General features: G+C 44.6%; 1 protein-coding gene and 1 long non-coding RNA gene across 2 annotated transcripts; both read right to left on the reverse strand.

The window, feature by feature from the left end:
- Nucleotides 1-6,594: 6,594 nt before the first annotated feature.
- Nucleotides 6,595-45,917, reverse strand: TMEM26 (transmembrane protein 26). Its single transcript, XM_048507014.1, has 6 exons — nt 45,432-45,917; nt 30,417-30,495; nt 18,158-18,256; nt 11,456-11,676; nt 9,246-9,322; nt 6,595-8,170 (listed from the first exon to the last, which is right to left on the reverse strand). Exons 1-6 carry the CDS (start codon nt 45,620-45,622, stop codon nt 7,755-7,757), a joined length of 1,083 nt encoding a protein of 360 aa, XP_048362971.1. The 5' UTR covers nt 45,623-45,917; the 3' UTR covers nt 6,595-7,754.
- Nucleotides 45,918-63,557: 17,640 nt separating this feature from the next.
- On the reverse strand, nt 63,558-69,951 carry LOC125438626. Its single transcript, XR_007245355.1, has 3 exons — nt 69,941-69,951; nt 68,825-68,833; nt 63,558-63,809 (listed from the first exon to the last, which is right to left on the reverse strand). It is a non-coding gene; the product is annotated as an uncharacterized LOC125438626 (long non-coding RNA).
- Between the last annotated feature and the right edge of the window lie 2,138 nt (nt 69,952-72,089).

Genomic DNA, 72,089 nt, shown 5'->3' on the forward strand with positions numbered 1-72,089 from the left:
CCTTTCAAAAAGGGAGGAGGAGGGGGAGGAGAAAATGGCTGAAGTGGAGGTTGGGCAACCACACGGGGGCATGGATAAGGGCCAGGTGTTTGGTGGGGCAGAGAAATAAGGACCGTTTCAACATAATCGCACGCTCAAGGGAAGCTGGATTGGAAATGGATTGAAAAAAATTGCAGTAAAAACGGATAGGAAAAAAATTGCAATAAAAGTGCTTGGGAAAAACAATGGAGGAAAAATGTCGAGAAAAATGTCCCAGAACCATATAGGGAGGGAGGAGGAACATGTGGAATTAAAGGGGAGAAAGTAACATTTGGCGGCAATGTACATTGTAAATGACTTGTGAGGAAAAGGCCACAGTCTGTAATTTTGCAAGTGTCAGAAATCGGATACTCTAAAGAAAACAGACATATAAGACAGGAACCTTTGTACATACTTCCTCCATCAAAACTATCTCAAGTGAGGCAAAAGCAAGGGTTTCATTGATTGCTACTCTTTCGATTGAAATATAACTTTAAAGCATTCAGTAAAGCATTATGAAGTAGTCCTAAAGGAAAGGTCATACCATTTATAGAAAAGAATACAAAGTACTTTCTTGCCTGTTCAAAGAGAAGGATAGCTTAATTTTATCTACATTTCCCAAGATTACCTTTCACAGAAATTGGCTATGTAAGGAGTAAGGCAACGAGAGTGGAGCTAGACATCCCCCAACCACTTTATCAATGCCTACCAATCAGTGGTGCATGTTGCAATGCAAACTTTGGCGACAAACTTGCATCACTGTCTGATCTGCCACATAGAAAGAAGCCAGGGCTGTGGGCAATCATCTCTACATCCAGACTTAGGCCCCTTCCGCACAGCGCAGGCAGTCGGAATAAAGTAACCTACTCTCCTGTTCGCCCATTCACACGCCTCTGTGCAGGCAGCAAACAAAGTCTGCAAAAACAATGCGAGCTGCTGTTGTGCCTTCGCATGGAGACCTGGGGTTTTTTTTTTATCTCCCTCCCTCAACTGTGTAGCTATCTGGGCAGGCAGGCATGGGCCCCTGAAGGCATGCTGATGACTCATGATGCCGTGAGACGTTCCTGTGCCCCTGCGTGGCTATGCAGCTGAGAGGTGGGACTTTTAAAAATGGAGGGAAGAGCAGTGGCTTAAAGCGCTTCCCAGCCAGCCGTTCACTCATGAGCGGCTGCAACCTGCATTAAAACAAAAGAATCACAGATAGCACGATTCTCGAATAATCCATTTCGGGGGAGATAACACGAAGCAACCTTGCTTTAGGGCGGAGGTCAGCGACCTTTAACACCCAAAGAGCCATTTGGACCCGTTTCCCATGGAAAAGAAAAAACTTGGAACCACTCCCTTCCCCTCCTCACATGCACATTCTCTGCCATCGTTGCAAGAGGAGAGGGGAGGAGAGGAGAGGAGAGGAGAGAAGAGGAGAGGAGAGGAGAGGAGAGAAAGACTTGTTTTAAAACAGAGTCTTACCTGAAATAAAGTTTTTAAACCGCCATCAGGGAGGGCAGAAGCAGAGCAGGGGAGGTGAGGTGGATTAAAAAAAGACACCTGCTTGTATTGTTCCTGGCAAAAGCCCTCTCTTTTCTCCCTTGATATCAAAAGATTGATCTCTCAATCTCTCAACATGTGAACTTAGAGAAGCAGGAAGGAGCTGGCAGCATGGAGAGGCAGGGCGAGGTGGAAGGCGCCAAGGCACCAGGCAACTGAGGCTGTGCTGGGCTGAGGCCATGCTGGTGGAGGAGAGACTGAACACAAATGTTAGACAGAGATAAGGGGGTCTCTCCCTCCCCCCAGTATGCATTTGACAGATCGATCTATTGATCTTCGCACTTAGGAAAGCAGGAAGGAACCAACAACATGAAGGGGGTGAAAGGGAAGATGTGCAAACCACTGCAAGGGAGTAGACAGGCTGGCCATGGACAGAGGAAAGAGGTTCGGGGCAAAACTGTGCCCACTGGCAAAGCTACCCCGCTCTGGCAGCGAAGCAAGATTTAAATTATGCTACAGGTGGTTTCATTTGCCATGAAGAGAGTGGAAAGTGAAAGTGAGGCTCCAGAAAATAAGTCCATGCAAGAAATCTTGCTGTGATGAACACTGACCTCCACTACACAGCAAAGACTTTGTGCACAATCAGCCCATGTGGACTTTATGTCAAATGGGCAAGGGAATTTTGTGCCTCCTAGGCACATGCCCACTCTTTGCTGCTTGTCACCACAGCACCGGGGGGTGGGGGGAGGAAGCAGAGAACAAGCTTCATCTGTTCCCCATCCCATACTATTTTCATATCCTCAAACTGCCCCATGGTACAGTTATTGGTTTCATTTGTAGTCGTATAGGTGATTTTCTTTTGCTGGCCAGACAGGGACAAAATAGAGGAGCAGATGTCATTTCCAAAATCCTCTCCTAGATTATGTTGTACAGTGATCATGATGCACCCTCAGTGTCTGGCAAATGTTAACGTTTCTTTCTGTCAAATGAAATTGCTCTGACAGTGCTTTCTTCACATTCCACATTTTCACTCTCTCTTGTATTTTTAATTGACCAGAGTATTAACATACTGCAATTCCACTGACATAAGGACATTTATTTCAAATTTGTACTGGCACATCTGAAGTCCATTTTTGGCCATGTGTTAACTAATGAATGGAAGAGTGCATGAAAAATGATATTAATATGATTTGTAGACTGGCAAACAGAAGTTGTTCTGTTTTCTTTGCAAAGCACATGTAGAAAATTGTTAAAAATAATTGCCAGCTTTCTTAACACAACTCCAGTCCAAGATGGTAAAAATTCTGTGCAAAAGGTAATAATCAGGCCTTAATATATTCAACAGTCGTTGCTTTTGAGGCTAAAAAAATGCTAACTTTTTAAAGCTAAGGTCTGAAAAAAGGAAAGGCGGACGGAAGGAAGAAGTATTCTAATTAGATTTGGCAAAGAATTTTTTGAGCTAAGAGGAGGGCCCTGAATGTAAGAAAAGGATGTACACAAACAGCTTTTGAGTGTCTGTACACACTCATAGCTTGTATGATAATTTAAGATGACCCTCTGTTTTTCTTGATGGCACTTTTGGGAGAAAAGCTAGCCTTCCTCTTAGGTAATTAGAGTAATACTTTAAGCAAATTGGATGTATTTTCCTCAAGAAAAATATGGCTTAGATCCACTAGAGTTTTTCTGTGGGCTCTAGGCCTTCCTCCTGCAGAGTGAGAGTTTCGCACTTCCCCTGTCACATAGCAACCCAAAACCTGGTAAAGTGGGACCCTCCCCCCCTTCACAGAAAAGCAAAGGAGGGAAGGAAATCTGCATACGTTTCACTTTCTTTGGGTTTTCTTACTCCTCTCCTCTCCCTCCCCCCTCCCCCCCCCAAAAGCAGCTCCTCTCACACTCTGGAGCAGCATTACAGAACGATCTGGAAAAAAAAAACCCTTGAAATTGACATGAGATTTGAAGTCTAGTGAACAACAGGCAACCTCCCAAGAGGAAGATTGAGTGGAAAGATCAAGGAAGCAGTGGGCAGGCAAAATGGCGGCTTGGCTGGGGACACTTTGCAGCAGGAGGATCCCTGCTTAAACAAAAGAACTGCAGGAAAACCCCGCTGTGATGCAAACAACTGTGCACAAAAGTCCAAAGTGCACAAAGTCTGGCTGGAAACTCCCCACTACCTTTTAGTTAAATCTCACTTTCTTACAGTCACTGCTTATATTTACCCCAATGAAAATTTCATTGGATGGATTGGTAAAAATATGATGCGGGAAACCTGCTCTTGCCAACCTTCTCTTCCCCGTCCCCTTGGCCCAGCATAATAAGCAGCCATTAGATTTGCCACTATCCTTAAGAATATTGTTTCCATGGACACTGACATCAGCAATGCAAAAATATGGCCCAAAAGTCCTTCAGAAGGCTTGCAAAGGAAGAAATAAAACTCAGCTGACTCACAAAGACTTCTGGATGTAGTCTGAAATGTCACAGGAAGGTTCTTATAAACAAGGGCTAAGTCCTAAAATATTTTATGATACTCATTGTCAGCAAGCAAATCAACTGTGTTCCCTTCAGACCAAAATATGTTGAAAGCCGAGGTGACTAAGCAGTAAACAGCACGATACAATAGCTTTAAGATTTTTCTTTATATAAAGGAATCCTGTAACTGTGCACTTAGCATTTTATACTGCTTGTTTGCATGTTCACAATATATTATTTCATTAAATCTAACCAACAATACTGATTTAAAAATTGCTTTTAGGTGTCAGAGTAAAATGTGCTACCAATTGTAACTGGTAACTAAGTTCAATTATTTATTTAGTTTAGCAAAGTGTGTGTATAATTACATTTTCCACATATTTCATTTAAATACAATGAGATGCCCAGATCAGTGACTCCTGCAGTGACCCAACAGGCAATCTCTTTGAAAGGTGTAATGAAAGGTGTCATCCTATTGGGTGATGTGTTTCTGCCTTTTAATTTGTATCTCAAAGTGAACGTTAACTCAACAGCCAGTTGATTCCGGCCATGAATGCCTTTGACAGTTCGTTAATTTGTGTTACCTGAAATTGTTATATAGGACTCTACAGTCTTAAACATCAGTATGCACCTTCAGGCCATAAAAACAGCTTTAAAAGATGGAACCTCTAAATAGGAAGGGCTTAAGTGGTTAGTCCTGCAATCACGTAGGGAAGACCCTTTTATAGAACCTTGTGGGAAGATGAAGGAGAGACTTCGAATAAAAGACAGATAAGTTACTGGGTAAAGAATGACAGCTAAAAAATTGCAGTTGTGGGTATGATAGTTTCAGTGCAATCATAGGCAGTCCTATTGATTTCAATTAGAGTAAGTCCATAGAACTGAACTGTTAGAGGGATAATGTACTTGCTATAGCTGAAAAGTACAGAGCTGTGAAGTTGAAGGAATCGAACAGAAAAAGATTTACCGTTTAAAGATGATAGTAGACAAAAAGGTAGCAATTCTTAAGGGGATTTTAAGAGTGTATCGTTGAAGGCTTTCATAGCCAGAATCAACGGTCTGTTGTGGGTTTTTCTGGGCTCTGTGATTGTGGTCTGATAGTTGTTGCTCCTAACATTTTGCCCACATCTATGGCTGGCAACTTCAGAGGCATGTCACGGTAACATGTTTTTCTTTCTGTGACACAGAGAGAAACACATGTTATCATGACATGCCTCTGAAGATGCTGGCTATAGATACATGTAAAGCATTTGGAGCAAAGCCTACCAGACCAAAGCCACACAGCCCAGGAAACCTACAACAGCCAGCTTTTGCGAGTGACAAAGCTGCAGTAAATCTAGAGTCTGAGATGTATGTTTGAAGAAGTGTGTATATCAATTCCTGAATTAGTCCACTTGCTCAAGTTAAATAGTCCTTAATATAAGTTTGTTCAAGCAGCAGAGCCTTCGCAGGGGACGACACATTTTCCCCTTCTCCTCTATTCATTCTTTCTCTTTCCTGAAAGGCCCCATATAGTCTCTCCAATTGAGGGCATTTATCTCTTAAAGGTAAAGGAGCTGCTCTATAATTGAGAGAAGGGTTAACCCATTTTTTGTTTAAGATATCAGAGTTTTCTGCAAACCAGAAGTAAGCCTTGTTTGGGGAATGGTCTGGGGAGGGGGGAGGGGTTCATGAACAGCAACAGTGGTGGGAAGCAGAGGCAGAGCAAGAAGAAACTCCACCTGGGGCATGCACACGCCCTGCGCCACTGCCACAGCGCTGCCTGCCCCCACTCTGGAATGCTCCCTCCGCGACCTGGTCACGCCTCTGCCACGGCTCCACCTGGGCCGTCGCACCTCACCCCACCCCATTGGCGCTATGCCTCTGGTGGGAAGTGCTCTCAAGTCACGGCTGACTTATGGAGACCTATAGGGTTCTCCAGATTAGAATCCACTGCTCTTAACCACCACACTATGTGGCTGGTAGTGGACGTAAATAGCCCTCCCTCCCATCTGCTAAGCATGGATCCCCAGCCATTTTGACCCTGTGGACACATTTGGAATTCTGACATGCCATGGTGGGAGCAGCAACAAAATGGCTGCCACAGGAGGCAGAACCAGACACAAAATGATTGCCATAGCTTCACTTCAGTAGCGCAGTGTAGATTCTTAGGCTGTGGTGCCGCTGCTGCCAAAGCAACATTTTTTTTAAAAAAAACATCTGCATAGCCAATCATATCTCCAATAGAAGCCTTGCTGGGCAAAACCCCTCCCTGGCTCCATCCCCTTCCTAAAAACCCTTGGCAGGTGCCAGAAAAGGTGTCAGTGGGGACCATGGTGCCACAGGCACTAGGTTAGGTACTCCATTGCTAGCGATGCCCTACAGTTGCAACCCCTTGGACATTACATTGGCCAATACAGGGATGGGAGCTCCCTAAGAAGTGGTCTTTGGCAACCTCTTGCAAATATAGGTTTCATCTTGAATTTCTGTGGCCAGGCCCAAAGACTTTATGGCCTCTCATTCCTGGCAACATTCTGAATTGAATTCCTCTTCTGGGGAAAACTCCAGCCTTTGATACGGATTCACTTCCTGTTTTCATGTCTGCATGGAGTTTGGTGCTGTCAATAATGTTACTCTGTGCACGTCTCAATTTTTTAATTTTATTTTTTTTTACTATCACAAGTACTTGAAAAATATAGTCTATCTATAGAAACAGATACAGTGGATTTATTTTCACTGATTTTTGTTCTTTATAATAATACAAAGACATTGCAAATATAATCCCCTTAAAACAACGGTTACAGAAATATTGTTTGAAATCCCTCTTCTTGATTATGCATATATTAATAAAGTCTGGAAATATGTATTGTGGAAATAACACTGTCAATTGTGTGTTTCCCCCACTCTTTTATTAACCAGATCCAGGGATAGGTTTACTCATCATTACAGAGATGAACTCATCTACCTCTTGGTTATCATGTAGATCAGCCATTAAGATGACTGGCTTTTATTGCAAGCTTGCCCAACAATAGATACCCCCTTGGGGAGCACAATGCCTCTCATAGGTGAGCTATTCTGCAAAGCGAACTCACTCTAAATATTAAAGGGGCAAGCCTCTTTGTATAAACCGACATAAAGACCCTTTCTCGAAGTGAATTGTAATCCAGATATGTTGTTGGTAACAGCATCGTGAGTGAGAAAGGTCTTGTTTGATTATGTCTAAGAAAAAGATACGTGGGACCTTTCATCGCTCCGACATGGGGCAGGCAGTTTTCAGTCCAGCTGAGAGAGGAAATTCTAACCCAATTGTTGTTGCATTCACTGAATGTATAACATATTCAAGTCCTATCAGCAGAAGGAATGCATTCTTTTCATTCATTTGCTTGTCCATGCTGTTGTCAAGTGGAAATTATTCTTCTGAGACCCGAGTGCTCCTGCACCATGCTAGAGCCATAAGCCTACATTTCCAGCAAATGTTCTGCTAGTATGACTCTTCTGTGGTCCGTAGTCAAATCCGCGAATACATTGTAAAAATTCTAATCAATTACTTGTTCTTAATCCCAGTAGTAGATAAATATGGTGTGGGTTTAGTGACAGTCTGCCTAAATCATAACACTGAAACATTTCCACTTGGGTGGTTTTGCTCCAATTTCTCCTCTTGTGATTATTTAAGAACAAAACATTCATCTTGTAGGTGGACAAAGGGTAAAAAAAATGCCAGAACCATGCTATCTGATAATGCCAGTTCCTTCCAAAGTGGCCAAGGGGAAAACAACAGGATGTTACAAATAAAAGGTCAGAGTTCACTAGCATTCAGCGGTAACTGGTAAAGAGTCCTCGAGAGGAATGGTAGCACACTCCCTTCCATCAATATCACAGTGGTTGGGCGGAAGGCTGATATGGTTCGGATCACATGGGCAACAACCGACTCCTCCTTTCCGGCTGCTTGACTGATACCGCAGCGATGCATGGAAGTCTAATGATAACACAATGAGCCGGTACAATTGTAACATCACACTTAAGATATTCTTAGCTGTGAAAAACACCAGCATCTGAGTAATGACTTTGAAATGGCCCATCAGGATCAAGCGCACAACAAGGAAAGGCCCGTCTTGTATGAACAAGCTAATGCCAATATTCCAGAGGTCTGCGCTGTGTCGGGAGAGGAGCAAACTGAAAACTCTCTTGGAGGAGACTGATGAACTGCAGCCAAAGTGTTGCACTAAGGAAAGAGTTTTCAAATATATATATATATTAATGCCACAATACAAATGAAAGGGGCCTTTGTAAAAAGGTGTTCATTCAGGGTAGCATGATTATGACCAGGTCGAGTCTATATTTACAGCATTTTTGAGACACTACTTCACGTATATCAGGAGCACTACATTTGGACACTACGTGGTCTGAACGGGGCAATATTTGTATTTTGTATGGTGTGCTCCTGGAATATGTGGATGTCATGTCTTGCTCTGGTCATTCTCCACCATTCTGGTCCATGCGCATGTATCACATATATTGTCTAGCTTACCAGTTAAGATCCGATTCACAATCAGTGCTCTCTGTGCCACGGCCTTCACAGGTGAGCCAGGTGGCACCCAAAGGCAGGGATGTTTCAGTAGCAGCATCTCACTTGCGGAATGTTCTCCCCCTTGAGTCATGCCTGGTGCCTACATTGCTTTCTCTGAGGCACCACCAGACCCAAACGTTTCTGTTTGCCAGGCTTCACTGAAAGGGTAGATTTTTAAAATACTATTTGAGCCTGGAAATCGTTATCTTAAGCTAACTGTGGTTTGTTTTTATGCTATATGTTTTTTATGCCAGGCTGGGGCATTTTTAATGCTAGATTTTATTTAATCTCATTTAAAGTTTAATGTATTATTTTTACCAGGTTTTAGGCAGGGGTGTCCCATCCAGGGGGTCATATGGGGTCAAATGTCCCAGGGCTGCTGCCATTTAGTCACCCCCACACCCCTCCTCCTTCCCCCCAGGTGAGATGATCCAGTGCAAAAAAAGGTGTTTGGGCATGGTCGGGGAGGGTGGCCGCCCATAGGGGGCGCGGGAAACTCAGATTTTGCACCTGGCTATATTTTTTCCTAGATACACCTCTGTTTTTAGGAGAGGGAGAATAAAAATGTTCTAAATAAATAAATACCGAACAATCCCTGCAGTCAGGAAAAGATGATAGCCTGCATCTACTCTTAGGGTTCAATTGTACACCAGGATAGATTTCCCAAGACAAAAGGATGATTCTCATGTGTATATTCATAAGAGAAATATCTGAGAATTGTAAATGTCACCTGCAAGATCTAGTGGAAACTGCAACATACTCCAAGTCCACACAGCTAGAATAACGTACACAAGAACATGATTCTTCCTGAAATAAAAAAAAATGCAATTAATGCCAACATATTGTAAAGGGATGGAGCCCAGCTGGTGTGGTTTACAGTTTAGATTTCAGCCTAATTTGGATAAACACTGCTGTCCTAAATTGGAATTCTTGGATCTCAGGATAGAAATAATGTCAAATATACTCTTATCCTTTATGGGATCATTTTTCTCCAATGATTAACCAAATCAGAAACACAAACAGTCCAGTGTGAATACTAAATGTCCAAATAAAGAGGAAAAATAGGACATATGTGTGTAGGTAGGAGCTGGTTAACAAATTCAGGAACCAAGATATGTATTACATTTTTGGGGACATATTATCATGACATTCTAAAATTGGAACAGCAATATTTCTCAATTTACTGGGGCAAGGATTCTCAACATCAGAGTTATTTAGCTGGTGTCCCATGGACTGTGTCCAGCTTTTAGTCTGATTTTTTTCACACCCCACCCCATATTGGAAGTTCAATCTTGCTTAATGGGAAAATATCCCAGAGACTAGACAGATGCAGCAAACTGGCAACAAGACAGTTTCAAGCCAGAAGTGTTGGGGAAAACAATGCTTGTATGGTAAACAGACTTGAATTCTTGGACAAAAATATAATTCCCACGATGCACATGGGTGCAGTTCCTTCTCAGTTAGCTCTTAGAAGCCATTCTGTTATAGAATCTTTGTTACGGTGTATATAAGGAAAACTGCAGCTCAAACCATTACTTGTTTGATCAATAAAAGATTAAACATTCTAGAAGCCCACAATTACATGCTACTATGATCCTCCCCATTGCCAATTCTATTATGTGCAGATAGTGATAGGAAACTGGCCATTGTGGGTTTTCTGGGCTGTGTGGCCATGGTCTGGTAGTTTTGGCCCTAATTTTGCCCACATCTATGGCGGCCATCTTCAGAAAAATGTCACGGTACCAGTTGATCCCGGCAGTGAAAGCCTTTGGCAATACAATGGCAGGAAAATCATGAATGATCCTCTTGGGCTGCAATCCTAAGGACTCTTTTTCTTGGAGTAAACCCGATTGACTAAATTGGGACTTACTTTACAAGTAGACCTTCTTTAGATTACTTTTCAGCAGTGCAGTCCTACGTAGAACTACATATTCCTAAGCCCACTAAATTCAGTGGACGTAGAAGGGCATAACTGGTTATTGTAAGTGCTATAGATATTGTGGCAACCTAACGTTCAGACAGATACACATATGTGCATCCATATCCAAGCGTGCCTTCACACTTGATACATCTTTGCTGGACAATCCCTTGCCTGTGAATACTCATGCTGCAATACTTTTTAAAAATATAGTCATAGTTAACTGTGGTTGTTCCTTTGAAACCCATGGAGACTTATGGTGACTCCAGCAAAGGGCTTTCAAAGCAATTGAGAAGCAAAAGTGGTTTCTCATTTCCTTTCTTGGCTGAGTCTTCCATGGTGGTCCCCCATTCAAGAAGCACTCCTGCTCAGCTTCCAAGATCTCATAAGATTGGGCTATACTGTACCTTTCTGTAAACCACTAGTGAAACGTGTGTGTGTGTGTAAAGTCCCATCAAGTCACAGTCAATTTATGGCAACCCAGCAAGGTGCAAATGAGAAGTAGAGATGGTTTGCCATTTCCTTTCTTGGCAGAGCCTTCCTTGGTGCCCCCCCCCCATCCAAGTACTACCCATGCTTAGCCTCCAAGATCTCATGAGATTGGGCTATACCATACCATTCCAAAATCCCTCAATGGAACCTGTGTGTGTGTAAAGTGCCACCAAGTCACAGCCAATGTATGGCAACCCAGCAAGGCACTTTTGAGCCAACTGAGAAGCAGACGAGGTTTGCCATTCCTTCCTTTGGCAGAGTCTTCCTTGGTCTCCCACCCCCACATCCAGGTGTTGATGCTGCTTAGCTTCCAAGATCTCATGAAGCTGGCCTATGCCATACCATTCTACAAGCCACCAATGGAACTTAATCACAAATAAAGTGGAATCGGCGCTTTCATTTTTAACCTGCCACAATATTCTTTGTTATTCTTCGATGCTTTTATCCAGGTAGCTTGAGAGCATTTTCAGCTGAAATTCTGAAGAGGCTGGCATGGCTGAGAGTAACCGGAGTTGCAGAATATTGCCTACCTTACGTCCTCTATTTCCAGGGTCTCGCTTGCAAATTCAAGAATATCTGCTGCCGTGCCCACAAACATGAGAAGCAGCTGTGACAATTGGTCCCGAGTGATTTCACCGCCAATAGGAAGAAGCCATCTCCCAATGATCAGGAGCAGCAGAAATGTCTGGTGGAGACTGAGTGTCCAGACTTTCTCACATACCGTGGAGAGCGTATTGACAAGATATAGGGCCTGTTTCAAAGGAGGATTCAAAAAAGCCAGCAATCAATACAGGATGTCTGTCAAGACAGAACATGAAAGCTGCATGTGGCAATCTATTTTGAGTTTTTTGCCCAGCCCCACCATTCCCAACTCATCTGAACATTTCAGCACAAACTACCACATCCGATCTCAGTTGTCTTTGTTGGCACAGTGATTAATGCAACAGAGCTGCACAAACTGATTGAAGTTTAAATAAAGCTTTATTCAGGAATTAACATATGTGATAGAAATGAGAAGAAACAGTGACAGGTTTCTAACTACATCACTAGCACAGAGAGAGAGTGAGTGAGTTGTGGAACTTCCAAGATGGATATTACCCTAAGACTAGCAATCTGGAAGCAGACATGAATTGACAGGATAGAAGGTGGTGACCTCACAATTCTATCTAACTACCTCCTGCTGCTCCCATCTTCTCTTCTTCTTTGTATACTAGACATTGTCTATTCCGTTGGTATTCAGATAGTACCAACCCCCCCCCCCCCCCCCCCCCGTGGTCTGTTTAATCCATGATCTGTGCAGTAAACTAGTTAGCCTAGCAGAAATAAGTATCAAATCTTTCTGCTGTGTACACTGTCTTTTGTCTGGTTCCTACCTGTCTTCCATCTCCTAACAGAGAGGACATCCCCCATACCTCTGTGGCTATAGAAGCAGAACTGCTCAACAAACTGTAAGTTCAGATATCACAACAAACCTAATTTTCTACAAATCATGGCTCACAAACCGATCATTTGAAATCCTGCTTTGGTGCCCGCTATCCAACCCTGATTTGTTGGATTGCCTGCATTCAGAAGTCATGACCATTGTTTATAAACTACACTTTGTTGAGAAGTTTGTCTACATCTATTCTGTGTTTGTACGTATGCCACTAATGTAACCAAATCAAATAGCTGTTTTAGTACATGCTAGCTTGGGGCACCACATCAGTTTATGTCATGCTGGTGGCATGAAGGTAGACATCACAGATTGGTTTTGGCACTGTCATATATATACATGAAGAAGAAGAAGAAGAAGAAGAAGAAGAGGAGGAGGAGGAGGAGGAGGAGGAGGAGGAGGAGTTTAGATTTATATCCCCCCTTCTCTCCTGCAGGAGACTGAAAGGGGCTTACAATCTCCCTGCCCTTCCCCCCTCACAACAAACACCCTGTGAGGTGGGTGGGGCTGAGAGAGCTCCGAGAAGCTGTGACTAGCCCAAGGTCACCCAGCTGGCGTGTGTGGGAGTGTACAGGCTAATCTGAATTCCCCAGATAAGCCTCCACAGCTCAGGCCACAGAGCGGGGAATCAAACCCGGTTCCTCCAGATTAGATACACGAGCTCTTAACCTCCTACGCCACTGCTGAAGTTCCTTATGCTAAGACAATCCATTGGTCCATCTACCCATTCAGGCAAATGAGTATATGGAGGGGGCATCCATCACTATATTTATGCCTGCATCTGTGGCTGGCATCTTCAGAGATCCTCTGAAGCCCACAATACTCTAGTGATTACAGCCGTCAAAGCCTTTGACAGTTCAAAGATATACCGGTAATATGTGTGTGCTAACTCATATTTAATATTAACCAAAAAAAAGAATTCCTATAAATTCTGTCATACAAATCATAAAAGTCCAAGAGTCATACAAGCATAAGTCCATAAATTGGATAACAAGCAGGGCCTCAAAAAACAAGAAAAAATTTGAATTTTTCAAGTCAGTTTCAAGGTGTAATAACAGGTACATACATTCATAAAGTTCCAGGCTCACACATATAGACAGGTATCCCAGTTATTTTCTGTTTCGTTGACCATGAATTCCACTTCATCAGTTTTTAAAGCACATTGTCCTGTACACAGCAATATAAGAGCACTATCTTTATGCACTCATTTTCTACTTGAGACTCAAGGTGGATTACATGGTATAAAGCACTGTAATCAAATACCATGAGATCTCTCTAAAGCAATGCAACAAGACTAAGGTTACGAAAATTCAAAAAGTGCAAAAAAGTATCAGCATGCTATGTCAAGCAGTGTAGAAAACGGAATCACAAAATTGAAAACAGTGCTGCTGTAAGATCATGATGGAACAGCTTACACTGTGGCATAGACTGCCGTCCTGTTCTCTATTCGTGTTATAAAAAGCTCTCCCAAACATTTTACATAGTTTGCAGAATTAAAGAAGTGTGGGAGTCTTTCTTCTAATTGTTGACACCTGAAACTGCAAATGCAACCTTCTTTTCTCCATGCATTTTAAGCAGAGGAAACAGAAAGCTCCCTCACGCTATAACAGAGTTTTCAAGGCAAGAATGCTTATCATACCATCTGTAGCTAACTGTTCAGCGTTCTTATTTTGTTTGGGAGTAAACAAGCTGAGATTATCATTTTCTGTGCCTAAGTCTGGAGAACAAATTGATTTAGTTCTCTAAAACTCTTGGGCCCCTTCCGCACATACAGAATAATGAAGAAGAAGAGTTGTATTTATATCCCCCCTTTCTCTCCTGTCAGGGGACTCAGGGGGGCTTACAAACTCCTTTCCCTTCCCCCCTCACAACAAACAAGCCTGTGAGCTAGGTGGGGCTGAGAGAGCTTAGAAGAACTGTGACTAGCCCAAGGTCACCTAGCTGGTGTGTGTTCGAGTGCACAGGCTAATCTGAATTCCCCCAGATAAGCCTCCACAGCTCAAGCAGCAGAGCGGGGAATCAAACCTGGTTTCTCCAGATCAGAGTGAACCTGCTCTTAATCATTATGCCACTGCTGCTTCTTTCAATAATGCACTTTCAGTGCACTTTGCAGCTGGATTTTACTGTGTGGAATAGCAAAATGTACTTGCAAATAATTGTGAAAGTGGATTGAAAGTGCATTATTCTGCATGTGCGGAAGGGGCCTCGGTCTCTGCTGCAGCTCTATGCTTGAAATTTAGCTATTGTTGAGTGATAGGAACCTGTCAATTTCTTACAGGATTAAGTTATTAACCTGATGTCAAATGAGACTCCCGTTATTCAAGTCACAGTTATAGAAACCTTTAAAATTGAGCACAAAACTAAACCATTAGCTCATGGCTTCAAATGGTGCCACCCAACAAATATGTGAGATCAACAACTGGACATAGGCATGTGTTTTCTGTGGAATGGCCTTTCTGAGGATGTTAGGAAACCTTCCAAATTTTTGTCATTCTGCAAAATATATAAAGCAGAATTGTTTAAAAGGGCATTTATAAAGATAATAGAGCTACATGATAATGGAATAATTCAGGAAGGAACTTTTATAAAAGCAACAGGACTGTGGATTACATCATAGTATGTTATATACTATCTGTTCGCTATATGCATTATCCTGCTCTTACTGCATTGCTTTCTACCTTTGTAGTACCATTTCCTGCACCGAGATGTTATATGTACTGATTCTTTGCTGTTTTTCAAATTGCTAAACAGTGGCACCTCAGTTTTTTGTGACATTGGTTTTCGTTGAATTTGGTTTTTGCTGATTGTTGCCAGCCATTTTTTTCCTCGGATTTCGTCAGTCACCTTGGATTTCGTCGGCTTGCTGACAAAATCCAAGGCAACTTTTGCATAAATTCGCTGCGCTGTTTGCGTTGCGCCTGCACAGACAGCATTTTTGTTGGTTTTCGTTTTCGCCAATAGTCGCGGACGGATTACTGGCAAAAACCGAGGTTCCACTGTAATCCTATTTTTCAAATTGCTGTAATCCTAATCCTTATTGCATTGTTTTTTGATATCTCAACTGATTGACTGCATTTACAACTGCATTTACACTGTGTAATCTGTTTTGAGTCTTTTTGAGAAAGGTGGACTATAAAGTAAATAAAATAAAATAAAGTGCATAGGAACAGGCTGTCAGTAGGATTCTTTTCAGCGTGGCATAGTGGCTAAGAGCAGGTGGCTTCTAATCTGAAGAACCGGGTTTGATTTTCCACTCCTCCACCTGAGTGGCAGAGGCTTATCTGATGAACCAGATGTGTTTCCACACTCTTATATTCCTGCTGGGTGACCTTGGGCTAGTCCAGGGGTCTGCAACCAATTGGCCATGCTGGCAGGGGTTGATGGGATTTGTAGTCCATGAACATCTGGAGAGCTGCAGGTTGCAGACCCCTGGCTAGTCAGTTCTTCAGAACTCTCTCAGCCCCACCTACCTCACAAGGTGTCTGTCATGGGGAAAGGAAGAAAAAGGAGCTGGTAAACCACCTTGAGTTTCCTTATAGGAGAGAAAGGTGGGGTATAAATCCAAACTCTTCTTCTTCTCTTCTTAGTGAACACGCATACATCAAGCAACAGTGGCAGGATCACTGAGCTGCCCACAGGTAAGGGATCCTTTCCTAGAAACTTTCCATCCTCAGGGCAAAAACCACAATCCTCCCCTTGTGAATAAGATTCCTGCAAGGTCACATGAAATAGCAAAAGATTTGTGCTCCCTTACCTCTGGGCCTAAATGCCTTATTATTTGTCTCCTGTCAAAAAATAATTTCCCTAGCAATAAGAGTTATTCAGGACTATTGTGGAACACAGTTCTGTTCTCTCTGTCTTTTTCTTTACTTTGTTCAGAGTCTGGTACGGCATGCTTTTTTACATCTTCATTACTTAATCTCTCTTTCTCGCTCTCTGCTCCAACATAAATTTACTTCACTGCTTGCAGGCTTTTAAAATCAGGACTCTTCAGCCTTGCTGATGATTCATCCTGTTTCAGCCAATTGCTTACAGAATAAACACCTGGAAATGAAACAGGAGTGGGGAAACAAATTCAATGGGCCAGCATATTCCAACAACAGATTTATACTCAGCAGCACAGTGCTGTTGTGTGGCTGGATGGTTGCAGTTGCAATGCAAACAAAACGCCTAGAAACCTTTTTGTTGAAAGTGAACAATGGAGGGAACTGGATGGATGGAAAGGGAAAAGCCAAACGTTTGTTGGTTTGGTACTGGGATTAAAATGATGAACAAAAACTAATCCAGTGACTATCAGAGTAGAAGAAACTGGTGCTGAGCAAAATTCCTCCAGCACACTCTGAAATCAACTCACACTCCACTTTCTCAGGCAATTCTGGACCGGGGGATGGGTTGTGTATGTGTGGGAGGGAGCTTGCCTTTTTCAGAGAGTTCTCTCACAGCTCATACTGTTGGCAGCACCTTATCACATTGTTTTCTGGGTTACAACCGGCTGCTCAAATTTCCTCTATTTATTATCCAAGTCATAGATAACTGACCACAGCTTGCATGGATCTAAGCAATGACTGCCAAGGGATGATTTGTTTTTTTTAAATCCCAAAGAACTGTGATAAAGCCCAGCAGCAAAGCTGACTCAATGTCTTACATCTGAGACTTCAGCAGGAAGACATTTTTTGGCTTCCAGATAGCTTAAAGAGAGACTATAAGGGTAGTTTGCTTAATAAGCAGTTGCTTCTTTGACTGAGGAGTTTCTCTGTAGGTTGACACACAAGCTCTGGGCTTGTGCCACTTCCGTTCCTCTTGAGTTTGGGAGCCTCCAATACCCTGAAGCCCTTTTCCCCTTTAAATCACCTTTTGGAGGGTTTTTGTTCAGTTCTGTGTGTAATTATTATGATAACTAGACAAACTAACATATGAACACAACAGCGACTATCCTTTACACGTGTGGTTAAGAAAAAGAGACAGAGAATAAGCAGTTTTATGAAAGAGAAAGCCAAAACACCAATGAAAGTTCTAAGGTAAATTTTGCCCGTCGATTTCTCCATTAGCTTCTGTGGTGAAGCATAGAAATTTTAAGGCGAAACATATACAAGGGAGTTTGAGGTAGTTTTCATGTACTAGGTTAGCATGTACTGACAGATGATTAGTAATAATATAATAATTTATTATGATGCTGTTTCTGTGCAAAGGGGTGGACTTCCAATATTTACTAGTCAGAACATTTTGATAACTCGGTAAGAAAACAAGTAATGCTGACAGGACTTGGTGATTTGTAATTAAAGCCAATACAAAAGATAAACTTCGGTGAATTATTTGTTATTGCAGACAAATAGCATTTCCATTAAACCATTTAACCAGATAATGGTAGGAAGAGGTGGACCACAAGGTTAAAGTGTCTGTGTGGAAGTATTTGTATTCAGATGGTTCACTATTCTCTACAAGTAACAGAAAATGGCTTTAAAATGGTTTATCAATGGTTTCTTCATTTTGGAAATTACTAAACATGTACAGAGGGTCTTCTTGTAGATGCTGGTCTTGTTGAGAGGACAAAAGCAGAATTCTGCCACATGTGATAGAATTGTAGTAAAGCGTAGCATTCCTGAAAATTGGTTACAATGCTGTATTAGAAATGTTCACTACTGCTGAAGCATTATTGTACAACTGAAGGACACCTTTGCTAATGCTGGTATTCCAGAAGAGGTCATGACAAAGAATGGAACACAGTTTGCAACAGCGGAATTTGAGTTATTTCAGACATCCTTGTTATTTCAAGGATGAAGTGATAGTAAAAAGCACTCACCTGCTCTAGTATATGGCTTTCTGTGGCATCACTTTTATAATTGTGTTCCTCTCTTTCACTGATATTCTGCACCGGCTGCTGAGATTCATTTAGGCAAAACTGTAATACAAATGTGATTCAGATAAAATTCAGTCCCTCTCTGAATAGACATTTATTGAAGTCATTCATAATGCCAACAGACTTACAATGCAAGAAGAAGAGTTACAGGTTTCTAAATCCATTGAATTCAATGGTCTTCAAAGGGTATTTAGCACTGCCAGTTCAGCTAGAACACTAAGAGCTCTGATCTTGCCCTAGTGTCTCTCAACTAGTCATGTTCAACTACTGGTGGCCCTGAGTGGAGCATTCTTTGTCATCAGCATAATGTGAGGCATCCAACCAGTTCAATAGAAAGCAGATAAGCACCTCACCAGATGTGGAGGCATTAGCCATCTTCTGCATGTTGTTTTTCCTTGACAGATTGGGGTGAAATCATTTGTTTTTGCAAAAGTCACACTGTTGAAGGAGAGATGTCATTTGAACTCACAAGTAGTCCTAAAGGGTTTATAAGCCCTTCATGTGCTATCAATACGTGTTATCATGTTGATTTCCAGTTTGATTCTAGATGTCGAAACAGAGATTATTACATTTAGTAGCAATTATAACATTAATTACAGAAAGAGGAAGCTCCGGTAATATGCTCATATATTTTCATTTGAAATAGAACCTATTGAAGTGCAGCGAAAGATGTCATTTCTATTTCCTACATTTATCTGACTCTTTTTTAGAGTACAATTCTGTGCCTTTCACAATTTCAGTTTTCCTTCTGTATTTGGACTGAGGCTAGAGGGTAGTTTAACCTCTAATACATGAAAGGTGTTTGGCTTAATAGGCTGTATAAATAGCAATAGCAGCCCAATCCTGGGGCTGGGGCGGGGGGGCAGGAGAGATGGGCAGCAAACTGGGATAATGGGAGAATTTTAAAAATGGGGTTAGTCGGACGCCTCTATTATTACTTTTACTGCTATTGTTATCGCTGTTTTAAAGATTTTATAATTTGTCTATTTATATTTTTTGTTGTACACCGCCCAGAGCCCTCCGGGGATGGGGCGGTATAGAAGCTGTAACAATAAATAAATAAATAAATAGTGTCCTAAGAGGAACATGGAGGTGCGGCAAGGAAGAAAATGACAGAAAAATTACCAATGGCCCGAAACTCCCTTATGTGCCTGCCTTTTGGCTAACAGAAGTTGACACCAGCAAAAGGGTATGTTTCAAGGCTGAAAGGAGCCCACATTGGTGCAAGTGGGGATGGTCTTGGGGGAAGACGAAAGGCCTTGGAAAGCCAACACTACCGTTGGCTCTGCCCCCAAGACCACCCCCACTGGCACCAGTGTGGGCTCCTGTTCCTGAAGAGTGCCAGTACAGCAGTGTCATAGAAACTCAGGAAATGCAGACCTGGATGGCTCCCCAGCACCAGCATCAGTGCCCCTCCGCACGTAGAGGGGCAAAGATGTTGGCACGGGGTCACACCGGCTCCACAGCCCTTTAACACACACACCATGGGATGCGCTGTTAAAGCAGCCTTTTTATTTTTAGATGCAGAAATGCTTTCAATAGAATGGAAAGTAAAGGCCTCTTAGCAAGTCATAGGACATTTGAATCTGGTAGCAATCAGTTTATTCCATGGACTGGTCATTCAAGAGGTATGAGGTTGGGTTGTCTGCTGTCTGCTATTGCACTAAAAGTATTAGCCATTCTGATGCAGCAAACAGGAGAGATAAAAGGTATTTGAATGGGGAAAAAACAATTTAAGTTATGTTTGTGTGTGGATTACACAGTTGTATTCTTGATACTGTAAGATCTTGTGAGGAGATGAGGGTGGTAACTGAAGCCTATAAGCAGCTATCGGTCAAGCCCCAGTTCTACGGACCAATTCAGGCTCTGCAACTTTGGGTTTAGAAGCCTTTATTGATAGACACCGGTTGGCCCAAGGAAAGAAGCCAGTTCTGTCTAGAATAACCCAAGTATATCAATTCCCGCTTTGCCTTTCCCCCTCTCAATTCCACACCTCCATCCCACTTCCCAGAGCTCTATAGAAAAGAATGCGAGACAGACTCAAGGTCAGGAATACAGAGATAAATCTGCCACCTGGTCCCAGGCACATCTACTTTGTTGTGCTAGACGAATATGAAAGTAACTTTCCACCACCATATCCGTCTCCCCCCACCCCTCGGTGTAGTCCTGATAGATGCCAGGCTCCAGCCTGACACTATCGAGTTATAAATTAAATCTACAAACATCCACAATCCAGATGCAATGCTCTTGGATGTATGAATTAGATAGTAATTGTTGGATAAGGAAAATAAAACATCAATCTGAATCAATAATATAGGAATACATTAAACAGATGATACTAGTGAACTGGGAAAAATCCATTTTGACTCCTTGAGCTGAGATTGCAAATGCCATAGCAGACCAGGTGCTCGGGAGCAGCAGCAGCAGAAGGCCATTGCTTTCACATCCTGCATGCCACTGCGAGTAGAAAAGTGCTGGACTAGATGGACTCTGGTCTGATTCAGCAGGCTCTTTCTTATGTTCTTGTGACCCTGTGATGGTTAGAAATGCTCTCTCTATATACATTTTCATCACCTTTGTATGATAGGGTTAACCTCATAAAGATGATTTTCCTTTCCAGATTAATATTTTTTATTTCAAAGTATACCAGTAATCATTTCAAAGAAGACATTCAATGAATGGCAAAGATCATTTAATTAATTTACTGGGTGAGAAAAACCAGAAGGAGTTGCGCAGTGGCCCAAGAAAAATGGATTAAGGGAGGGTTTGCTGTCCTAAATATTACTTTATATTATAAAGCTGAGAGATTAAATTGGGGATCAAGCTGGTCAATTAAAGAGACAGAGTTAAAGTGGCTATTTTTGAACAGTGTTTCATGTTGACATCTCCGAGAAGCTGATTTATGCTAAAGAGTTCTGAGAGAATACCTATTACCCAAATTGGTCGGTTCTGCTCCTTTAATTAGTTGGGGGAATTAGCTGGAAATGGAACAGCAATGTGAGAGGTGGATAGGTATACACAGGTCACTCAAAACCAAAATTGAAGTGAAAAAGGGTACGATTTTATTAAGGGATCAAAAATAATAAAAACACACAAGCACACAGAATTTAAGAAGCGTTGGAAGTCAAGAGTTGAGCAACAGCTGGAATGGATGAGGTTATTAGGAGGGCAGTATTTACTGTTCAGATCTGAAGATGTCTTAGAGAACGAGAGAGGAACAGCCAGTGCTTCTTGCAAGCAGGAAAAAAGATGTCAGGTCAAGTAGGAAATGCAAATGCAAATTGCTATTGATTTCGCAGACTGTTATAGGAGAAAATTAACCCTCTGTTAATGATAAGAAGGGCAATCTTCCTGGAGTAATGCAATGTTCTGTTCCCAGGTACGGACAGTGCTGTGGAAAATTATTTAATGAGATTAAAACCTGGGAATGGCCAAGACTTCATGAATTTTGGCCAGTGCTGATAAAATTAAAATAGGGACATTCCAAGTCTTGATGAGCGTGGGATGAAATTAAACAAACTCTGGAGGTTTGTCGACGGTGAATAGTTGGACAGGAGGTTACGAAGATTAAGTTAATAATAGGGAAAGAAGATGCGGGACAGTGCAGTAGGTTTGTTGATGAGATTAGAGTGTGAACATTTGCACGTTCATTGTAAGACTGGAGACAGGTGTGTGATCCCAAGTGTGTACTGTTGGTAGCCAGATTCAAGTGGCTGAGCCCTCAGGAAGGGCCCTCTCTGAAGCTCTTCATTCTCAATTAGGATGGGAAAAGAATGACATCATGGGGTCAGTCAGACCCTCTTGATATGAAACCCTTGAATTAAGACTGGCACTCATCTTACTTTCATTCTGTTCCATGAAACTGGGCTCTAGATGATATCAAGATCCCAGCAGAAATGTCCCCCTTTCCCCCGGTCTGGCTACAGGCTTGTCTGCTATCATAGCTGCATTATCAATTATATCTATGAGGTATGGAATACGCTTAATCAGTTCTTACCACTGATGTTAGCAGTAAGAGAACTCACTAACAGAATTGGTCGGCGTAAAAATAACTGAATGTTGAGAGACTGGACCCCCACTGGCAGATTGGCCTTCCCCAGGGCATCTACCCTGGTGGAGGGGCAAAAGCACCAGCAGGTGGATGCCATGGCCCTAAGGGATGTCTGAATGCAGCACTGGGCATGCATCAGTGATCCCACACCACAGCCGGCTCCCTTAGTGCAGCAGGGGCGTGCTGGAGGTGTTCCTGGAGGTGGAGCCGACTGTAGTTGGCTTCTACCTGGCCTTTAGAGCTTGGAATGTCACAGTCTGGGCCTCCATTCAGTCCAATGGAAGGTTTTCAAGGGGCCAGGGAGTTTTTTTTTCTTTTTGACGGTACCCTCAGACCACCTGAAATCCCTCCACGTGTGGTGCAGCAGTGCAGTGCCAGAGCCATCCCTAGCTACAGCGCCTTCTGGATTGGGCTGTCAGATTTCCAATTGTTTCTTGCTGACAAAGCTAGATAGCAGAGAATTTGCAGGAGATTTAACCCCTCTGAGAAACTTATGTTGTCTACTGAAAAAGTCATGCTTTCAGTCTTTCATAATATATTAAGAACATCTACAAATAGACAACTAATGGAAAATGGCATTTGGCATTGGGTTATGAAGGGAATGGTCTGGTCTTTTCTGCTACCCACAGGATTATCCCTTTCTGTTACCTTCACATTAAGGGAAATGCCATCAAAATGTTATGCCACTGATACCTCCCTCCAGTCATATTGGCAAGAATATACAAAATTTGACTCTTATAGAAAATCTTGTATTATGTGGAGTTAACCTTGGTATAAAGGCTTGAATCTGCTTATTTTTGTGCGCGGCATCTTTAAAATTTGGAAGAACTAAAAACTTGACTCTCCTCAGTAACGGCAGATCTATTTTGTTATTGTTTCTTGTTAACCCTTGTTTATTTGTGTATAATTTGAAAATGAATGATTATGCTGTGGTGGTATTACCTTTTTATGTTTGTAATTGCGAGAAGGAACCATGTTTCCGCATCTTAGATGCCGCAGAGCTGAGAGTCCTTGCTCACAAAGGCAATAAAATGAGATGGCAGAATTTTTAGATGGTGGAAGGAATGTATGAATTCAGCCTTTAGGTGGGAAAGTAACTTGTTTAATATGTAAAAACTCCTTGAAAATTACAAAAAAATAGCACCCCAGTGAGAAAGCTGCAGGCCTACCTCTTCCCATGCTGTGCTAGTTTCCTACTTTCAGGGAAAGTAGGAAAACTTTGAAACACATAATCCTTTGCCTATGATCTGAAGAGTTACATCCTATCCCACCACCCTGCTGCTTCATTATTGCCACCTTCTGCTATGTATACATACTAGGTCTGAAAAGAACATCTTCGGAAAAGAAAACCTGGGAGGGGAAGTAGTATAAAAATATTGTCAGGGAAGACTGCGACAACAGACACATGAAACTGCCTGAATAAAAGACAAATTCTGATTCGGTGACTGTTGCAGCCAAAATAAAAAGGAGGCTTGTGACACCTGAAAGATTAAATGATTAATCGAAGTGTAAACTTTCATGGGCTAAAATCCACTTTGTTAGCTAGAAGTTGAGCCTCCCAGAATACTGTATACATTTGGAAAGCCTGATGTGATTTTTTCCCCATCTGTCTTCCTAAGTGCTTCTGAAACCTCTCATTCCAGGCTGATAAAAAAAAGATAAGAATTCCGACTGAGTTCAGTAACTGAAGATTTTGTTCTTCTCGGGTGTCTCCAAAAGATGACCAGATAGTCTGCGGATTGTCTTCTTTCTTGCTTGCCCTTTTACTGTTTGTGAGCAATGCGTTTAGGAAATGTCAGAAGCTAATAAACTCAGCTATGAACCAGAAAGGTCCGCGGGCCAAATCTTGCCTCCGCTATGATCTCACCGGCAGCAGTGGGGGGCGCGGAGCCTGGGGGTGTGGGGGCAGAGCCAATTTGTCCAGAGACCATTTGTCTCAGGGCATCATTTACCCTGGTACGCCTCTGGTGGGGAGAGGAAGGAATGGAGTTTGTAAGCTGTTCTGAGACGCCCTATAGGAGAGAAAAGCGGAGTATAAATCCAAACTCTGTAACTCTGCTTGGGACTTCACTGTTAGTCTCCAACCTCTGGGCAACTAAGCTGGACTTCTCAAGTGTTGAAGTTCAGGTTGGCCAAGCAAGCAGCTTCTCCTTAGCTGAATCCAGCTATCGTACCATCCAGTGTGTGTGTGTATGAATTTCCTAACTGTTTACACAGACACACACCCCTAGTATTTTCTTGCCAGCCCCTCCACCACCACCACCCTACTTCTCTACTATAAAATATAAGAAAGGGATATAAATGTAGATCTATACTCCTAGAAGATTTATTCATTTTTATTTCATTTCTACACCTTTTGTTTCCATGGTGGTGGCTCAGAGTTGCTTACAGCTTTCTCCCCTTCTTCATTTTACCCCCAGAATCTTGTCACCCGGCAACCTTCCACGGCAGAGTCAGGAATCAAACCTCGATCTCCCAGATCCAAGTCTGACACTCTCACCGCTAAGCCACACTGGCGCCAGTGGCATTTCTGCCTAGGGACAGGGGGTACCCTATGTCCCCGGGCACCTCCCATTTGGTCATGTGGGGGGGGGCGCCACCATTTCAGGGTCGTTTGTGTGATTTTTAATTTTTTTAGTGTTTTTACGTTTTGGCCTGCAGGGGGCGCATTTTTAAGGCTAGCAACACCAAATTTTCAGGGTACCGTCCAGAGACTGTCCTGATGATACCACCCAAGTTTGGTGATGTTTGGTTCAGGGGAAGCAAAGTTATGGACTCCCAAAGAGGGTGCCCCATCCCCATTGTTTTCAATGGGAGCTAACAGGAGATTGGGGCTACCCATTTGAGGGACCATAACTTTGCTCCCCCTGAACCTAACTTCACCAAACTTGGGTGGTATCATAAGAATAGTTACCAGATGATACCCTGAAATTTTGGTATCACTAGCTTTAAAAATACACCCCTTACAGGCACCCCAAGAAAGTTGCCCAAGATTCTTTGTTTTGCAGTGACTTTGCTCCATTGTAGCCAATGGGGAATTTGTGAGTGTGTAGGCAGGCTGCACATTTTTGAAGACAGAGGCACCAGACTTTCAAGGTGGCTCAGGAGGCCCTCCTGGTAATAGCATCCAGGCATAGAGACCTTTGCTTCTGAGGGTTCAATTTTATGGACCCCCAAAAGGCTTATTTTGTTTCCATGCTCCAGATGGCTCTGTGGTAGAGGTTTCAATGGGAGGCACTGTGGTAGGGGTCTTGCTCTGGGTGGGGGCATTTCCTGCAGGGCTGCTGGTGTGAGTCTCCTGAAAGGAACCAACCAAATTTGCTAAAATGCTGTGGGCACCAAGTTGAAGGTGAACCTGATGCCCACAGATTCGGCCATCCCAGGCAAACTTTAGTGCCCCCACCCAGAGCAAGACCACTACCACATTGCCTCCTGTTGAAACCTCTACCACAGCGTCAGCTGGGCATAACAGAAAGCCCCACTGAAGTCTATGGTGGGAAAAATAATGTTTCCCACCATAGAACTTGCTGAAGAGCCTGGCAGATTCTGGGGAATTTCTGAGTGTGTAAGCACTGACCGCACATTTTTTAAGATAGAGGCGCCAGACTTTCAAGGTGGCTCCAAGACGTCTTGGGTAATAGCATCCAAGCTTGGTGAGCTTTGCTTCTGGAGTGGGGAGGGTCGAGTTGAGAGAGTTCTGAGAGAACTCAGCCCACAGGCTTCATGGGCAGGAGCATGGAAACAAAATAAGCCTTTTGGGGGCCCATAAAATTTAACCCTCAGAAGCAAAGGTCTCTATGCCTGGATGCTTTTACCAGGAGGGCTTCCTGGAGCCACCTTGAAAGTCTGGTGCCTCTATCTTCAGAAATGTGCAGCCTGCCTCAGAAATTCCCCATTGGCTACAATGGAGCAAAGTCACTGCAAAACAAAGAATCTTGGGGTGCCTGTAAGGGGTGTATTTTTAAAGCTAGTGAGACCAAAATTTCAGGGTATCATCTGGTAACTATTCTTATGATACCACCCAAGTTTGGAGAAGTTAGGTTCAGGGGGAGCAAAGTTATGGTCCCTCAAATAGGTAGCCCCCATCTACTGTTAGCTCCCATTGAAAACAATGGGGATGGGGGCATTCTATTTGGGCGTCCATAACTTTGCTTCCCCTGAACCAAACATCACCAAACTTGAGTGGTATCATCAGGGCAGTCTCTGGATGATGCCCTGAAATCATGGTGCTGTTAGCTTTAAAATGCCCTCCCTGCAGGCCGAAAAACACCAAAAATACCACCCCCCCCAAAAGCCCAAATACCTTGCATTCATATTTGTTCATATTTGGGCAGGACATAATTGGATACTTTTTGTCCAAATGTGCCCAAATTTGCCCAGATTCTGGCTGAATCTGGTATTTGTTTCATCTAAATCTCCAACCCTCAAAAGTGATGTTGTTTCAGGGTGGGGGAGAATCCACCCCCAAACAGCATCACTTTCAATTTGTTTTAACCAGAGACCCCAGATTCTCCCTTTAAGGTGGATTTAAAAGAAGAATCTGAGCTCCCTAGTTTAAGCACCATTGAAAGTGATGCTGTTTGGGGGTGGATTCCACTGGAGGTGTTTTGTGAGAGATGATGCTGACATTTGTTTGGTAAATGTTTTGCTGGGGGTGGTTTGTGAGAGGTTTACAAACTTAATACCCACTTGCACTGGCTTGGAGTTGTTTCTCAGGCTAACAACCTACCTCATAGGGTTGTTGTGATTAGGAAATTAGGAAAAGAGTTGGTGGGGAGAGAGCCATGTATGTTTTGCTGGGAGTGGGAGGTGTTTTGTGAACTCGTGCAAAAAATAATTGCTTGTTCATGGTGGGGGAGGGTGGCCGCCCATTCGCCGGGGGTGGGGGGAGGCGCCAAACTCAGGTTTTGTCCCCGGGCTCCAGTTTGCCTAGGTTCGCCCCTGACTGGCGCTCAAGGTGTATATAGCAATCAGTCACACATGACATGTTTTCCTGTTTGTGTGACCTTGGCGTATTGGTCTGCGCATTAATATAATGTCACACGATTATGTACTATGATTTCAAACATGAAGTGTAAATGAGCCATGACAATGAAGAAGGGAAGTGACATTAATTTAATCACAGCTGGTCATATCTAATAAAACAGGAATGGGAGAAATGCAAATGAAACACAAATAGCTGTTTTTAATGGTGCTTTAGCAAGGGGTGTTGCCTGAAAATCTCTCACGGAAGTACAGCAACCAACAAGCATAATACAATTTGTGCTCAAACAGCTTTGCGGATTGGTAAACTGCATGATTTATTCACAGAGAGCCCATGCAACTGGATAGTTAGTGCAGTTTCTACTCACTGCTTTTATCATTGGGATGATCTTCAAAATGTTATGCAATATGCATGTCTCTAATCTGGCATCTAGTAAACTTTATAGCTCCATGCTGCCTAAACTAAAAAAAGTTAAAATGAAAAAAAAAACAGTTCTGCAATCCAGATTTTGCCACCTGCATGCCTCATGCAAATGGGACAGATTTCTCTTATTTCGCACAAGATAATCTGTAATTTAACTGTTTTGTGATTTTCAGTGTGTGTAGTGGCTAGAATATCAAGCTAGAATCTTGGGCCCTTTCCGCACGGGCGGTTAATGGCGCCCTGGGGACAGCAAAAACGCCGTCCCCAGGGAGCCATTCGCACAGGGGGCGCAGCTGCTTCGCAGCCGCGCCACCCTTGAGCCGCCTGACCGGCGCGAAGCCGTTGTTTTCTGACCTTGCTCGGGAAGCGAGGTTTCTGGAAAACGGCGGCTTGGAGCCGCTGCCGTGCCCTCCCCCCTTCACTTACCTTGTCTCCGGCTGTCCGGCGCGTCGCCGAGGCCTGGGGACACGCCCCCTGCCCTGCGACGCTGGAGCAGTCGCGCAGGGCCGGGGGGCATGTCTCCAGGCCTCGGCGACCCACCGGACGGCCAAAGACACACCGGGTCAGCTGGGCGATGGCGCTCCGCGGCGAACGGTCCCAGGGGGGTTGGGTTGGTGTGGGATGCGTGAACCCAACCCCCAACGACGCCGTGCGGAAACGGCATTGGAGACCTGGATTCAGATCCCAGCTCTGCTACAGAAGCCTGCTGGATGACCTTAGGTCGATCGCTCCTTCTCAGCCTGACTTACCTCACAAGGCCATTGTTGTCCCAGTGGGTAGAAAGTATAATAAGATCTCAATAAATAAATGATGGGTTCTTAAAAGCAGAGTCAATGGACAGATTCTATGTTTCCAGGGCAAGCCCCGCGTGTTCTAATGCTTGAAACAGGAAATCTAAATAAATTATCTTGTTCTTTCTCCTTCTTAAGCACTCCCACATGGGCCCACAGAGACAGAGGAAAATGAATTTTGCACAGCACAAATATAACGCGTTCAGGATGTTATACGTAGCTTTTTGAGGAGGAACTTTGCACAGGTCTCTTCCCCAGAACGCTAAACTAGTGATCTTTTTGCAAAATCCCGGATTGAAGGCGCTCCTGCGCGAACAAAATAGGCAGGAAGATGCTCCAATTCCCTCCTTTCCACCCTTTCACTTTAGCTTCCACCACAGTCTGCCATTTCAGGAAGAACCTGCCCACCTGCCAGCTATGCAATTTGCCCAGCACGTTTTAGGAAGATTCCCTGAGTGCCCCCCCAGTTTACAAAGTCCCCCAAGCAGGTTTTCTCCCCATGGCAGTGCATATGACCACCATTTCACTCATAGATCTACAGCAACACATTCATTGTAGCCTGGCCATTGCAGGAAAGTCCCTTTTTCTCTTTTTAAAAATTTTGCATGTTGAACATGCAAAGCTATGCAGGTGCAGCCAATTAGATTGTGGGACCATCGACATGGCTGTGAAGGTTCTCTTCTGTATGCATTGCAAACAAAAATTTAAAAAAGAGAAGTGTTTTTGTGCAAAGGCATGAAAACAACCTGAATTGTTTTCAAGGGCTCACATTGCTTCCTGAGTGTGTAGGCGGCACACATGAAATTGGAAAAAAGGAAAACAGGTTTAATTATAATGACTGCAACTCGTTATAAATATGCTGTGCGGACTCCACCAGAAGGACAGAATGACAGAAAATTAAATAAAGATTTGGTGATCTTTACTGCACCAAATTTGCTTTCTTAAGTATCTTGGCTAACTTTGTCATTAGCTCTGGCTGTGTCTGTATCTCCTGGACAGTTGTGAGCTCCAGCTTGGGAAATACCTGGAGGTTTTTAGGGCGGAGCTTGAGGAGGGTGGAGTTTGGGGAGGGGAGGGACTTCTATGAGACATAATGCTGGAGTCCACCTTCCAAAATGGCAGCTTTCTCCCGGTGAACTGATCCCGGAGATCAGATGTAATAGCAGTAATTCTCCAGCTACAACATGAAGGTTGGCAACCCTAGTCTGTAGGGCTAGAGTTGCCAAACTGTAGGTGGGGACTGGAATTCTGGAATTCTGATTTCCAGACTACAGATATGAATTCCTGTGGGGAAAACAAAAGCTTGGGAGGGTAGACTCTGTGGTATCACATCCATGTAGGGTTGTCACGTCTCCCACTAGGGTGGGATGGGGGGTCGCCAGCTCCAGGTTTGGAAACTCCTGGAGTCTTGGGGCAGTGGCGTATCTGCCAGAGGGACATGGGGGGTCAACTGACCCAAGGTGCCACCCATTAGATCGCATGGGGGGTGCCCAGCAGGCCACAGCAGTCTCCCGGCTCGCCCCTCGGCCAGGCCCCACCAGGCTGCTCCTTCAGCCGGCAGAGGAGGGCAGCAACAGTCCCGGGCAGCCTAGCAGGGTTAGGCCAAGGGGGCGGTGGGGTGTGTGCCTTGAGCAGGTGTTGCCCCAGGCGTCATTTTTCTCCAGTACATTTCTGCTTCGTGGTGGTAGCTATGGAGAATAGGATCTTTAGTGAGGTACACTTACATACAGACCCTCCCCCCCCCCAGCACCCATTTTCTCCCTGAGCCTGATCTTTGTAGTCTGGAGATACATTGTGATTTCAGGGGATCCCCAGGGCATACTTGGAGGTTGGCATCCCTACATTCTTGCTGAGCTCCCTCCTTATGTACTGCCCCAAGTCTACAGGAATGTCCCAAGGCAGAGCTAGCAGCCCCACCGTATCCCTCACGCACTGAAATCCAAAATCCAGTACCTGATTTGCTGGATGAAGCTCCAAAAGCCACAATAAAGGGACTGTGCTGATCAGATAAAGGAATATTGCTGGAGAAAACCTGGGAAGGAAGGAAAAGAAGGTGAATTTTCCACGTGCGACATGAATTGTACGGTCCATCAATTATCTGTTTAAAAACAATCAAATTTTGATTGAATTTTTTCTTTTTAGGCCTGCCATTGGGAATACAAAGAAAAAGGGGGATTCACTTTCTAGTCTGGCCAATGCAGATAACTTTCTTCCCGGTTATCAAACTATTTCATTTCAGTACAGTTTGTTCTTTCAATTGTTCTTAGTCCCTGTCAACACATGCTGTGGGAATGAAGTGGTAAAATCTTGAAGCGGTAGATACAGCTCTTCATAATGCAAGAAATCAAACCCCATTTTGAACACTGCAGTCCATTCTGAGTTCATCTAGTTTGCTATTCATAGAAAGATTTCTTTTTTTAATGAAGGCGGACATTCTAAACTATTATTTCCCCGCTTGCAATCTGACGTGGCACAGTTCATTCCACACAACGGTGATGACAGCGTGGTGTAGTGGTTAAGAGCGGCAGACACTAATCTTTTGAACCGGGCTTGATTCCACATTCCTGCTGGGTAACTTTGGGCCAATCACAGTTCTCTCAGAACTCTCTCAGCCCCACCTACTCACAAGGTGCCTTTTGTGGGATGCAGGGAGAAAGGTGATTGTAAGCCACTTGGAGACTCCTTCAGGTAGAGAAAAGGGGGGGGGTATAGAAACCAACACTTTCTGTTGTTTTACCAGAAATGGAGACAATAAAGCAACAGAATGCTTGCTGCTGAGAGCCAACTGATATAACAAAAGATGATGCCTCTTAGTGATTAAGCGGTGGTGGAATTCTAAAAATCCAGTAACTGGTTTGCCCCTCGCCACGCCCCCTCTTGCCATACACCTCCCCCTCCCTCCACTGTTCCCACACCCCACTTAGCCAGCAGAGGAGAGTGGCAGCGGTCTCGGGCAGCCTGGTGGGGCCGGGCCAAGGGGTGACCGGGGAGCCTGCTGCAGGCCGCCCCTTGGCCCAGCCATGCCAGGCTGCTCCAGCTGAGGGGCCGGGCTGAGGGGCAGCCCACAGCCCATTCCCATCAGGCTCCCCAAGACCATCACGACCCTCCTCCAGAGGCTAAGGTAAGTGGGCAGCACTGGGGGTGGGGTGGAGCAGAGGGCTCTGGCTCGGCTCCCCCCCCCCCCCGGCCCTGGGCTACCAGGGCAGGGAGGAGAGCAGAGCCAGGCAGCGCTGGAGGGGGGGTGGAGCAAAAAGCCTTGTTGCTCCATTTCCCAGGGGAGGAGGAGTGAGGGGGCTTTTAACCACCAGTTTGCCTGAACTGGGCCGAACCGGCTGAATCCCACCACTGCAAGCAGTCCTAAATACAACATTGTTCTACCACCTTGATTTCAATGGATTTAGAAGCATGTAACTGTTTAGGATAACACTGTAAGGTGAACAATAATGATTTCTCTGTATGCTACCCATGCTTGGGTCTAGCTTCAGTCTACAGAGACAAACCAACTTAACTTTTTCTGGAATGTGTTTTGGTTTTGGTTCTCCCTGTGCCTTTTCTATGACATTGCTTTGTTTAATAGATGATGGTAGGTCCATTTGGCACAGCACAAATAGGACATCCTGAGGATGAAAAAAAAAGAGGCATTGTAGGGAGGAACTCCGCACAGCTTTTTCCCCAAGACGCGCTCAGGGTGCCTTATTCTAGCCCAAGCTGTCTTATTTTGAAGATGTTAGAAGGAGGACTTTTTTCCTTCACGTCATCTGTAAGACATCTCCTGCTTGGGTTTTCAGAGTTCAGGAGCTCAGGAGGCATCTTATGTTTCCCGCCGGACAGTTCAGCTCTCTGGTCAGTTTCCTCTTCAGCTGGCACCTGGTATTTTGTGTGCTGCTGAAGGGATTCTCCCTGCCTCCGTCTGCTGAGGACTGCCCCAGGATGTTTGCTCTGCAGGCTCCGATCCTGGGCTCCTTTTCAGCCCAAAGAGTACATAGTTTTACCCAGCTGGTCCTGCCAATTCTGGCAATATATAGTTTTTCTTTTTAACATTTTTATGAGGTGTCTGTGAAGAACCATAGACACAGATATGAAAATCTGGACACCTCGGAGAACTGGCCTACCACTGAGAAGCATTGGGTAGACCTGCCCTCTTCAGACCGCTATCCCTCAGACTAGTGTTGCCAGCTCTGGATTGGAAAATACCTGGAGATTTTAGGGGAGGAAATTGGGATATTGGAGTTTAGTGAGGGGGAGGGAATTAGGCTTGCCAACCTCCAGGTGGTGGCCGGAGATTTCCTTGGATTACAGTTGATCTCCAGGTGACAGAAATCAGTTTCCCTGGAGAAAAGGGTAGCTTTGGAAGGTGGACTCTCTGGCACTACACCCCACTTAAGTTCCCCCCTCCACAAACCTCACCCTCCTCAGGCTCTGCCCCCCCCCAAATCTCCAGGTGTTTCCCAACCCAGAGCTGGCAACCCTAGAGGGGCCTCATCAGGATATGAAGCCATAGCGTCCACCCTCCAAAGTAGCCATTTGCTCCAGGATCTCTGCAGTCTGGAGATCAATTGTAACAGCAGGAGATCTCCAGGTGCTTCCTAAAGGTTGTGAACTCCACCCCCTGCCCCAAAACAGCAATGCTTGATCCAGTGGTGGGATCCAAAAATTTTAGTAACAGGTTCCCATGGTGGTGGGATTCAAACTGTGGCATAGCGCCAATGGGGCTGGGCGGGGCAGGATGGGGGCATGGCTGGGCATTCCTGGGCGGGGCTGTGGCAAGGACACAGCCACTGCGCCGGTCCTTGGGTGGGAAACGAATGCACGCAGGCGCAGGCTGCCACGCACGCTGGTGCACCTCCTGCTAGACTGCTTCAAGTTCTGCGCGCTACTGCTGAGAGGAGGGGCGTAACTAAGGCAAAAATCACGTTAGTAACCCCTTCTCGGCACACACAAATAATTAGTAACCTACTCTCGGGAACCTTTGAGAACCTGCTGGATCCTACCTCTGGCTTGATCCCTCCTAGACATCCTGAAACACAATGTGACTTGCATTGCAAAGGGAAGAAGCCGTGCTATGCTGTAGGAGGCTGAGAGGACAAGGATGGAGGGGATATTAACTGCTTTGGATTTAAAGCAGAAGCAGCCAGAAGGGGGCCATCTCAAGCTCTGGGGTGGGGGTAACACAGTGCAGGAGGAAGCGGATGAGCTAGTGACGATGGTGGAAGATGCTCCCCACCCCCAAAAATCTACTGTCTGGAGGCTTTACTTGGCCCTTTGCTTTTGCAAAGCTGGTTTACATTAACTGTAAGAGCCTATCTGGCGTTACTGGACAAGAAGCAGCAGTTTCTAAATGAATTCATTTGGGTTTCCACCCATAGCCCCTTTCCTAAAGCCTCCTTGCTTTCCCACTTTCTTTGACCTCTACTAGTTCGGCCAAAAAACTTTCCCACTGAACCTTAAAAAGTCCAGAATCAGTTCCTGCACATTGATTTCATTTAACACAGAACAGATTGAGCCAAATAAAAGTCTCCAAATGCTGTTAATATTTTTTTTTAATTCCTCGTGTACTTAAAAAAAGTTGGGGCTGTTTCTTCTAATCCTTCTATGTATGGATTCTGTCTTCTGCCTTGCATTAAGTGAAGCCATCAAATAGGGCTCCGTTTGATTGCTGAACTGTAAGGCAGGTGTGTGAGCTGGGAAGGATTGCCCGGGTAAATTTTGCAAGCTCAGCGGGAGACGCCACGCTGCATGACTCCCTTCCCTCTTGGATTTCAGCATTTGAAAAATCCTTCCAGCTGGCCTGAATGCAGTGCTGAGCTAATCAGGCTGTCTTTCGCCAACTGAGCTTCAGGATTTTGGCTCCAGCTTCCTCTTCCTAAAAGGAGCTTGGAAAAAAAATGGGGGGGGGGGGGCTTCTTTCCAGTGTCTGGCCGATAAAAATGAACACTATTGTCCCTGCCTTTCATTAAGAGTAATAATGCATATTGCATGGGTTATTTATTTTAATTTTTTCTATCCTCCAACCCACCATCGACAGGGACTCAAGGTAGATAAAGCCTTTGATCTCCCTTTATTTAGTGTGTGCCCTGGGACTCCCTGCGTATTGCTCAAACAATGAAATAATGAACAATCAATAACAGCACAGTCAACAAAAAGACATCGCTAGGAAACCACTGAGCACGGAATAAAAAAACCTAATTGTAAAAACTAGTTTCAGAACCAACAGACAGGAGCAGAAAGATAATCACAGAAGCTGCAGCTCAAAAAGGGAAAGTGAATTTACGCCTCCAGCTAGGTGAGGGATGAGGAAAAGAAAATGCAATCAACAAATAGAGCAACAACAATTGGGAGAAAAGGACGACCAGGGTCTGTTTTGCTCAGTGCTGAGTATGGGGTTGCCATCCTCCAGGTGTAGCCTGGAGATCTTTTGAAATTGCAAATGATCTACATACTACAGAGATCTGTACCCTTGGAGAAAATGGCACCTTCAGACTCTCTGGTCTCTTCCCTCTCTTCCCTGGTCAGACACCAGAGAGTCTGACCAGGGAAGAGAGGGAAGAGACCAGAGAGTCTGAAGGTGCCATTTTCCCTCTTCCCTCTCCAGATTCCACTCTCAAATCTCTAGGAATTTTCCAACCCAGTGTTGGTAACCCTGGCAGGGAATCTTTACAGTCAAGGCATCACAGTGTATCTTCAGTTCTCATTCAGAGAGTATCAATGGTTAGAGTATCATGCTAAGATCTGGCAAGTATGGGTTCAAATGCTGCTGTATCCATAAAAGTTCATGGCATAATCTTGGGCTGGTTGCTGTCTTTCTAGGTAAGCGCTAAAAGCCCGGCCATCTGCTCCAGGTAATACTAGATTTTGGTGAAAAGTGCCATCAAATTGCGGTCAAATTGCGGTGACTCCACTGGGTCTCTAAACCAAAAGATGTTCAGAGGTGGGTTTTCATTGCCTGTCTCTGCATAGCAGCCCTTGATATCCTCAGTGGTCCTCCATCCAAGTACCGACCAGAGCCAACCCTCCTTGGTTTCTGAGTTCTCGTGAGACTGGGCTAGCCTGCGCCATCCAGGTCAAGCAATACCAGATTTGCCTTATCATAATTAGTATCAAGAGCACAGAGATAGATCTGGGAGTTCAGGGCTGCTCCTCAGCACCTAGCACCACCCACAATTCCACATGAAGCTGCCTTTGGCAGAGTCGACCCATTGTCTGTCTAACTCAGGACTGTGTACTGAGACTAGGTAGTGGTCATTCACATTCTCTACTATGTGATCCTTTTAAGTGGAGATGCCAGGATTGAATCTGGGACCTTCAGAGTGCAGCAGTGGGTTGAACCTGGGACCTTCAGAGCAACAGTGGCATAGTGGTTAAGAGCAGGTGCATTCTAATCTGGAGGAACCGGGTTTGATTCCCCGTTCTGCCAGTTGAGCTTGGAGGCTTATCTGGGGAATTCAGATTAGCTTGTGCACTCCCACACCCACCATCTGGGTGACCTTGGGCTAGTCCCAGTTTTTCAGAGCTCTCAGTCCCACCCACCTCACAGGGTGTTTGTTGTGAGGGGGGAAGGGCAAGGAGGTTGTAAGCCCCTTTGAATCTCCTACAGGAGAGAAAGGGGGGATATAAACCCAAACTCTTCTTCTTCATGTGAAGCAGGCATTCTACCATTGAGTTGTGGCCATTCTCCTGCATTCCATTTCATGGGTAGAGGTACACTAAAGCATGACACTGCCTTACAAAGAAACCACGACTGGAAAAGGTAGAGTGGATAGGTGCAAATAGATTGTGTGTGAGCATGGTATTCAAGGCTGCACAACAACATCTTCCATGATCTAATTTGTGTATACATAAGCTCCCTTGAGCAACTGTAATGAATTTTAGACACATTGGCCACAATCCAGTTCACAGTTGCAGGTGCGTAATCTCCACTGAAAGCAATGGGATTTAAGTATTTCTTCACATTGGATGACAGCCCTTTGGCTGGAATTTAGCTGATCTTCTTTTAAACGAAAGGTCACTTCTCAACATGAAACCAAACGAGATGAAGACATTGGCCAATGGGACCAAATGAAAAGCGCAACGAATCTGTCAAAAGGCAAATTTGCATTGGTTGACGGGGGGCAGCTTTTTGGTTACTACTCAAGTACGCGAAGGAAATAAGACCAATGGACAGAAGCAACTTCTGATCATAAAGGGATCGTGTGTGAGCTTGGGCAGTAACCAAAGTATTTAAATATCATGTATGATCAAAAGACAGGAACACTGTCAGTGACGCATCTATTGCGCATTATGAAGAATTCTGCAAAATGTTCTGCACTACCGCACTATCGCCTATATCAGGGGTAGGGAACCTGCGGCTCTCCAGATGTTCAGGAACTACAATTCCCAGCAGCCCCTGTCAGCATGGCCAATTGGCCATGCTGGCAGGGGCTGATGGGAATTGTAGTTCCTGAACATCTGGAGAGCCGCAGGTTCCCTACCCCTGGCCTATATGAACAAGCAGTCCATTCTACCCTAGATTGCAGGAGTTCTCTTCATCACAGATGGTAGAAACCCAATCTTGAATCAATAAAACATATTTAGAGTTTCCATAAGCTAATACATTACCCTGAACAGTCATGAGAGGCCTGAATTGCACAGGCAGGTAACATCAGACAAAAATAAAAATAATAATCTAACTGATAAATATTTATTTGCCATTTTAAATTTTGTTATTTATGTTGGTTGTAGGGGCAGCAAACCCTTCATAGGAGAAGGATGCATAGGGTGGGATTATTTATTTGTTTGTTAGTTAGTTAGTTAGTTGTTAGTTAATTAGTTAGACTTTTTTATACTGCCCACCCCCGAAGGGATTAGGGGGGCATGCTCCTTCCATTTACTATGTTAAGCAGGCACTATCTTTTTAAAAAGAGAATTTTCGTTGGTGCAGCTTTCCATGTCAAAGAGCGCCTGTAAAATTCCTCCTTCTACACAACTCTTCCATGTACAGTGCAAGAGCTCTGTGATTTTTTGCATCTGGCCACCTCAATCCCACAAATTAAGGCTCTGAATTTTTCAGCAAAATTCTCTAGCTTCTAGCAAAATTCTCTCCAGAAACCTCATTTCAAGGTTATTGTGGTATGCACATATATCACCGGTGTTGTGTGAACTGCACTGGTTGACAGTTGAGAGTCAGATCAGATTCAAGGTTTTAACGTTGATGTTTAAAGCCCTTTACAGTCTTGGCCCAGGATATTTGCATGGCCAGCTCTTTCATTATAACCCCCAGTGGACACTAAGATCAGCAGCCAAGGGACTCCTGATTACCCCTGGTCTACGGGAGGTCCATTTGGCCTTGACACGTGCCGGGGCCTTTTCGGCTTTGGCCCCCTCCTGGTGGAACAGCCTCCCAGAGGAGATCAGGGCCCTGTGGGACTTTATGGAGTTCTTCAGGGCCTGCAAAATGGAGCTGTTCCGCCAGGCATTCCATTGAGACTGATTTTTGACCACCATCTCATCTGGGGCTATGTGCCACCTTAGCCCATTGATGGGTTTACTTCTCCCGCGTAGTTCGGTTCCATTAATTGCTGATTTTATGAATTACATGGTTTTATCTTATTATTGGGTACTGTTTTCGTCTTTTAAATTATGGGTCGTTATGTCGGAATTATGGGTCGTTTTTATATAAAGCAATTCTGTTGTGCATCGGCCCAAGCCAGACATGGGAAGGGCGACTCAAAAACCTCAAAAATAAATAAACTCCCAGGACTAAGTTACTGGAATTGCTCTTTCTCCTCCCTGGAGCTGGACTAAGGCAGACAACAAATAAAAAATTCTGGATATTGGCTGATTCTTGGAGCATCAGTTAGAGCAGATATGGGGAGGCAGAGTCAGTGGCAGAGGGCAGTGGATCTCGGAGGGCCCAGAAGCAGACAAAACCTGGCCAGGATATGAGTTTTACCTTTTACTGGATTATAATCCTGCACAGCCCCTAACCTCTTCCCTTTGTCCGGACAGTATTATGCTTCTTGGCAAGATCCTGGTTAGGCCCTGTCTAGCACTATCAGGTTCCCACTGCGGGTGGAGAATCCCCTTCCTCCCAGCTTCTGTTTCCCATTACTGCTTTGGTGGCTGGTGAGGAAAAAAGCTTATCAATCATAGAGTTTCCAGGGATTCTTAGAGCGGCCTGATGCCACTTCTGGGTTTCCCTGGCAGTGACGTAAACCACTGGCCTATGCTGCCCCCTCATCGCCCTACATCTGGAGTGATGGGGGAAGTGCAGTAGCCCCTTCCAAAGACTACTAATGCTGTTTTGGGGTTTGGGGTGGGGCGGAGCATGGCCCCCTCCCACATGTTGAAACCATGAGCTCAGGCAGCTGCACAAAGCCTTTCCTCAGGGAAGCCATTTGAGATTTTTATATGGACTGGTGGGTCAAGATCCTCAGCATGATCTAAAAGCCTCTTCTTGAATGCTTTCAAGGTTAACAGAAAATAGTTACGTTACAGGAGTACTGGTCTGGGTTTCTTCTTTACGCATCATCGTAACTATAGCAACAAATGTCAAAACGATGCAAAGGAATTTAGGTCTTTGGCAAGCAGAATTAGTAAATGGGTCGATTTGTAGCAATAATCAAACTGGTCAGAAATTGAGGTGCTCCCAATAAACAATCACAGTCTGAAACATGGGTGGTAGGAAGTTATTCTTCTGCCTGGGCCTGTCCACTGCCGGAGCAACTGCTTGGGACACCGCAGTTTGACGTGATATCGCCTCCTGCCAGGCTGCCTAGGTTCATGGTGGGCTCCATGATTGTGCATCGTCTCCTTGGCATCAGCACAGAAGATGACACACCAGAATGCCTTGCCATTATGGTTGCAAACTCAGGATTGGCAATTTCCCAGATATATGGGAGCGGACCCTAGGGAGGGGAGGGACCTTAGTGGGGCATGTTTGGGAAGGGGAGGGACCTTAGTGGGGCATGGTGCCATGGCTCCAAAGCAGCCATTTTCTCCAAAGGGTCTGGAGATCTCTGGGATCTGGAGATCAGTTGCAATCATAGGAAATACCCGTCCCTCACCTGGTGTTTGACAATCCTTCTCACTGTTGCCCCGAGTGGGGCAACAGGCCTGTCTCTACCTTTTCTCCCCAAACTCCCAAATCAAAAGACACAATAGGACACATTAAGAGGTTGCAGAAAATTTGCAGGTTTGTTGGGGTGAAGGGAAGGCTTCCAAGCTCAGCCTTTGAGGAAAGGGGGGGGGGGTGTCCCATCACAACCAGGTCTCCCTTGCTTAAATCTGCCACAGGATCGGGACTTGGATGTTCAGGTTTGACTGTTTTAGGGGACAAACAATGGTTTGTCCTATGAGACCGATAAAGCAGCACAGTGCTGATTTCCAAAGCTACACCCGAGCAATAGGCAGCATTTTCATTTTTGGAGAGTGAAGTCAGAGGCACACTCTCAGCTGATGACAGGACCTATGCATTTCTGGCAAACAGAGTACAAATTTCACTGTGGCCTGAGGAAGGACAGTTGGCTGCTATTCGCTGGATTTGTGGAAGAACTACAACAGAACCTTGTTGAACAAAAATTCAAAATGAGAATCCTGCTGGCTTAGATCACAAATCATCGAACCTACTTCGATCTAGGAATCACTCTTTATTGACCTAATTTTTTTTAATGGTATGAGTCTCTCTTCTTCCTCTTTTCTCTTTCAGGATTCCCCTTTTCTCTGGCTCTGGTTCATGCTGACATGATTAACTAGCTAAATGATGATAACTTGCCTTGCTGCTCTGGGCCATCAGGTCTAGCAGATGGCTAACGGTTTAAAAACATATATAATAAAAACACAACAGTGCCATCCTAAGGGTGGGGGGTGGTAAAGGGACTTTGGAAACAGTATGACCTCTGCACCGACATGGATGCCCACCTCAAGCCAGTGAAAGTGGCACCTATGCCAGTTCAGGGGCATGAACCCTGGTGTGAGGAACTATGCGGCTATGCAGCGCTCAGGTGCTAAGGTAGCAGCTGGGCTAGTGCTTCTCCAGTGAGGGAACCAGCAACAGCACCAAAGGGGGCATTCCCAGAAGCAGAGCCAACTTTAGTAATCTTTCTGAGCACCCTTCCCCACCCAATGTACGTTCTCCTGCACTGGCATAGATGAAGAAGAAGAGTTTGGATTTATATCCCCCCTTTCTCTCCTGTAGGAGACTCAAAGGGGCTTACAATCTCCTTGCCCTTCCTCCCTCACAACAAACACCCTGTGAGGTAGGTGAGGCTGAGAGAGCTCCGAGAAGCTGTGACTAGCCCAAGGTCACCCAGCTGGCGTGTGTGGGAGTGTACAGGCTAATCTGAATTCCCCAGATAAGCCTCCACAGCTCAGGCGGCAGAGCGGGGAATCAAACCCAGTTCCTCCAGATTAGATACACAAGCTCTTAACCTCCTACGCCACTGCTGCTCCACTTACACTAGTACACTAGCTGCTCCACTTACACTTACACTAGTATGAGGTGGGCATCTATGCCAGTGCAGCGGTCATATTGTTTCCAAAGCCCCTTTGCCCCCTTTACCACTTAGGATAGCACTGTTAAGGTGAGGTTTTGTTATGTATGTTTTTAATCTGTTAGCCATCTGTTAGACTTGGTAGCCCAGAACAGCAAGACAAGTTATCACCGTTCAGCAGGTGAGTCGTGTCCATCAGGTTGCAAATAGACTTCTTCACGGCTGCTGGAACAGGTTGCCTCTGTTCTCGCTGGGCGTGGCGCTGCAAACCTCTGTTGAGGTGGTGAGGCTGAGCCATGCCTGGCTGCTGCACATCTATCCACCACCACCACCACCCCCGCCGCCCAGGATGTCTCACACTTAAAACAAAGCTAAAATACACATATAGTACAATGAAACACACTAGGGCTCGACATGTTCCTATGGCATCTAGACATTTCATTGGGGTGTGTAGTCTTTTCAGCAATTATTTTGATGTAGCGCATCTCAGCCATTGTCAGTGAAAGCGCAAATGTTTGATCCAACTTTTGCCATGGGTGAAAAGGTAAGCAAATGGTCTCTTCTGACCATCAAAAAGGCTATGTTTGAGATTCAATGACCCCCAGAGATAAAAGCCATGTGAACCGGGGCCTGTAATAAGGAAGGGGATTAGCCAAGCTGGAGCAAAAACACTGGCTGGATCTTACTTATCACCTTACGTCGCAATGTTTTGTTCTCTGGCATGAAAATAAATGTGCATGAAGTTGCTATTGCTTGTTTATTTTTGCACACTTGATTTCATACCTTTCAGTTGGTGATGGATGAATTAATTTCTGAACTGGCTGTTTTTTTTTGTACCACCTCCAGTATTCAATTAAGTTGAGGGGGGGTTTTTTGTTAAAGTAATAATGGAATTGTGAAATTGGGGATAAGTTAAGCTAGGAATAGCTTTTGGTTGTGGTGATGAAAATGATTACCTTTATGTTCATTTAGATACTATAACACTTTTGTTATTGCTTTAATAAAATTACAGGAGGCAAGGATTATATTTTGTGGTACCAACAGTTAGAAATTGTGGGCATTAAAATAAAAGCCTTGAGGACTAAAAATTAAGTCTGGCTCCTACGGTTTTGGGCTGACTCCTCAAGCTAAATAAAATGTATCAAGGCTGGAAATACGCATACATAAAAACAACAATTAAAACATAGGGCATGAAGGGGGTCTCTTTGAGGGATCGCAAGACTAAACAAGAAATCTTCACCCACTGGAGGAAGATAGCAGTGGGTGGGGACAGGCGGCTCTCTCAGAGTTTGGGTGCCGTGACTGAAAAGGCCCTGACTCAGGTTTGCCATTTATCTAATCTCAGAAGGGGAAGCACCTAAAGGCAGGGCCTTGTAAGATGATTGTAGCAGTTGGATAGGTTCGTAAAGGAGTAGGTGATGACAAATGATCCATCCTGGGTGAGAAATCACAGGTAACATTTTATTTATCATCTCCACTCAAGGTTCAGTGGAAAATTTCTGTTCACATATTTGAGGATCTGCCGTTTGAGGATACTATTAGCTCCATTTCTGCACATGGCAAGGCTCATATCTCATCTGTGGCAAGTACAACTTTCTACTAACTGCAGTAGTTTTTCCAGCTGTGCCTCTTCCTGTAAAAGGAAGACTTACTGTGCACATCTAAGAAGGGTTGTACCCTTCTGAGCCTATTAGTTATCGAAGTTCCAATCTGAGTTTGGACTACTGAGATACTCTCTTCATAGGACCATCTTTTAGACTATTTGAAAATGTCATTTGGCCTACAATGCTGCAAGATGGTTACTAGTTCTGGAGCAGGGCCACTAGCTATAAGTTTAATCATGGGCACAATCCCAAATGCTGGTCCTGACTTTTAAACCCCTAAATGGGGACCAGGATATATAATGGACCTCACAAACCAACCTGCCCAGCCAATGAAATCTCCCACATAGGCTCAGCTCTCTGCACCTTCATCTTCTGAAGTATGGTGGGTGGTTATTGGGGCAGGAACTTCTCTGTGATGGCCCCGGGCCCTTTCTATGTAATGCCCTTCTTATACTGGTTCACCTGGCCCCTTCACTCCTGAGCTTTAAGTGCACATTCCCAGGTATTTTGTGAGAGGTAAGAACCATTTTTACAAGATACCGTTTTAAATTCCTTGCAGCTTTTCCTGATAATTTAACTGTTGGCATTTCTAAAAATTGCTTTTATTGTCTTGTGAGATTAATCATTTTTATTTTGAGCCAGCCATGCGGAGATTCTCATGCTGAAAGATAAATATGTTACATTAGTTAGTGCTTACTTACAAAGTGCCAAGTTACCATCCCAAGACAATGTTACTGGGAGTAAGTCCCATTGCAGAGACCTGAGTGTCAGATTCTGAGCAGACCTGCTTAAGATGACACTGTACGATAGCAGAGGAAGAAGAGTTTGGATTTATACCCTGCTTTTCTCAACTGTAAGATGTCTCAAAGCGGTTTACAAACTCCTTCCCCTTCTTTTCCTCAGCAGATGCTTTGTGAGGTAGGTGGGGCTGAGAGAATTCTCAGAGAACTTGTGACTAGCCAAGGTCACCCAGCAGGCTTCATGTGTAGGAGTGGGGAAACAAATCCAGTTCACCAGATTAGAATCCACCACTCTTAACCACCATACCACACTGGCAGAAGTCAAGAGAAATAGATGTGTGCTTAACCCGGCCACCTCTTCTGTCTGTGTTGTTTTTTCTCTGTTCTTTCTCACATCGTACACTCTTCATCTTTTCTCCCTCGCTTCAACAATGTAGCTGAAGGAAACTTGGCGATGGCACAACCCCACTAGAGGTCAGGACGCAAGCCAGGGGTGAGTCATGACTGGTGAATAGAGGACCAGTTTGGATACAGGAGGACAAGAACTATATCATTCACTGAAAGGAGACTGAGGATGGGTGGCCAGAAGGCACCCAGAACACAGGGACAGTTCTGTGCGAGCCCGTCTGAAGCATTTGCTTCAGCTGATTCATGCTACCAATGAATCACATGGGATGCAGACAGAAGTCAAGTCATCGTTGTGTGTGGGCTCCGTAGGAGGCTAGCGCTTGGGAAACATCCATCTCCTCGAAGATACCATCACATGCTTATTTTGAACTGGATAATTCTCTTGCCCCCGACCTTCATTGTTCATTAGGACCAGCCCCCTAAGAACTGTATACCCAAGACACTTTGTTAAATACAGGTAACCCTATTTTCTGGACTAGACGACACGGTCTGATCATTTTAACATTTGGGAAAGCATCTGTGCTTCATCTGAATTAAGAAATCTGCACGCTGCCTGAATAGACCTGTCCCAGGACTCCAGTTCGAAGAATCTGCAGAAATGCAAATGAAGCAAGTGTGGCTCCTTAATTAACGCATTCAGGATTGCCAAGCGAATGAAGCCTCTTGTGTTCAAGGCCGGGCCAGTCAGAAAACTGCAGGAGATCGGCGTGCGTGTGCGTTCTGCTGACTCTACATTTTTCTGTTGGCTCGCACTGGCCTTTGTTGCATCCAGACACACTGCCCTAAATAAATCCGAGGGAAAACCCAGGGATAAATACGAGTGACTGGCCATCAAATAAGGATGGAGGGGCTCTGCTGGCCCCAGCCTGATCTATAACAAAGTATGCTGTGTGGTCACAGTTTTGAAACAAACAAACAAATCCATACCCTTGCCCAGAGGTGGGATCCAACCAGTTCTCACCACTTCTCTAGAAGTGGTTACTAATTTTTTCTGAGTGCTGAGAAGGGGTTACTAAAGCAGCCTCCCTGCCCAATAGGGACTGGAGGTGCGTGTGTGCGGCAGCACCACTGTTTGAATCCCACCACCATCGGAACCTGTTATTAAAATGTTTGGATCCCACCACTGCCCTTGCCCCCAAATGTGCCCCTTCTCCACAGGTGGTTGGCTTCCAACCATTTCCCTTGCTTTAAGTGAATGCAGAGAGGGCCAAATTTTAGGGATGCTCTTTTTCTCTCCCCGAAAGTTCCCCTGCTCCGGCAGCAGGATCCCCCTCCGTTTATTTAGCTCCGACCTTCCACACAGGATGCTGCCCGTAGCAAAGAACTGCTGCTATGATGCTGCTACGATCTATCGGTCCCCTTCCGCACACGCAGAATACTGCCCTTTCAGTCCACGTCCACAATGGTTTGAACTTCAATTTGGCTCTTCCGCACAGCTGCAAAGTGCATTGAAAGCGGATTATTCTGCATGTGCGGAAGGGGCCCCAGCGAGCCTGATGGAAAGCTGCGCAGGGGAGCCCACGCGCCTCCCGACCGCCAGCGAGAAAAAGTTTGAGCTGCGTTCACAAAGTTTCCAGAAAGAAGAGAAAGAGAGCGCGGGAAATGAAAACGGGACTGCAGGGGCTCAAGCGACAGGGGGAGGAGGCGAGTCTGGAATGATCCCCCCCAGGCAGGGAGCAAAGCGCGCTGAGAAGCTGGGCCCGGGGGAAGGGGGGACAAAGACCGCGGGTGGGCTCCGCCGCCGCCTACCATTTGTAGCCCCTGCCTCGCTTCAGCTTGAGGGTGAGCGCCGTCTCCAAGCCCAGCAGCAGATGCAGCAGCGCCAGCAGCCAGTACCGGCGGTCCTTCTTCACCTCGGCCACCCTCCAGACGCCGAGCAGGGAGTGCAGGACGAAGAGCAGCCGGGTCACCAGGGCGTTGAACAGCACCAGCACCTCCATGGCCGGAGGACCCCCGGCGGGGAGCCCGAGGCCAGCCAGGCGCCGGGAAGGGGGATGCTGGCTAGAGGCGCGCGCCGCCGAGGGGCAGACCTGGTTCCCTCGCCGCAAAGAGACCCATTATAACAAAAAGAAGCGGCCTCGTCCCTCCCCCAGACTTCCTGAAAACTCGCGTGGAGGGAGGGGGCAACAAGCCACACCAGGCTGCACAAGAGCCAGCGAGGAGGGTTCAGCTGCAGGGCTCGGAGGGGGGCTGGCTGGATTTGCCGGGACAAACCTGAGTCTGTCCTCCTCCTCCTCCTCCATCCCCCGCCCTAAGCCTCCACATCAGGGGCCAAGAAATCCCACATTGGCCTCTGCTAGACTTCACCCTGCCCGAGGACAAAATAAATGTCCTGCGTTTGCCCCAGGGGGGGGGTCTTCTTCTTCTTCGCCTTGAGTCTTCCAGAAAAAGGTGGAATGAAATGTAATCAATATAAATAAATAAAAGATTGCTGCTGCTCCCCCAAGCAACAGAGCCCAAGAGAACTGGGTGGATGCCCCAAGGAGGAACGACGGCAAAGTTCTGGAAAGCTCCTTGTTTTGATTTGTCACACCTATGTGACGGGCATGGGCCGCGCTCACGTTATTTTTCAAGACGGTGCCAGGCATCCCTTCAAGGTCCCCTCTGTTTTCCTAAATAGAGCCACTGTGCTGGACTGTTGCTCTTGGAGAGGGAGATGCAGGTTTGAATTATAAGTCCACCACAAATATTGAGTCACCAGGAAAAAGATGTTCTGCAGGCCCTCCGCCGTCTAATTTGTGTCCTAAGAACAGATTGGTTAGATTTTTATCCTATCCATGTAAGTATCTCAGAGCAGACTTTCAGCAATTTCTGAGACCTACAAAGAGTTGTCTGAAGCCATCTGGAAAGGTTCACAGCAGATCACTAGTCAAGACCACTATTCCAGCCCGTGTGCATTAAACTGGTTTTACTCCCCCTTGGTTGCTGATCAGTTGATCACTGCAACGTCAAATCCCACTAGGCTATATGTGAATGAGCCAGTTGTGTAGATGTCCACTAGGGGATGATTGCGCCACTGTTTATTCATTTGCTCAAATACTTATACCAAACCTTTGGCTGAGTTTGAAACATTCCTGCAATCTAAGATGCCTTCTGTTGGAGGAAGAGGTTCTTAAGTGTCAGAAAGACTCTGTAGGCTGGAGAAAAGCTACTAGGAGGATGGGTTGGATCCGGCATGAGATGGATCAGAGCTGTGGGACAGGATCAGTGTGCAACATGCAGCTTCAATGCCTCCACTGGCTTGCCTCATTCAAGGGTGCTCAGCAGTGACAGCTGGTAGACCACAGATCCAGCAACACATATTGGACATTTTAAATGACCTGACTTTCCCTGTATATTCATATGCAAGTCATAATTGATTGATTTTCATAGTACTTGACTACCAGCTGGGGGTCATCATTGAGAGCCCTGCTCTGTACCCTGCAATATTCTGAACCTAGGTGACCATACACTTGAGACAGGGCTTTCTTTGTAGTGGCACCTAAGTTCTGGAATTCCCAACTAGCACTGAGCTTGCATTGTTTTTGGTGCTACATGAACATATTTTTATTCTTGCAAACCTTTTAAACCCATTAAAGGTGGGCTATAACTACCCTATCCTTCTGTACATTTTAGGCTGATATTTTAGGCTCAACCTTAAGCATGTTTGGGGATATTTATCATCTTTTTAAACAGGTCTGTCCTGTGGCTGGTTTTAAAATTATTGATTGTGACTTCTAATGGGTTTAGGTATTTATTCTGATGCATGTAGCTGTTCTTGCAAGCCCTTTCCAGTTTGAAAATGGCATAGGAAAAAGCATAAGTTCCTCTTCCCACAGGCCATGATCCTAATTCAAATTGAGCTGCACATACCTGGGAAACCCATTCCCAACGTGTCTGATGGAAACAGATCTAGAAGGCCACAAGGACATTTCAGAATGTGAGTTGGCACTTACTTGTTCACACTACTAAAGCAGCTGGCAAGAGAACTGGGCCTCCAATTCTGATTTAGAAATAAAAGTGCTGTGGTAACTTTAGGTTGTGGAAACACGGTTTAAAGTGTACACAGGAGATGCTGATTTGGGGCATCCACGTTGAAGATTTGCAGAGGACTAAAAATTAATATCCAAGAACGTGTTTGAAGCTGTACTACTTCTCTGCCATTTGTACTAGCCAAGCTAATAACATACGTTCCTGGAGGATTACAGTCAATGATTAAGAAAATTAGGTTTTGTTTGAATTTAATTTAGTTGTATAAAGCTGCTACAATAATTTACAGCTTTGATATTTAATATTTAATAACCAGGCTCTTCTAGGAATCCTTGCAGTAATTGTGTCATTATATATTGAAAGATGATCCCCATAAGTCATTTATATTTGCTAGTTGAGAAGAATATTCATCAGGTCGATTGGCTCGACATGAATTATTAGATGAAGCAAAATAACAGCATGACAGGTTGGGGGCCCGTTCCTGTTTCTGATAGTTGGTATGTCACAAGTCACTTGAGAGGAATTTTTTTTGCAATCTCTGTCTCAGTAAACCCTTAGTGCAATAAGGTGCCACTGTTCTGTTGGCTTCCTTTCTCTTTAATTTTCTTTCCTTGTGTTATTGCTTTCTGGGAGCTACAGAATATTCTCTTCATGTTTCTCTCTCTCTCTCTCTCTCTCTCTCTCATTCTCTCTCTCTCTCTGCAGTCAGAAGAAATCAGGCCACCAACCTGTAGGCAAAGTTGGATATTCAACATACACAGGGATTCTTCACTATGCAGAAAAATATGACTTTATAAATTAGTCAAGGGTGGGGGGAGAAAGAAAATATTGCAAGGAACCGTGGGAGAGAAAACAGTGTAGAAAACTCTGAGGGAGATACAGATACTATCTGTATCTCCCTCTCCTGGTTTCAGTAACTTAAGGTTTGAGCCGGTGAATATCCCCACCCTCTCTTTAGCTGACTGTCAGTATTCTGTATTACTCATGAAATGAAACTAAACCCATTCATTTTAAGCTGGTGGACATTGGCAGGAGCCACGGCTGGGCTGATGGCTGGGCAGCTTTCACGTGGAAGTACCCTTCTGTAAGACTTGGAGTTTCTTTGTGAGAGCAGGTGGACTTCCTGCAAAACCCCAAAATGTGCTCCAGGAGACACACCATGACAGCAAATGGAAGGGGGGGATGGGAAATAGGCTTTTTGAAGTGTGGAGGGGGAGGGGCAGCGCCATATTGTCCCATCCCCCCTTTCTACAATTCCTTGCACTTTTGCCGGTTTTCCAAATATGCAGGTCAGCCCTGCAATGCACCTGGGGGCACACAGGATCACCCACCAAGCTCACCCCTCAGTATTTATTTATCTAACTTCATTGTATGAGAACTAGGAATGATGCTGGAGTAGCTTTTAAGAGAGTTATTAGTAACATCCCAGAGGAAGGACCCGGGGTTGGTTCAATATCTATCAGAGTTCCTATTTGGTATTCTTGGATGTAATTTAATACCAATACATGAACACCTAGCATCAAAACAAATGATAATCTTAAAAATAATATGCTGAAATTATGCTTGGCGGGAAGGGACTCCAACAGCCTCTGGCACCTTCAGTCTCTCCGTGCCCTAAAGGCTGCCTTCTCTCTGTTCCAGTTGCTTGCCAGCTCTCAGCTTTGGCCACTGCGTGGAAAGGTGTTTCATTCTGCCCTTGGAGCAACACTCAACCCTTTCCTGTGCGCAGCTGATACTGACAGCGAAATGCAAACTTCAAACATTCTGTTCAGAAACTAACCATTAAGATGCCCTTTGCAAAGGTTCACCCATATGTCATTTTAATAGAGGCTTTAAAACTAGTGTTAGGAGCTTGGCCCCCACTATGCTTTGTACAAAACAACCTGAGAGCTTTTTGCCACTCTGAGTAACGACCAGAGTGTTTTGCAAAGCTCAATAGCACTTTCTGGTGCACAGAATCTATTCTAATAATAACCTGGCCGAGCTGAGACATTTTCTTTTCAAGTGCCATTTGTGATGCAGTTGAGTTTAGAGGCAGACCGTACATTTGGTAGCAAGCACAATGGCATGGGCCAGTTTGAAGTGCTGACTCCCGCTGCTTGCCGTTTTGGGGACATCTCTTGCCCTGACCCCACGGCCAGCTGCTAGACTGTTCCTCGGCTTCTCCCGGCTGAGCTCTGTTGTCATGCAGCTGTTGAGCAGGACAGGTCATTTTTAAAAGAGCCAGGAGCTCCTGGTGAGCTAATCAATCATAATTTTTAAAAACTATACCAGGCTACATACAATGCCAAAAGTGCAAAATTTAATACAATAAGAAAAGGGCATGTCTCACAGAACAGATTAGGAACCAACCAGAATGTCTAAAACAGTTATATACTGGTAGTCCACAATTGTGGGCTCATAGAACAAGTTCAAACGTGGGACAACTTTGCTGCTGTTGCCCATTTCATGGTAAAATTATTCCACTTCCTCAGCTGTATATCATGGGATATGCTGTGCGCTATAGTATAATTGTAATGCTGTGCACTATCATGGGATATGCTGTGCATTACACTTAATTCATAGCTGTGACAATTGCCATTAGGCAAAGACATTAAGGCTTGGAAGCTGTAAGAGTCCCACATTTGGACTCTTTGCACAGTTGTGGACTATATAACTCCTTAGACATTCTGGCTGGTTTTGTAGCCTGTTTTCTGATGCTTGCACTTTTCTTATTGTATTAAATGTTTCACTTTTTGCATTGAACATAACCTGGGTATAGTTGTTGTTTTTTAAATCTATGCTTGATTGTCTGTACACTATATCTCTGTTTATTATATGTTTATAGCCTCGGTGAGCTGCCAGCAGGAAACGACGGAAGGCATCAGAGTGACTTTTGACTTGCCCTTGTTCTCAGTTAACGCCATACCTTGACATTCCTCATGCCTTCAGTCTGGGGAGGGGTGGCAGGAAGAGGAGACACAGAAGACCTACTCAGTGTTCACTTCAAACCTAGCCTTTGTTGAAGCGCTGTTGCTGTTCTTGCAGTACTTGGGCCTGATCAAGGTCCAACAGCCATTGCTGCTGATGTTAGGGTCTGTTGCTCTCCTAATTTGGATACTACAGAACTCCCCAGCCTTGTTGGTCCTGTGAGTACTTCTGGGGGTTTTGAAGACATGAATTGATTGTCATCATAAAAAGGCCACCATGTAGAGTTGCCACTCTTCAGATGGTGGCTGGAGATCTCCTGGGATTAAAACTGATCACCATGGAACAGAGATCAGTTCGCCTGTAGAAAATGACCATTTTGGACAATGAACTCGATACCCCACTGAAGTCCCTCCCCTCCCCTCCCCCAACCCCACCCTCCTCAGACTGTACCCCCCCCCCCAATTTTCAGGTATTTCCCAACCCAGAGTTGGCAACTCAACCATCACAGGACAGAGTGTGAGCGTATCTCCAGATACGGGAAGGTTCCAAGTAAATCAGATACTCCAAATACTGGAAGGTTCCAAGTAAATCACTCTCCTATGAGCAAGGCAGTGGTTTCCCAAAGGTCTGTGGCGCTTCTTATGGGCACAAAGATAATGCCTCATGGGCCCTTCTGAAGCACCTTCTGCTCCAGTGAAATGTAGGAAAGCTAGGACTGGCCCTTTGCTTCGGGAAAAAGAGATACTGTATATACTCACGTATAAGTCGACTTTTTCAGCACATTTTTGTGCCAAAAAGCCCTCCTCAACTTAGATGTGAGCCACTGGCACTGCCGCCACCGCCACCCGTCGTCCCCCTCACTCACTAATTTTTTCCTTTCCCCGCAGACTCTGAGGCTCGGATTCAGGGAAGCTGCCGCTTGGGCAGCCTGTCTCTATGATTTTCTTAAAAGGGCAATGCTCCAAAGATTGCTTAAGCAAGGAAACCCCAAAAGCAGGCGAATGCTCTGTCTGGTGTTTCCTTGCTTGCAAGCAAGGAAACGCCAGAGCAGCCAATTTACCACCCTAGACTTATACATGAGTCAATAAGTTTTCCCAGTTTTTGGTGGTAAAATTAGGTTCCTCGACTTATACATGGGTCGACTTATACACGAGTATATATGGTAGTTTGACTAAGAAGATAGTGGGCACCAGGAAACAAATCAGCAGACACCACATAGGGTATCACTGGGATAATTCCTTGTTGACAATTTCAACATCTGATGGTTCTTTGAAGCTGAACCATTGATTATGCCATGTGCTTTTGTGGGCTCATAAATCTGCCTCACAGTGAGACAGAGCATCAAGATTGGTATGCCAAGTCTGTCTGGCAGAGGTTCTCGCAGATCTTGCCTTTCCCCTGCAAGTTGATCTTTTTAATTGCAGCTGCCAGAAACTGCATTTGAAACCTTCCTTGTGTAAAGCAGATATGCTGCCATGAATTAAAAGTAAAAGTGTGCATCTGGATGTTACTGTTGCTCACTTTGGCTCAAATGAGTGGGATTCATTCACAAAACATCTTCGGTGAATAGGACTGCCAACCTCCAGGTGTGGCCCGGAGATCTTCCAGAATTACAACCAGGGCCGGAGCAAGGGGGAACTGCGCCCGGGGCATGCATGTGCCCTGGGGCCCGCCACACCTCCACACTGGGGCGTGCCTGGGGTGTCACGCACCCCCTTGCCCCCGTGGCACTATGCCACTGATTACAACTGACCTCCAGACTACAGTTCCCCTGGAGAAAATGGCTGCTTTGGAGAGGTAACTCAGTGGCATTATACCCTAGTGAGGTCCCTCCCCTCCCCAAACCCCACGTATCCCTGGCTCCACCCCAAAATCTCCAGTTTTTTCCCAACTCAAAGCTGGCAACCCTAACTAGGAACAATCTACAGTATATAATGTAGTATGTTTCTTAGTCAAGATGATCAAGGATATCCCCATTTTCTTTTTTTTCTAGATACAATTTTTTTCTAGATACAATTTTCTAGATACAATTATTAATTTATAAATCACATACATAGTTAAGAATTATCCAGACAAAAGAACTAATTTTACAATATATAATTCAACAATTACACCTTACAATTGCTTCAATACAAATTTAAAAGCCTTCCTGCTAGAAATAAGTGTAATCCTTGTTTGTCGATTGCTGTTTATACGTCGAAACAATTAACTACTCTCCTGGACCCAATAAAACAGTAAGATTATCACAAATTGCATAAATTACTATGCTGGTCTCTGTAAAACAACAACAACAACCCACAACCCTTCATTACTAGCATTGTATTCCTGACAACAGATTCATATTCTTTTTTCTCTTTAAGAAAATTCACTAATAATTCCCAGTCCTTCACAATTTTTTCTAAGTTTTGGTATTTGGTTATCAGTTTTAATTAGTCTATGGATGCATATTTTACCAGTTTATGCAGTCATTCATTTGCTGAAAGGGTGTCTCCATTTTCATTGAACCCACCTGGTCCTATTATACATACACTGACCACTCCTAAAATCCCCCTTAGCAAACGATAGAAACAGTCCATTTTAACAGCTAAAAGCAGATGCATCCTGTATTTTAATCTCCCAGGCCATTTGGAACCTTCTACTCGTTTGGTGACCTTTGATTTATTTCACTTCCAGGCATTGAACACAATGCAAGCCACTCTCTGCAAAAGTAACAGCAGTCACCTTTGAAATGTGTTTTTTTTTTCAACTTATGAATGACTGGAATGCAGTTCTGTTTCTCCTTGCTAAATACCAGGCATTTGATTGAGAAAGAAAAGGCAATTTTGAGAGAGACACAGTCTAGCAAAAATTAGTTGCCACTAAGCTAATTCACACAAATAATAGGTGATGAACTTGTTTATGGCATTTCAGGCTGCAAGAAGGAGATATGTTTTTTCCATACAAATGATGTTCTACAGATAGAAAGCAGAAGGTCAAGGAGACGATTTTACCCCAGCTTTTTCACTATGCAAATTTTCTGAGTGTACCAAATGCTGTTATATGTGGGAAAATTCGGTGATGGGGGTTCCCACCTGCAATCTTAAGTGATACAAGCCAGAAACAGGTATAAATTACCCTCTCCTCCCAGGGAACTCTGGGAAGTCAACATATAGCGCCCCCTGGTGGGGTTTTCAAGGCAAGTGATTAAGCAGAGGTGGTTGGCCATTGTCTTCCTCTTCTTTGGAGGCTTCCCTCTCATGTAGCTTCCAAGATCTGATGAGACTGGGCTTTGCTATGTCATTCCCCCTCCCTATAAATACAATACAAACAAATAAATATAGAAATTAGAGCAAAAAAACCAATTAAAACATCAATTTGGCAACAAACCACTTGAAGAGATGAAAACAACTGGCCAGCTGCCTTGTTCATAATGTAATCCAAGAGGCTGCACAAAACAAAGCGGGGCTGCCTCTGCCTCTCTACTTCAGGAGTGTCCAACTCTGGCACCCCAGATGTTCACGGACTACAATTGGCCATGCTGGCAGGGGCTGATGGGAATCGTAGTCCATGAGCATCTGGGGCGCCAGAGTTGGACATCCCTGCTCTACTTCTTTTAATGCCCCTTCCCAGCTTTGGGTGATCATAATGTTCTGTATTATTATGAATGAGTGTGAAAGTTGATCAATGAAAAAAGCTGACAGGAAGAGAGTAGATTCCTTTGAAATAAGGTATTGGAGGAGATATTATAGACTGCCGAAAAGAGAAATTGGTGGGTTCTGGATCAGATTAACCCTGATCTCCTCCTTTAAGAAGCCAAAACGACTGAACTCGGGCTATTGTAATTGATCACATTATGAGAAGGCCAGAATCATTGAAAAATACAAAAATGCAAGGAAAAGTTGAAGGCAATAGGAAAGGAGGAAGACCCAACATGTGATGGATTGACTCTGTAAAGGAAGCCACACCCCTTTGACTGCAAGATCTGAGCAAGGCTGTTAACGATTGGACATTTTGGAGGTCGTTAATTCATAGGGCTGCCATAAGTCAGAAGTGACTTGATGGCACTCAACACAGGCCGAATCCCCACCGGGAAATTCAGTCTAGATAAAACCAAGTTTGAAAATAAATTGCACCTTTTCATCAAGGTTTCAACCTCGCCATCGCAGCATGTTTCCAGTGAAAACATCTAGGCCTATCTTGGATTCAAGAAATGTAGCGCAATCCCCACTACTGCATAATGCGAAGCTTGGTGAGTCTCGCCCTGATTATTTCATGCCGCTATGATGTTGGGGCGGAACGTTTTTTTCTCCTGCAAAAACATGCTCACGTTATGATGTCAGCATGTCATCACTTCTCCCCCGCCCAAGTTTCTGGTTGGTTCTCGTGCTCTCGTGAGAACAGCACTGCGTGCACTGATTGGTTGTAAGGCATTTGTGTCACACTCCACGGCGGGAAATTTGAACCAGGATTAGACCCCCGATCCTCCCCTCCAAACTGGATCGAAGATGTGCTTTTTGAAAAAGTAGTACTCTCAAGCAGGTTTGGCAAAGATGCGGGATAAGGGGGAGAATGAGCACCAGAACCGGGATGAATCCTTGTTCGTGGATCAGGCAGTGGGGTGTTCTTCCTGAATCCTTGATATTTCATGTGAGTATTATGCGATTAATTGACCGTGGGGAATCGGCCCCGCACAACCTGCTCCCGTGTCCTGGGCAATTACAGAGTTGTACCTAATTAACAGGTCAGTCCTGCAACTTAGTCATTTGCAGGATTTTACTCAATATTTTCATGAAGAGCCTGTGTGGTATAGTGGTTACAAGCAGGTAGACTCTAATCTGGAGAACCAGATTTGATTCTTCACTCCTCCACATGAGTGTTGGACTCTTATTTGGTAAACCAGATTTGTTTCCCCACTCCTATACATGATGACTGGCTGGGTCACCTGGGTGACCTTAGGCTAGTCACAGTTTGTTCAGAACTCTCTCAGCCCCACCTACCTTGCAAGGTGTCTGTTGCGGAAAGAGGAAGGGAAAGGAGTTTGTAAGCCCCTTTGAGTCTCCGTACAGGAGAGAAAGAAGAGGGGTATAAATCCAAACTCTTTTAGTCTTCTTCTAAAACATTTTGATACCATTTTTCATAAACTCGGAGCAGTAACATATTTTATCCCCCCCCCATCCAGATGTACTCAAGATAAACCATAATGATACTGTTAAGCTCGTTATGCTAATAAATTCTAATATCTATAGTAACAACAGGCTTACCTATGATTTCAATGGCCACCAGAAGGAGTTCAACCTTGGGTTTTGCCAAATCTCAAGGGACTGGGAGTTCCACTGAGCATGCCCCTCTGCAAACCAATGCACACATTCACAGAAAAACTCTCCTGTGTCTGAACAATTTCAGAATGCAGATAGAATGGCTGTGCATTTGGGCGATTGCCCAGATTAAAACATTATTTAACAAATCTTTGAGGACTGTTAAGTATCTGCAATTTTGCAAGCTAACTTTCCCTTAAAATTGTAGTTTTTTGATAAACGATCTGCCAGATTTTTTTTCCCCCTGGAGAGAAAAGTGAGAGAGAGCCAGAAACAATTCTGGAATGTCCTCTTTTCCAAATTCATTCATATCTCGTGAGGTTTCCATGAAAGTTTAGCTCGCTTTATCCCCCTTTTCTTACTTTGCAATATCATATTGTCAGACTGATCATTTCTAAAAAATCTGGTTTGGATAATGACACCCTTCTGCGGCTACGAACATCAATTTGTTTCCAAGCACTTTGGCTAACTATTCACAGTATTTGCTACGTGTGTTTGTTGAACTTTCGGTATTCCTAACGCCTCACAGATGTAAACAGACATCTTGATACCCAGTGCCATTTGCTACTTTCGGGAGGTTTTCCTTCAAAATACTATGATTTACTTCACTGCAGGGGCAAAACATTTTAACTTCTTTTTAAAAGGAAGCTGATGATGTTGACAGTGCTTCAACCTTCAGTTGGATATTTTTTGTTGCATGGGGGGGGGGGGCGGGCGCATCACTTTTGCAGTGAACAGGGCCTAACCTGAGGACTGTTTTATCACCATCACTTCAAGCCACTAATTCCTTTACGCTGACCTGCCTTGCTGTGGTTTTGTGGCATGTTTTTATACTGTTGTTTTTAAGATTTGATTTACTTATACTGTTGATTTACTTGTAAAGCCACCTCAAGCAGGTTTCTGGAGAGGTGATCATTAAGGAAAAAGAGGGTAATGTTGACTGGCCCAAAATGTTTGGCTTGTAATGCCACAGGTTGTGATTCTGAGTCCTGCGTATGGTACTGGTATATGGGGGCTGCATATCTTTTTGACACAAAGAACAAAATGGGAGAGCTATTCCTCCTGCAGCATAGAATACAAGCATGTCATAAGCCGTCAACTATTTCCAAGGTGGAGCATCAGTGGTATGCAGCAGTGTCTCTGCACTGTTAGGTGAACAATATGAACCACCAAGTCATGGCCACCTTCACCCATCAGACACTCTTTTCATTTACCTTTCCTTTTCTTGCTACCACTAATGGGGCCAGAACTATGCAGCAGGCAGATCAACAAGAGATAGATGGATTTCCATAATCCAACCAGAAACCAAGGAGTATGCTTGTGTTACTCTAATTTTTCTATGGTCATTCCCACACCCTGCATCCATACCTTGTCCCAGACTACAAAGCTGTCTCTCATTGATGGTGGCCCAGTTAGTTGGTGTAGACCCTGTCACTTTCTTCTATGTCCTGTTTTGGTTTGGTTTCTGAGCCACAATGCAACAGAGAGCTTTCTGGTACACCATCCATTAAGCTCTCACTGAATGCCCTTGAACTATATCATACACTATGAGTCCTTTTCAGATTTTCAGTCTTAATGGCCAACCACACATAATGGGAGTGCGTGCTACCTGCCATCCTTGCAATATTCCTGGTTGTCATTTTGTGTAAATAAGGCAACCTGTGTATTTTCCCACATGTGTACAGCTTCAATATGTGAAAATTTTTTTTAAAAGGCTATCAAGTTGCAGCTGACCAATGGTAACTTCATGGAGTTTTCAAGGCAGGGGATGTTCAGAGGTGGTTTACCATTGCCTGTCTCTGCATCATGACCCTGGCATTCCTTATGGTTTTTCATCCAAACACTGACCAGGGCCAACCCTGCTTAGCATCTGAGAACTGACCAGATCCTGGTCAGCCTGGACCATCCAAGTCAGGGCATGGGTGAATATATGCCTCCAAAGACCCAACATTCCATTTGTATGTAGAGAAGCTGGAAATTACACACACGTGTGTGAAAAGGGGTGCCTTCCATGTTTCAAACTCTTCATGAGTGAAAGAATCTATAAAACAACACAATCCATACATTATCAGTAACATAAGCCAGCCATCCCTGTATATTTATCATATCATTTAATAATGATTGCAGTTGGAATGTTGTTGATGTTCACTTATCAATCCACTGATTGACTGAGTGAGTGATTGAGGTATATATTTCCTTATATAGCAGTGGCGTAGGAGGTTAAGAGCTCATGTATCTAATGTGGAGGAACCGGGTTTGATTCTCCGCTCTGCCGCCTGAGCTGCGGAGGCTTATCTGGGGAATTCAGATTAGCCTGTGCACTCCCACACATGCCAGCTAGGTGACCTTGGGCTAGTCACAGCTTCTTGGAGCTCTCTCAGCCCCACCTACCTCACAGGGTGTTTGTTGTGAGGGGAGAAGGGCAAGGAGATTGTAAGCCCCTTTGAGTCTCCTACAGGAGAGAAAGGGGGGATATAAATCCAAACTCTTCTTCATCATCATCATCAGACATAAAATCAAATAAGGTCACAAGGATAGGGGAGAACAATGGTGACAGCAGCCGACTGGCGGCATCTGGGCTCAGTTGGTCTTTCCTTTTTATTAACAAGCTTGTTTAACCAAAGGTCTTGAACAAAATCAATCAATTAATGAATAAAATACTATATAACCAAAATAAGCAGTGAATAAGCATGTACAATTTTACCACAAATTAAAATAAATTTAAAAACCCATCGTGAGAGCTTTTTAAGGAAACCACTGTTGCCAAAAAGTTTGGTGACAGAACAGGTTATTAATGGATCGACATCTGCCAGCAAAAACTAATCTACTGGCAGTTCAAAAAGTTTGTGCAGAGTAGGCATAATTCCGATCTCTTGAAATAAAACCCATTGGTCAAATATAAAATAAGATTATCGGTGGTTTCAGTCGTACATGGAGCACGACAGCAGAAACAGCCTGAAAATGGAGTTTGAACAAAGTGCTCCCTCAATTCTCAGGCTGGCAAAAAATTAATTGCCTAGCATGAAGGAGCAGCAGCAGCTAGAAGAAGCAAAAAATTAAATTGGGGGGGGAGGGTCAAAGAGGGGAGAGTCCCCAGTGAAACTCTGCACTAATATGATCAAGATCAGTTACCCTCTTCCTAAACATCCCCAGTTCTTCATGATAGCCTGTGTTCCTGATCATAGTAAAGGGAAGGCCAAGGGAATAATATTGCCAGGTTCCTCTTGACAACTGGTAGGGAGTAGGGGAAAACTTACTGGTAGTAAGGAAAGGCCTAGACCAGCGTCATGGCAATATCACTCCCAGTGCACTCCAGAAGTGACATCATCATGTCACCAGTGACATGGGACACTCCAATATTTGAGGAGAAACTCTGTATTAGAAGCCATACTTGCCAAGAGAAGAAGACAAACTTAACCCAGATAGATGATCCACCTCTTTATTGTCTGTCAGATAGCAAGTGTATCAGCTTTCTGTACTCACATGCCAGAGGATAATGCCATTTCTGGAGAGACTCTTAAAGATACCCTGAAAGTTTGGTGCTGCTAGCTTAACAATTGCACCCCTGACAGCAGGCACCCCCCAAATTTCCCCACATTCTCCTTTTAAATCCACCCCTAAACTGAGGTCCTCAGTTTAGAAGAAGAAGAAGAGTTTGGCTTTATATCCCCCCTTTCTCTCCTGTAGGAGACTCAAAGGGGCTTACAATCTCCTTGCCCTTGCTCCCTCACAACAAACACCCTGTGAGGTGGGTGGGGCTGAGAGAGCTCCAAAAAGCTGTGACTAGCCCAAGGTCACCCAGCTGGCGTGTGTGGGAGCGCACAGGCTAATCTGAATTCCCCAGATAAGCCTCCACATCTCAAGTGGCAGAGCAGGGAATCAAACCCGGTTCCTCCAGATTAGAATGCACCTGCTCTTAACCACTACTCCACATTGAAATGATGCTGTTTCAGGGTGGGGGATAATCCACCCCAAAACAGCATCATTTTCAATGTTGTTTAACGGGACCCCAGATTCTCCCTTTAAGGTGGATTTAAAAGGAGAATTTGGGCTCTCTAGTTTAAACACCATTGAAAGTGATGCTGTTTGGGGGTGGGTTCCAGCATCACAGCGGCTGCCGGGGGGGGGGGACTCAGATTTTGCACCAGACTCCGTTTTCCCTCTATGCCTCTGCCCAGAGGGGAAGGGGAGGGCAGGGCAGGGCAGGGCAGGGCAGGGGAGTCTGCCATCCCCCACCTCGGAGAGCTGCTTTTATAAGCGCTAGGCCAGGGGTGGGGCTTGGGGAGGCGTGGCCATGCCCTAGGGGCTGGTGGGGATGTGGCCCCACCCCCGAACCCCCCCATAAAAAATCTATACCTACGTCCCTGTGCCTCTCTGACCTGCTTGATGGAAGGGAACAATATAGTTGGGGCACACCGATAAATTTTACCTCCTCAAAGTCAAAAGCAAAAAACCAGCTTTTGTTTTAAAAAAAAGTTGCATGAGGTGAAGCAGATATGGAAGTGATTAATGACTGAAGTGAATTGACTGATAATTCTTATGTAAGGCAAAGATCTGTCTGATCAACATTATTAAATGGGGTGTCTTGTGAGGAAACATCCATTATCTGAGTCAGGCAAATGCTTGACAGAATGACACGCTGAAATTACTTACTGCATTTTCATGTTTAATACCTTTTTTTGCATCGTTACCAAGGAGACAGATCAGTTGTAGGAGAAGGGGGAATGGAGAGAAGCTAGACACATTTTGCTGCATAATTGGTAAGTTAGGGCCTCAAAATTCTTCTGAAGAGGTTTGTTTTCCTTTAAACAAATAATGTAGAGCAGTGAAGTTCATATCAATAAAACCAAGCGTAATGTCCCAGTAGACAAGGCTGTTCTCTAATATCCATCCTGCATGTGCAGAAATATTAGTTCTTTATTGTTCAGTGTAAAATGAGCACTTTGGAAGAGCAGCAGATATAAATCAACGCCATCAAAGGAAGACGTGCCAAAGATGGAGAAATGAAATCTGACATTAACTTGCAAAACAAAATGGATACTGTAAGAAATCGCTGGTACCAAACTCCTTGACACATTGCAATTATTGCTTTGGTCAATGGTATCAGAGAAGCATAATCCTGAACCAGATCTGTGTGATTCTAGGTTTTTTTTCCCCACCCGTGCATTCATTTCCTGTATTTTAAATCTATCATATGTACATTTGTAAAAGATAAATAATTCTGTGGATGTTGTATACAAATGAAAGAGCAAAGTTAAAAAATAGCCGAGCTGCCAAGAATGGAGATTATTTGGAATTAGAGACCTGTAAGAAACTATAGTATAATAGATTAGAACATTTATCCATTATTTATATATTTTTTAAATTGCTACATTGAAATGACAAAATCAGAGATAATACTGGCATTTCTGGAGCTGATAAATGTTTTGCTGGTGTATGGTTGATAGAGAAAATAAAAGAGCATGTGTTCTAGAACAGCTTAGTAAAATATTTCTTCTGCTGCATTACATATTAATAATTTATTATTTAATGTTTTGTTAACAATACAGGGATTTGAAATATTTTGTAACAAAAAGCACAATAGTGGGAAAGGAACATGTATATTCGTGTTTTTCATCTCCTTTAAAAATAACTGGTGTTTAAAACTCTGTTCAGTTACTAGTTTTTAATGGGAGACAAAAAAAATTTGTTAGGCAGGGGTTGATGGTCAACACTGCTGGCCTGCCCCACTGACTTCCTTTTGTGCAAATACAGGCAAATATCTCTTTAATCCTCTCCATACCAGTGTGAAAGCATCTGTTCAAGTAGTGTATCCTTATCGATTTCTGTGCGCACTACTGCTTGTGCTATGCATTCAGCACAGTAAAAACAAAAACTCTTCTGTGCTTAACTAGGAGCCAGAAGCAGAGCACTCACGGGGACATGTGAGATCACATGCCGGGCGCATGCCAGCTGGTCACGTGGGGGCAGCAAATTGCCCCCACTCCCCACCCCTTGGCCCCGCCCCACCAAGCCTGGTAGGGCCAGGCTGAAGGGCAGCCCATGGCAAGCTCCCACCAGCTAAGGTAAGTGGGGTGTGGGGGAGCACAGGGAGAGCACAGGGAGGGCGCAATTGGTGGGGGTGTAGGGCAGTGGGGGCACTTGGAGCAGGTGTTGCCCCGGGCCCCATCCCCCCCACCCCACGCCTTTGCTAGGAGCTATTTATTTACATCATTCTCTGGATGATGAGAATTACATAGAAACCACCACCACCACCCCAAAAAACCCCTGAAAGTACTCATCTTCAGCTGGTTTGTCTTTTCCTTTCTGGCATGGCTCCTATTAAGACCTTCACATGAAAACAGTGCTGTGGTTACAACTAAGAGCAATCTGTCTCTTGGTAATTCACAATGTTGCAAAACTGTTGCAAAACTACCAAAAAGTAAGCTCTTGGAAACTGCAGAAAGACACTACACCACTTTCCTTATCAAGTCTCTTATTTGGGGCAACTGATTCCACTGTGGTCTTACCACAGGATTTACCTTGGTAGGTGGTTCAGGAGGTGATGACTTTAGTTGTCCTTCTGATCCAACAATAGTATTTTTACATTTTGGAGATGGAAGAGTGAGTCTGAATTAATGGAACTATGTTAGGGTTACTTGCTCTTGATTGGGAAATTCTTGCAAGATTTTGTGCATAGGGCCTGGGTGGAGGGTGGGGTTTGGAGAGGAAAGGTACCGCGGTGGGGTATAATGTCCCTACTCCAAAGCAGCCATTTCTCCAGGGAAACGGATCACTATAGTCTGGAGATCAGTTGTAATTTTGGGAGATCTTCAGCCACCACCTGGAGATTGGCAACCTTAAACATTGTTCATATCCCTTGGATGATTTGCAGTATTGGTGAGCTGGTAGCTAGAGACTCTTCAGTTCAAGTGTCATCAGAAGGAGATTATCTGTGCCACTGGTTGAAGGTATGTCTCCAATCCAAACCCTTCCGCCTGTAGTCTGCACTATACATGAGACAGATCCTGGAACTCCATTTTTGTGGAAGGAACCACTGTGGTCCAGCTTCATAGTGCTGAGCAAGCACAGGCTCCTGTGGGAAGAATGAGTGTAAAGCAGTAGACTCTCAAAGAGGCACACAGGAGTTGATGCAGCTATAAGGTGCCGGCCCTCCCCCTGTCTTGCTCAGTGTAATGGAGTGGGAGCCAGGCAGAAACTATGGCAAGCTGTTTCCCCCCCTCCCTGCTCTGTTGGGGGATAGTTTTGCCTTCCAGTCTGATCCTGGCTGGGTTAAATAGCAGCAGGCAACAGCAATTAACCTCCTGACTTCAACAGAGGAAGGGTTACCTTGGGAAGGTGTTAAATAAAATGATTGGAATTTGGGACAGTCAATCAGCCTCAGCAAATTCAGCGGTTAACATTGTTTATGTTCACCAAAGTGCCAAACTGGCAACTCATTGGTATTCTTCCTGTCTAGTAAAAATTATTAATTAGATTATTGTAGCTGCAGGAAAAACATAGTTTGTAAAAAAGTGAAATCAGAGCATTATGACTAATGCTTTACAAATTGCCATGAAGTAGTAGAGAAGACGCGGCTTCTCAGAGTCTGCAATTAGGAGATTCCTGTGATTACTGAACTTGCTAAACTTTGGTCAGTGAATCACTGAACACTCAAAAAAAACAGAACAAAAACTGAACACAGTGAATAGTGGAACAGTGATTTATTATGAATGGCAAATTGCTGACTTCCTCCATTATTACCGTTACTTTTTAGAAATAAATGTCTATTATACGTTTTTACATATACATAAATTACACTAATGCACTGTCTGTCGAATGGCTATTGTGTCCTACTTGGGAGCTGCTGTTCTTCAGAATCCAGTAAAAAGAAGAATGCCTGGACAAGATGGCAAAGAATGTCATTTTCATCCAGATTTAAAACACAACAGAACTCAATATGCTCTTAAAGCCACTTGGGTTGGCAACTGCACCAGCAAGTGTGGTGTAGTGGTTAGACTAGAGTGTCAGACCTGGGAGATGCAAGTTTGAATCCCCACTGTGCCATGGAATCTTGCCGGGTGACCTTGAGCCAGTTATAGATTCTCAGCCTAACCCAGCCATTCTCAAACAGGGTACCGTGGTACCCTGGGGTGCCGTGAGCATGTCCCAGGGGTACCGCGGCAACACTACCGCCCCTCCCCCCTCATTTTTGTGGTGTCTCCCACCGGCGCCAGCAAGGACATGGAGCTGGCCCATGGGGCAGGGCCTGCCACAAGGTCAGCAGCCACCCCCCCCCAGTGCTTCCCTTCACCCTGGGAGGGGAAGGTGGGGTGTGTGGCAAGCAGGAACAATGGGAAGGGAAGGTGGAGGGTGGCGGCAGGGGTACCGTGAGATATGAAGAGTGAGGTCAAGGGTACCCTGACCTTGAAAAGGTTGGGAAACACTGGCCTAACCAAAACAGCTCACCATTAGGGTAGCCAGATCTGGGTTGGGAAATATCTGGAGATTTTGGAGATGGAACCTAAGGAAGGCAGTGTTTGGGAATGGGAGGGATCTCAGCAGGATACAGTGTCATGAAATCCACCCTCCAAAGCGGCCGTTTTCTCAGGGGAACTTATCCAGGGATCAACTGTAATAGCAAGAGATCTTCAGGCACCACCGGGAGGTTGGTAGCCTTCCGATTGGTGGAAGGATAAAACGGAGGACTGTGGAAGCCATCTTGGGTCCTGATTGGAGAGAAAAGTGGACGATACATGAAATGAGTGATAATTCTGTATTGGCACTGTGCAACAGCAACGTGCAGTTAGCCACCCAAACACAAAGCGGAGAGCATTGTCCACATGAAGAAAACATGGCACCCTGCCCATCACAGGGCTCTAGCAGAGGATACACCTTCCAACCAACCCTATGCACATTTTTTGCGAGAGTTAAGCCCTAGTACCCTAAAGAGGGCTTACACCCAATGAGTATATACATGATGACAGAACTGCAGTCCAATCCTGTAGGTGTGTGTTTGTAGAAGAAAATCCCCCTTAGCCCAATGGGGTATCAGGGTTTTTAGGATTGTAATTTCACAAAAAGATATATTGCGATAGTCATGAAAATCTGGAATCAATACGGAGGTTTAATTTTAAGAACTCTGAAACAGCTATCAGTCTCTCAAATTTTCACTCAGAGACCCAAAATGCAAAAAAAAAAAGACTGAAATTAAACTTTTCTGCAGGGAATAAAAATTAATGCTTTTGAAAGTGAGAGCATGCAAAATGAGGGGGAGGGGACGAGTGACTGCAGAAATTGTCGTCAACAATGCAAAGATGCAGCCAGAAGGCCAGATGTGTTTATATTTTTCTGGAAAGTTATCAATTATGTCATGGATTGAAAAAGTTACTTCGCTGAGACAAATATCCTGAGGGTCTTCTTGTGGAATGCTCACTTTTTATAAGAAAAACATTTGCCATCTCTCCGAACCACAGGAAACTCTCCGTGCATATCTATTACAGCTCAGGGCTGCCTCTGAAATACAGTTGGTATGGGGCTGGAATGGCCTACTAAATAACAGTTCTAATGTACATAACTGAGGAGAGTAGTATATAATGACTAGGTCAGTGTAAAACCAATAGTGCGCTCTAAAGCAGAGTTATACCTTTCTAAATCCATTGAGGTCAATGGCCACAGAAGGATGTAACTCTGTTTAGGACTGCGCTGTAAAAGTCCTGAACCCTGGTCAATTGAATTAATAAATCAAAGGACTTCCTTTCCTTTCAAAACAAATGACACTACATAGTTCTAGTGCTGGAAACTCCTATGTCCCACGGAAGCAGGTTCAACTCGGGATTTTCCAAAAAGATTGTGATTTTGGCATTTTTTTTGAAAAAAACCAGGATTGAGAGAAATATTGTGGGTCAATCCTGCTTTGGAGAAGGGACCCATGCAAAGTTCTTGCCCAAACCGGCATGTTTCCCTTTGTCAACCCATTATATTTGTACTGTATGGAATCAACCAGAGTGATTCAGCGGCCAAGAAAGCCAATGTGACTCTGGGCTGCAGTATGAAGTGGCAGATAAAAAAGTCAATGTAACTCTGCATCAGTAGGAGTATAGTGTCTAGCTCGAGGAATGTAAGAGTACCACCCTATCTTGTGTTGGTCCGACCTCACCAGGAATACTGTGTCCAGTTCTGGGCACCACAATTCAAGAAGGACATTTCAGATTTTCAGATTCTAGTGCTGTGGTGGCAGCTGCTGTCACACACACAACACCTTTTATTGACATATACATAAATTAAAATAAAATAGAAACAAAATGAAAATACCTACATGGATCAGTGTAGGTAGGGAGAAGGAAAACATTAAAATGATTTATATTTGATTATCCATAAAATTAATCAGGAGTAACTTTACAGTTCTGGATCTTCATCACCTTTACTAAAAATGTGGCAATGTCTGTGGTGATCTGGACATTCTTATCACGGAGTAAGTATTTGACTTTCCCTTCATCAGAAGTCTGTAGGGCTTCGTTCAGATGAGGCTTTGTGAACTTGTCTCTTTGGAACGTATAAAGTTACAGTGTAGCATGACGTGATCGGTGGTCTCCATGTGCCCCTGCAAACATGGACAAAACCGCTCACTGCACAGAATATTTGCAAGTCTGCCCTTATAGGTGGCCAATGGAAGAATATTAAATCTGGCTTGCATAAAAACTCACCAGGTATGTGGGAAGGTAAGGTTTGTAAAATATGCTGGGAGGCATGTAGTCGACCCACGTGGTCAGCGTAAGAACGAGACGAGACGCGGAGATAACATCTGGTGGAGATCGCCAGCAGCGGGAGACCGGAGGTCCGTGTTCCTAGCGAGTCTCTCGTCTGCCGGTTCCTGGCACCTTTTATTGTTATTCTATCGGGGGCGTGTAGGAGGGAGGACCGGGGGGAGTTCCGGGAGAGCGGGAGGTCGGGAGATCATCATGTGATGCATGATCTCATCTGGCTACGTGCGGAGAGGAGCGTAAGCGTCTGAGCCTAATCCTCACCTGGGGGCAAGACCATTGTCCCTGCACCCGGTGATTGAGCCAGGCAGTTCATGACCCGTGACTCATGGGGGGGTGAGGAGTGGGGGTGCGGTGCGACCAGCAAGGCCGTAGGTCCGTTGGCGTCCCAACGTTCTACCACGGTGCTGCTGGGTCAGCAGTGCATCACTACAGAGGCACCCTTGTTCTGAAGAGAGATGGAATGCTTATGGGGAACAAGGTCTCATTGCCTGGGCATAGATTAACTGTTGCTCCATATCAACCAGTCTTTGCTTTATTATTGCAAAAATATAGTGTTCATTTGAGTTGCTTAGGGAGTCCAAAGAGGTACCAAGAGTTCTTATCTTTTTTGTTCTTTGCTTTTACCATGTTGATTTAAAAGAGTCTGACAGCGTATGGTGTATAAGGCTCTTTGGTTTAGCCTTGTAATGGAGACTAAGCCAGAATGTACCGTATATACCGGTGTATAAGACGACTGGGTGTATAAGACGACCCCCCCCCCCACTTTCCCAGTTAAAATATAGAGTTTGGGTTATACTCGCCAGATGTAAGACTACGTACCCAGCGTATAAGACGACCCCAGACTTTACAGATGATTTCCCAGGGTTCAAAAATAGTCTTATACGCCAGTATATACGGTAATGGTAAGCATCCAAATTTTTGTCTCCACCAATGATAGTAAGCAACACATTTTGGAATGCCAAGAAGATGACGAATGAAGTGCGATTGAATAATTTCGATCTCAGCTTTGAGATCACAAATCCATAATGGTGCTCCATAAAGGGCTTGAGGAAGTAATTGAGACTCTAGTAGTTTAATGACAGCTGGAAAATATTGTCCGCCATTAGTGCAGGAAATGTTTGCTATTACTGATATTTTCTGTATGGATGTTTTAAAAACTTGTGTTAGCTGAAAGCTCCATTTGACATTGTATTGGAAGCACACACCACGGTAACAGAATTCCTTCATTTGTTCTATCTGGTTTCCATCCAGTTTCCATGTATGGAGTTTCCAGTGCTTAGGGAATACAAGAATTTTAGTCTTTTCGTAGTTAATAGTGAGAAGATTCTGATGGCAATATAGTGTGAATGTCTTTAAGAGGCCTATTTGCATATGAGATAGTAATACGGCATCATTGGTGTAAAGAAGGAGAGGAACCTCAGTTTGGTCTACTTTGGGGGGTGCCCATCGATGCGATGAATTGTGGGTGCTAGATAGTTGAAGAAGAGGTTAAATAAGCATGGAGCAAGGACACAGCCTTGCTTATCTCCTATGTCTGATGGAATTTCAGGTGTTAGATGACCATGCACGTTAAGACGAACTCGACGTTGCATGTTGTGATGCAACATTTGACTGAAGTGTAAGAGGTGAGGATTTATGTCTTAACATGCATGGAAGAAGGATATTACCAAGCTAGAGTGTGTCCAGAAGAGAGTGACCAAAATAATAAAAAGTCTGGAATCCATGCCCTATGAGGAGAGATTTGGGGAGCTGGATATGTTTAGTCTGGAGAAGAGAATGTTAAAAGGTGACATGATAGCCATGTTTAAATATGTGAAGGGATGTCATGTTGAAGATGGAGCAAGCTTGTTTTCTGCTGCCTCAGAAACTTGGACAAGGAGTGATGGATTCAAGGTACAGGAAAAGAAATTCCACCTGAACATTAAGAAGAACTTCCTGATGGTAAGTTCTGTTCAGCACTGGAATACACTGCCTCGCAGTGTGGCGGAGTCTCCTTTTTTGGAGGTTTTTAAACAGAGGCTGGATGGCCATCTGTCAAGAGTGCTTTGATTGTATACTCCCACACAATGGGGGTTGGACTTGATGGCCTTTGTGGTCTCTTCTCTATGATTCCACATCGCAGACTGCATGTGGGGAGTATGTTGGAATATTCTCCTAAAGCAACTTGCCTACTGAAAATCAAGGGGATGGTTGAGCATATATTGTCTTGTGTAGTGTGGTCAACGGTGACTCACTGTGACTCTTCAAGGTCCTAATGGAAGGTCTTCGGTCGTGCTGCTAGATGAGCAAGGAAGAACGGGGAAGGCAAAATGGCCCTGGAAAGCCCGCTGCCTGTTCCTTCGCCACACATCCCTGAATGAGAGAGGTCCAGCTTGGGCAAAATGTCTCTTGAACTCCATTTTGGTCAGCTTCTTTGCAACTGTTTACTGCCTATTGATGTCCTGATCTGATATTCAGAACACAGTCTTAAGGTTTTGCTAGGAACAGGGATCTCAGCCATTGGATGATCACATTATAAGTGTAAGTGTGTTATCATTAGACAATCATGCAGCCAATCAAATCTGGCTATGTGGCAACAGTATAAAGCTACTTCAGTGGGCAATTTTCTGTCTGCTCGTACTCTGTAGGGGTAGTGCCCTGTCTGCAGCACCCCCCCCCCCAATCATTCCCAAAAAGGAGAGGAATAACCGTCATGGGTTCTGAAAGTAGCTGACTCCTTTCTCTTCTAGATCCCATTATTTCCATAGTAGCTGCACTGCCTTTACCTAGTTGCTCAGCTCTATCTATCTTCTATTATGCTGTGATATAAAAACAGACGTGTTATTGCCATCTGCAATGCACTTAAATGACTGAAACTACCTCAGGGAGCTGCTATGCAGCTAAAGAGATTCTTCACAACTGAATCTTCAAATGACTCTCTTAGAGGGCTTACATAATACTAGCATACAATGTGTATCGCATTCCATTAAGCGTGCATCCAGCTTTCAATTATAGCGCATGAGGCAATTACGAGACATTTCATTTAAATTATATTATTTTACCAGAAGCTTAGACTGAAGGCAGGTAAACCGCAGATGAAGACGCATGGCCCAGTTACCGCTCAGAGCCGAAGGAAAATTCAGCAATCCTTAAAGTAAAGTTAACTTGTATCATGTCGAGGAGTGAGGGAGCCACAAACAGTCCCCTCAAGCAACATATCAAATATAAAATGTCAGCTTAATGAAACGCCATGTAAATCAGAAGGTCTGATAATGTGAATAAATGTGTAGTTCCCACAGACCACACTGGAAATTACTGGATTTTAAATGACTTTCACCTTCAAACGGCTGCTGCAGAGAACTGTGAACCCGGTCTCTCATTCAAATCTTACCTCTGCCGTTCACTCGTGAGTCAGCCCTTAGGCCAGATGTTTTCTCTCAGCCCTTCTCCCTCCCCAAACTACAATATATGAATAATATGAACTGAAGGTCAGTTTGCCTTTCTGAGAATAGTCAATGGGAAGTGCTATTGGAACACTCTAAAGTGCTAATTAGATGCTAAGTAGCATTATCCTCGGACCTTTTGTGATACCTTTTCTTTTAGGAATGTTCTTATCCATTTCCCTGCTTCTCCCACTTAAATGTGCAAGGCTCTTCTCTTGTGGTGCCGTGCCACTCAAAAGCTTTATCCACCCATTGTGGATAAAAGTGTAGCTCTGGAGCTTTTAGGAGTACATCATACATCAGGTGCATGCTAATTTACTTCATTCAGGGTTGCAAATCTACAGGACTGGCAGTTTGCCCGGAATGGGGGCTCTCCATAGTGATTCTGGGCCCTGAGCGAATGTTTAGGGTGGGGTCTCAGAATCAGGGCTACCCCATTGCTGCTCTCCCACCTGGGCCAAGCAAGGGGTGGAGCCTTGTTCCTGGTGAGGTGAGTGGGAGCCACCACTATAGGACTGCTGCCCAAACCCCAGATGGGGATGTTCTTCTTTTCCCTCTCCTTTGGGGGGCAGAGCCATGGTTAGTCAAGCCTCTCCCATTGTGGGCTTGCAGCAGCTGCCCCTGTTATCCATTGTCTAAGGCCACCCCTGTTGCTGATTTACAACTGATCTTCAGACTACAGAGATCAGTTCCCTTGGAGAAAATGGCCGCTTTAGCAGGTTGGCAATAGGGTTGGAGATTTGGATGGTCCGAATCCAGGGTTCAGACCGAACCCATGCTGATTCGGATGGATTTGGATGAGCAGTGTCTGAATCCAAGCCGTCCAAATCCCATCCGATCCAAATCCATGGGATTCGGATCAGCAGCTAAACCGCGTTTTTATTTTGTTGGTGTTTTTTCACGTTTCGGTAGGGTAGGGCTCATCTCACACTACCCCCTGAAGCAAAGTCCTCCAAACCTGGATGGTGTCATCCAGGGACTCTCCTGAAGATACCCGGAAAGTTTTGTGATGGTACCTTCAGAAATGTGCACCCCATAGCCCTCCACCAGAAATTCCCCATTGACAGCAATGCAGCTAAGTCACTGCAGAACAAAGAATCTTGGGCATCTTGAGGGGTGCCTGTCAGGGGTGCATTTTTAAGGCTAGTAACACCAAAATTTGAGGGTATCATCCAGTGACAGTCTTGATGATACCCCCCAATTGTGGTGCAGTTTGGTTCAGGGGGGGGGGCAAAGTTATGGACCCTCAAAAGGGTAGCCCCATCTCCTTATTTCCCATTGGAAACAATGGGGGATGGGGCACCGCTTTTGCGGGTCCATAACTTTGCCCCCATGAACCAAACTGTACCAAAATGTGGGTTATCATCAGGACAGTCTCTGGATGATACCCTGAGATTTTGATGCCAATACGTCTACAAATGTGCCCCCTGCAGACCAAAATGTGAAAAAACACCAAAAAATAAAAACGCATCCGAAATTCTTGGACTTTCTCACAGATTTGGGGCAGTCCGAATCTGCAAAGTTCAGAATTTGGCCAATCCGAGCCCTTTGATCCGAATCTGGTCCAAATCGGAACGAATCTGGCTGGTATCGACCAGCTCTAGTTGGCAATTCTCTCTGGTAAGAAATATCTTTTCATTACAGCAGAGTGCACGGGGGCAAAAGATAGCAGAGCTTACCCAGCAGGGGCAGAGTGAGGGGGAACTGCTCCTGGAGCATGCGTGTGCGTGTGCCCCTGCCACGCCCCCACCTGCCCCTCCACACCATCACCATTATGCGACCCCCTTCCCCCGTGGCACTACGCCACTGTTACCCAGGCATGTGTTTCTGCTGGCAACAAAAGAAGCTCGGAGCCAATTCATAACTTCTAACTAATAAGAGGAGCCTTTATTAGTGAACTCCATTCTGGATAGAAAAATGGAGAGCCAGGTTCTCTATTCTAATCAAACTAGCTGAATGGTTTGAAATGTTGTCTGCATCTCTCTGCACACATGGTGCAAAATGGAGGAGTATGTGTAAGAATAGTGGAAGGCGGAGGAGAAGCAAGAAGGAAGGAAGTTTCTGAGA

This window comes from Sphaerodactylus townsendi, linkage group LG08 (assembly GCF_021028975.2).
Source record: "Sphaerodactylus townsendi isolate TG3544 linkage group LG08, MPM_Stown_v2.3, whole genome shotgun sequence".
In the NCBI taxonomy this organism is placed as follows: Eukaryota; Metazoa; Chordata; class Lepidosauria; order Squamata; family Sphaerodactylidae; genus Sphaerodactylus; species Sphaerodactylus townsendi.

What these genes read in the sequence shown, in the direction of transcription:
- TMEM26 (XM_048507014.1), bottom strand. Translation starts at nt 45,622, where the DNA reads ATGGAGGTGCTGGTGCTGTTCAACGCCCTGGTGACCCGGCTGCTCTTC. An exon ending in CGAGGCAGGGGCTACAAATG is followed by an intron (nt 30,496 to 45,431) that starts GTAGGCGGCGGC and finishes CTTCCTTCCCAG; the next exon opens with GTTTTCTCCAGCAATATTCC. An exon ending in CTGGAAATAGAGGACGTAAG is followed by an intron (nt 9,323 to 11,455) that starts GTAGGCAATATT and finishes TTTTTATTTCAG; the next exon opens with GAAGAATCATGTTCTTGTGT.